Below are 53845 nucleotides of genomic sequence, written 5' to 3'. Positions count from 1 at the left end.
GTGGTGGTATGGCTGCTGCAGCTCCTTACTATTAAAATTCCTTCCCTTTATTACTGCTAACCCTACTCCCTCCCTTTGTTGTTGCTGCTAATCCTACATAATGCACGGGCATAATATGACTTTGAGACCCCCCCCCCACCTCCTACGCATTCCACAAGTAGTGACTAATCCCATATCTGCATTTTCCATAAATATGCTAAATTCATCTGTTGATATGCAAATTCCTTTGTCAAGGCGCCCTTCCCCCTCTAACCCAGCTTAAATATACGCTGCCAAGCTTGGTGGTGTCCATTCAGACGCTGTCTTTTCTTTCCGACAGCCCTGTTCTTCACCTGAGGATGGCTGCTTGCGTTGTGGCCGAAACGTCGTGAGAATTGTATTTTATTATGTCTTATTTTTATTATTTTATTATTTCCCTTCTACGTGACTTTACCGAAAGAACCAAGAACATATATTAATTTAATGTCCGAAATAACGGATGCCTCCACTCTAATCTGCTATTTTGTGACCAGTATTGTCTCTTCATCCTTGTCCAGAATGTTAATGTATAGGGTATCAGGATATATATGCTTCTACACCTAGATAAATACTCATAATGCTATTCTATGAAGAAATTTTAAAAATCCAATCTGCCATTTGGATATTTGAAGAAAGCACTTGCAAATGCCAAGTTAAAATACCACAAACATTTTATTGTGCAGTCCAGGGCATTATGTTTTAGTGTTTTGAATGAAAAGTCAGTGTTTTCTTTTTTCCTTCAAATTAATTTTTCTACAACAATAGATTAGGCCCCTATGAGGTTAATCTTGGCCGCAGTCAATAGAACTCGGTCGTTCCATGGTTGGTAAAATGGGTACCATCTGAGGCACCACCTGGTGGGATTTCAACGTTTGCATCCCACCGTAAGCAGATACCAGCAACTGTTGGAGGACTGAGGACATTCTTCCAGTGGCACCAGCGATAATCGCCTCCACCAATATGGGATCAGCAGGAGGGCAGGCTGCTGAGGTGGACATCGGAGTGGCACCCAGAGGTCACAGCCCAAAGGGAAGACTTCAAGCCAGCAGAGTGGGATACTGTTTGGCTAAACCATGGCAACCAAAATAACAGGGAAAGCCATTTTTTTAAATCAAAGTCACGTAGGTGAAAACAAAATAAGACAAAAATAAAGCAACTTATTTAAATCACGACGTTTCGGAATCAGACGGATGCTTGTGTTACTTCCGAAACGTCGTGATTTAATTTAGTTGTTTTATTTTTATTTTACTTTGTTTTCACCTACGTGACTTTACCGAAAAAAACATAGAGTAGAGACAGTGGTCGTTAATAAATAATGTCACAAAGCAGCAGTCCTCAAAGAGCCACATGCGACTCCGGAGCCCGGGCGAGACCTTGAGTGGTGGGTGAGGACGTTGAAATAACTTACAGGTATAGCGGAAAGAAGTTCTGACGGTTAGATTGAATTTGCATAGAAACGTAAAATCATACTTTATTACGTATGATAATTAACTATTTTAGGGGAAAAAATACATTTACAATGTGACGTATGGTATTATTGTTGTAAATTAAACAGTCAAACAGCCGGTTGTGAGAATGCCAATGACAGTAAACGTAAAATGTTACTTTGGTACGTACAATGGTAAACATATATAGGGCTAAAAATACATTTACAATGTGCTATATTATATAATCATTGTATTACAAACAGCCAAAGGGGCAGTTTCTAGGATGCGAATGACAGTAAACGGTTGTGTTCTAGTTTATCACCGATGCTGTAAATCTTAAGTGTGGTTAATTTTAAAATGTAATTTGAATGTTTAAAATATCACATGATTTTCCTTTAGGACTAGCTGGCAATCGTTAGGGGTTGCTTGCATGTACATAGAACACATTTTATTTTTTAAGGATAGCTTCCCCGGTATCAATGTGATGGGAAAGCAGCGAGGTGCGCCCCAGGTCGAAATCATTTTTACTAAACACATCGGAATATTTGGACAACAGTGCGCGGAGTGCGGACTTCTGGTGTGTAGTCAGGGATGAGTTCTCCTGACACAACTCGGCGATCCATCGATCGTCCGACGATCCCGAAGCCGTAACCCCCGCTGCAAGACCTTGCCGACCAACCTCAGCATGGGCCGTGAACGCGGTAGTAGCATGAGCCAAAACCGTGCTGGCCGCAACCAACACGTTCTCTGCACCCCCGTTCAAAAACGGAGGCTGACCCGGCCGAACAATTGTCTGAGCTGCAACCGGCGCTAGGCCGCCGGTAGCAGTGTTGTACGGCGACAGCAGCACGCCCGCCGCCGCGTCAACACCAGGAACGGGCTTATGATAGCGCAGGGGAATGAGCATTTGTGATCCCGGAGGGATATTAACAGCAAGCGCCTGCACCGGAAGGTCCGGGGCAGAACGGGTCAATGGTGACAGCAAAAAAAAAATCTTACGTCCTGCCGGCAACTCAATGCAACCCTGATCCACCAGAATTTGTATCGGCATCCTAGCAAGGAAATCGGTGCCCAGTAGGCAAGGCACAGCGAGGGACCTGGAAATCAACACCGTCCCCGAAGTTGATACGTTCTCAATGGAAATGTGCGCTTCGACCTCGCCCACAATGCCTATACTACCCCCGTTAGCAGCAATACACGCATCGAACGCCGGACGCACCCGTGACACGGGAATGGACAGAAGATGGAAAATGACATCGGAGATGATAGTGGCCGACGCGCCCGAATCCACTAAAATCCGCACGTCCACCCCTTGAATAGAGCCCGGCACGGTAGAGGACCCCGTCACGGCCGCAACTACCCGACGAGCTAATTTCCGCCATTGCGTTACCGTATGAGGCGACTCGGCGACAGACCCCCCAGAAGTACAGGCACCCAAATCACACGCAGGTAACGACGAATGAAGTGACAGGCCTTGCCGGGTGTCCGATGCGTACCGACTTGCCTGACAAGGGTCACCGCCCAACGTCGACGGCGTGTCCTTCGGCGGGGACACCGGATGAGGAGGTAGACGAGGTCGCCCCCGACAGTCGCGCGCGAAGTGGCCGAGTCGGCCGCATCGATAGCACGCCATGTCGGCCCGCCGGCTGGCACCCCCGAAGTCCCGGCGAGGCGCCGACGAGGGCACTGAGTGTGCCATCGTCCCCTTCCGTGGAACCCACTGGCCCACCGCAGCAGTGAGGTCGCTAGGCAGGCCCCGCGTCATCCGGAGTGAGGATGACTCGCGACAGTGCCCATCCCATGGGGTTCCCATTAACGGCAAGATCGCCCATCCAGGTGGCCATCTGCGCCCAGCGGTGCAAGTTAAACTGGGCGTCGAGGCACTTGGCCACCAACCGGGAGGTTAGCGGCTCGTGGCCACACACGGGCATCGGGATGGCGAGGTCTTTGGACAGCTCCAACATCTTCCCGAGCATCAGCGGCTCCAGCAAATAGGGCTTGGTGTCCGGGTATGCGGCCATGGCCAGCGCAATCAGAGCGCCATGGTAGGCAACGGGCGATTCCTCCGGCGCACGTTGGCATTGAACAAACTTGCGGTGAGCGTCGGATGGAGGCTCGTACACCTCCACCATCTCGGCGAAAGCCCCCCGCAGCGTCGCCTTCTTCTCAGCCGGAATGGAGCGGAAGACTTTCAAGGATGATCATCAAGGAGCGTCGGCAGGGCCTCCAAAGCCTCCTCCTCCGTCCACCTGACGGAGAGGAAGGCCGATTTGAAGCACCATGCAAAAGTGCTCCAGTCCCCGCCAGCACAGAATTATTTTATAGACGGCAGGCGATGGCTGCGACCCCCGCCGCCGCTCCCATCAGACATAGTTGCATCACGCGGCGGCGACAAAATGGCGGCCTCCCGCTGTTCAGTCGCGGCCGCGCCCAAGATGGCGGCGCCCTGCCACGTGTCCACAATGGCGGGGAGCCTTGCAGAGGCCGCAATGGCGGAAGGCTCGGGCCCTCGCGAACTCGCTCCATCTAGCGGCCCGCCGCGTGGTTGTCCCGGGGCCGTCGCTGGCGCGACCAGGGTCACCAAGTTCAGCAAAACAGTCCGCAGTGAGTCAATTTGCACCGCCAGCCTTCCTCGGCGCCGGAAGATGAAGACGGCCCGGCTCCAGCAATGACGTCTTGCACCCCTGCAGAGTCACCCGTCGCCGTCCGTACCTTCCACGCCCGGGACCGCCACATCTTGAGTAAGATCGTTCTCATCATCGAAAGAAGGTGCGGGTTGATTTTTTTTCTTGAGATGCTTAGACATCATGAGCCACTTCTGACTCCAGTGTAATAAAGGACGTCGACGACACACAACTTGATCTCCGTCTCTCTCTTTTATTCTTGGTTATGCCGCTCACACTCCACTGGTCCCGACAGTGGACCAGTTGTTCCTTTTGCGCGCCGCGCGCCCTTCCCATCAGTCGCACTCCTCCCTGCTCTTGCACACCGTTGGCTGACGGTGTGCTTGGAGCCGTCTCCAGCCACGTGGCTGATGGCACCCAGAGACCTCCAACGACCCAACGTGGTCCTGCTCCTTGACTATGCCAACTGACCACGAGCCTCTTCTGGATCCCCCTTATATTCCCCTCTCCACGTCATCCTGTTTCTACCTTCCACCACGCCCTTTCAGAACCCTCCAGATTACACCCTTCCCTTAACGCCCCCCGGCTCCGCCCCTAGGCTCCGCCCCTGATCTTCCGGGCATCCAATTGGACCAGAGGTGGGCGGCGAACCTTCCCATACGCCCACATTACTGGGCCCCGCCCCGATACTCCGGGCCGTCTGATTGGCCCAGAGCTGAGCGGCGAAACCTCGCATACGCTCGCATTACAAATGTAACCGCATGGCCAGAGCTCTCCACAGAGGAGTGCGAGGCCCAGGGAAAATCCAACTTTGGACCCCACGGAGCCTTCGAACTAAACCGAAAGTATTACATCTGACACCTTAATGTCGAAGCGTGGGGCCCCCGAAAGCACGGGGCCCGGGGCAGTCGCCCCCGATTTACCTGCTGCACAACTCACCGTTTCAGTTTCAGTTAAATTTATTAGGAATTACCCTGTGAGCCATTCGGCTCCTGATTTGGGTTCAACCGCAAAAAAAACAATAAAATTTCAAAATACACCTACAATTAATTGTACACAAATCTGAACATCACATACATAAACAATAAAATCCTACATAAAAAGCACAACCCGTCAGTGCTGCATACAGAAAGTGCAAAAAAATGTATTTCGATGTTTGATCCCTATAACAATCATAATACAATACAGATAAAACATTTTTAGTATAAATCTATACTCAATAAAAAAAATCAGGCCAGACCAAGCCCTTCTAAAACTTACTAAAACAATGCTATGTAAACAACGTAACAGTTTCCCCAACAAATGTGATTAAAAGTTTATAATAGCAACACACACAACACAAATCACTAAACCTAACATCCTTCGCTAGCTGCATAAGTCAATCCATAACAGCCGGAACAATAGCAGTAGCAGCGCACTATAATCAAAATACATGATAAGTTCATACGTCGGTCATCTACAGCTATATTTTTTTATTTCAGGCCACAGGATAGCAGTGGTAGCTATGGTTGTACGACTCCTCTAGATCATTTTTGAGTGATCGTATTGTTGGTAACGATCCAAGCTGGAGTTTATTTGCGATAGCATTCCAGACCCGTTGACAATGCAGTTCCGTTACAGCCTGAGATGTCGTTTTTAAGCATGATGGTTGCCCAATCAAGCATTATCCAAGCTCACCTTAGCTTTGAGACGTGACAAGATGTTACATTGAATGTATTTGATCATATGTTCTGTGAAAAGTACTTAACGAGGCCTAGTTGTATAATATATGAGCACTTTTACATTTTAACAACCCTCTGGGGATGGTTAACCCGTGTGTTGCTTGCTTTCACATCCACTATATATTGCCGCACAGACACCTAGCAACACTAAGGGCGGTGAGATATTGAATCTTCCTTATCAGTAGTAAAGTGGGTCCACGAAGCAAGGCAGCGGTGCTCAGGTGAGTGGAATCTGAGGTGTCGGTGTCCAAAGTTACCATTTGGAAAGGCCAGCTGTGATCCAAGTCGAACGTTCGAAAGCTTTTAAAATTCACCATTGAAATTCAGCTTATCGTACGTGCTACGAGGACAATGCTAAATTCTGATGCTTTTGTTACGACGCAATGGAAATATTTGTCCACCCTTCTCATTAACACAGTGCTATTATCACTGAAAGTACAGTCTGCTTTCTTCTCTTCTTCTTTTCTTTCTTTTCTTCTCTTCTCTTCTTCTTTCTTACATCTTTTCTTTTCTTCTTCTCTTTTCTTTTCTTCTCTTTATTTTTTTTCTTTCTCTTTTTTTTATATATAAAAGTCTCCGCACGCTTGCGGGAGATTTGCCTCTCAAACGGTGGGCTTTTTATCGTAAAAGAATTGACAGACAGCACGCCATAAGCCCCGCGGTGGGAACAGGCTATTCCGTTTTCCCATCCGTAAACTTTAAAGTAGTTTAATTAACACATTTGTGCCATTTCTTTGTATTATTATTTACATCGACCGTACCAACTGACGCCATTTGCGTGGTGGGGGGGGGGGGCGCGGACCCTGCCAAGTGCTGCGCCTTCGCTCGACCTCACGGGGGACATTTACTTTTACGCGTTTTACAGGCAACACACAGACACACATCACGGTGCGGATATTTCTTCACAGTGTTATGTCCTCTTAACCCCCCTCCTCCCCAACACAGTGCACATTATCAGAGTTATGTCTTTTGTTTGTATTATGACTGCAGGTATTGCGGTCTATGCAAACATGACTCCTTGTAAAAAGGTGTCAGTTTTGTTGCCAGATAGAAGGGTAAAAAAAATATTATCATGTGGCAACTTATTTGTTTGTGTGCAGATAACAACTCAGGTTCATTGTTTACCATTATTCAACAAGTTCACAGATGTTACAATAATTCTGTTTGTGTGCAGATAACAACTCAAGTTCATTGTTTACCATTATGAAACAAGTTGACAGATGTTACTATAATTATGTTTGTGTTCATGGAACTCTTTTTCGATTTTTAGGTTGCTTCATTTTCCCTTTTTTTGCTGCGCTTTTATGCCACTGCCACGGTCTACTGCCAGTCTGTGATTTCTGCTTATTTCCTCAATGCATTTCTATTGTTTCCATCGCTCACGTCACGCTATTTACCCATACGTAGTACTGCGATACTGATAGCTCTGCCATCATCGGGGATTGCTGTGCCCGTCGATGTGTGAGTCCATGTGTGTGTCTTTGAGTCCATATGTGTGTGTACGTGAAGAGCCATGCGTGTATTTATGTCCATGTGTGTGTCTTTTTCAAACGGACAACGTCCCATGTGTGTGTGTACGTCAAAGTGTTTATGTGTGTGTGTCAGCCCAAGTGTGCATGTCAGTCAATTTGTGTGCCTAACAGTCGCTGTGTGTGTGTTAGTCCATGTGTGTGTTAGTCTATGTGTGTGCATGGCTCCATCTGAGTGTGTAAGTCAATGTGCGTTTGTGTGTCTATGTGTGTCAGTCGATGTGTGCGTGTACGTCGATGCGTGTGTGTGAGTCAATGTGTGTGTTAATCCATGTCTGTGTATCTAAAGTACATGTCTGTGTGTCACAGTCCAGGTTCATTGTTTACCATTATTCAACAAGTTCACAGATGTTACAATAATTCTGTTTGTGTGCAGATAACAACTCAGGTTCATGTGTATGTGTGTGTCAGTCTATATATGTGTGTGTAAGTCCATATGTGTGTGTGTAAGTACATATGTCTGTTTACATCAATGTGTGTGTGAGTCCACGTATGTCTGTGTGTGAGTGTGGGAGTTGCTGTACGTGTGTACGTCCATACGTGTGTGGAACTACATGTGTGTGCATCTCAAGTGGATGTCTATGTGTGTGTGAGTCCATATGTGTGTGTAAGTCGATGTGTTTGTGTGTGTGAGTCGATATGTGTGTGTGTGTGTCTCAGTCCATGTGCGTGTGTGTTGGTCGCTGTGTGTGCATGCCTCCATGTTAGTCAGTGTAAGTCCATTTTTTTGCGTGTCTGGAGGTCCATGTGTGCGTCTTAGTCCATGTGTGTGCTTTATTGACCTGCTCAAGGCCTATGATACCATCAGTAGGCCTGGCCTCTGGGTTGTTCTTCGTGCTTTCTGAGTCCCTGACCCACTGCTCAACACCCTTAAGGACCTTCATGATGGTGAGCGGCCCCCCGTCAAACTACGTGGCCGTGAGTCAGAGACATTCCCTGTACACCTTGGGGTGCAACAGGGATGTCCTTTGGCTTCCACATTATTTTACATATATTTGGACCACGTAGTTCGTGAAGCCTCAATGGCTGTACCGGAAGAATTCCCATCTCGTACAGATACAATGGGAGGCTGATCGATACCCGGATGCGGTCAAGGGATGGCTCCCTATTGCTCAACCACGTTATGTATGCCGATGATCTGCTAATTGCTGCTCTCTCGGAGGAGGAGTTCGAGGTGCTGCTGCTGAACCTGGAGCTTGCCACTAAGGGGTGGGGCCTTACCATCAGCCCCACCAAAACTAAGCACCTGCCTGCGTATTTTGTACCATCGGACACTCCACCCCCACAATTCCCAATTGGTGATGATGCAGTTGTGGAGACAGTGGAGAGTTTCCCATACCTTTCCAGTGTGCTAATGACCAGCTCCGGTTTAAAAGCAGAGGTCTCACTCCGAATCAGTCGAGCCACATTATATTTTCATCGGTTGCGTAACGCTGTGTAAAAGCTACCTGGTCTGTCACTCCGCACGAAGCTTCAGGTCTTCTAGGCCATGGTCATTCCCTCCCTTCTCTACGCTTCTGAAACTTGGACCCCCCCTAATGTAACATCTTTGCCGGTTAGAAACATTTCGGATGGCCTGCCTACGATCCATCCTGAGTTTAACCAGGTTGCATTGTGTGAGGAGCTCACAAATCCTTGAAAGATGTGGACAAAGTCCAATCAGGTGAGCTCCTCCGGCAGGCAAGGCTGCGTTGGCTGGATCATGTCGCCTGCATGCCCAGCCACCGCATGCCTAAACAGCTTTTGTTCGGCCGGATCGAGGGGGCTAAACGGGCGCGCATGGGCTAGAGAAGACAGAGTGATGTGGTACAGGAGGACGTGGAGCTGAATCGACTTGCTGATGACTGGTACCAGCCGTGTCAAGATCGGCCTCTGTGGAGGAGGCTTCTGAAGGACGCTACTGGGCAGTTGGAGGCAGGCGCCCTCCAGCAACAACGGAGGGCGTAGAAGCGACGCTCACAACAACGAGCGGAGCGCCGGGTGGCTAAAGCACAGCAAGTTGCCACAGTAGGGGGCACAGGCGGTGCATCAGCCAGTCGTTTCAGTCAGTCGACCTGTGCCATCTGGGTCTGCCCCGTGACATCCTGCCAGCGGGCGTTCGACACTTCACGTGGCCTCAAGGTGCACATGGCCTGGCACAAGCGTTGTCGTGACGTCACCGCCACTTACTGGCGAATGGCGGTTGTTGTTGTTGTTGTTCAGTCTATGTATGTATGTGTGAGTCGATATGCGTGTGTTACAGTCGATTTGTGTGTGTAACTGCATGTGTGTGTCTGCTTTTTTTGCCCGGGCAATGCCGGGTACTTACCGCTAGTTACTTTAACTGTTAATATGTACCATTTCATTGTGGCATTTTCCTCCTAGTTTCCACTTCTGCCATGTCTTACCTAAGATCGTCGCTGCCAACACCTCCTGTAACTCGACTGAGTCAATCGTGGCAAGATAACGTTCTGCTTTGAAACCACCGCTCGCCATTCACACGACCTTGTTTGAACGTTTCGGGTTGGAAGAAAAAAAATGAAATAACACGAAAAAAAATCGGCACTCATCACGGACCAGCAAACAGGACGTGCAGCTTTCTGAAAAAGAGAAGTGGCCGGACGCGTGGACGGGAATCGGTGGCCTCAAATCAGCTCTGCGGTGGCCAAACGCCGGTTTCACAACCACACGGTGCTTGCTTACATCCACGAGGTGGCAGGAAGGAAATGACCACCGCGATTCGGCTCAGATACGTGACCTTCACACCCTTATTTATGGGGCCTCCACGGGACGGATCGGGATTTCGCGTGTGCACATACCGCTGGTTTCGCGTTGGGCGCTCGACGTATTTACAAGGGGACACCCCAATTGTTTTTGTTGTTGTTATTTTTGTTGTTGTTGTTGTTGAAAAAGGCCACATGGCAGACCCAAAACTGCTCCAAAAAGTCACCCTGGCCACCGCGGCTTTCAGCGTCATCTTCGCGGTGGTCAGCACGGCTCTTCCCAATTGGCACGCGTCGCTTGGTGAATCCATAGGGCTGTGGCAGCTCTGCACAAGCAGCTGCGTGAGTTATGCATGTCCAGCGGGCAGCTGCCACGGTGAGTGCCGTGCACAAGTCTACGCCGTGACGAGGTGCTGCTGCTGCTGCCTTGCTTTGTGTGGTTGTGGCTGCCTTGCTTTGTGTGGTTGTTATGCATGTCCAGCGGGCAGCTGCCACGGTGAGTGTCGTGCACAAGTCCACGCCGTGACGAGGTGCTGCTGCTGCTGCCTTGCTTTGTGTGGTTGTGGCTGCGTGGCTTTCCCCGATCTGTCTTCGTGTTGTTGTTGTTCTGGATGAAGTCCGACGTTTAGCTGCGCACCTTGGGAGCTTCAGGAGCTGAAGAGCTTTTGTTACACTCATTGGGGGCAAGGAGAGGTGCTGTCCTTGGTTATCATTGCGGTCTCTCCACACTTTTTCACCACAATTGTGCACTTATTGACGTGTTAAGATGCATTACCTTGTAGTCGCCGTCTGGAGCCTGAATGTTCGCCGTGCAACGTCACAACAACTTTGAGCCTTTGTGGTAGAGTTCGCCAATCTCGAGTACGAGCACGCAAAGTGGGAGGGCGTAGATCGGGGGTCGCGACGGCGTTTGTAATTTGTCAGGCGTGGAATGTAGCCAGATTGAGTGCAAACTCAAATGAAATCTGACGGGGTTAAGAGTTGTTGCTGTTGTTGTTGCTGTGTGCAGTCGTTGATGGGCAGGGCAAAGACCACCAAAGTGAACTAAAGCTGAGAGGCAGCCCCGGCGGTGACCCCCACGGTGCCAGGAGTGCCAACCCGGCACCCTGAGCTCCGAGCCACCGGGGTCACCTCCTCTTGCTCTGACATTTGTTTTTGTTTTAAACGTGCAAAAGAAGAAACCCAACAGCGTCAAAACGATGTCAACGGTTGGGTCACGGTGATGGCCGAGTTGTTATTCCGGCGTGGCGCGGTGGGAAGGTCTCAAGGGTGGTCGCCAATTGTAGAGAGAGGAGAACACAAACCTCGGCCATGGCAAGATGGAATTTGGAAATGTCTACGACTGGCTCGAGGGCTGCACGTGGGTGCGAACGTTGCCCCGTGGTCTGCGCGTGTGGGGTGATGTCTTTTGACGTGTCGGGGATTTTGGGATCTCAGGTGCCGTGGGTGACAGAGCCCTCTCGAGCAGCTCCCTGTCCTCACCCCGCCACCCATCACTAACCCCCTCCATCCCTCCTTGTTGTTGTTGTTCTTGTTGTGTGGAACAGCGGCGAGGGCCTTCGCGATTCTAAGCGTGCTGATGAGTGTGGCAGCGGCCACGACGATGGCTCTCAAATTTTTCAAATACCACGACATGGGCCTGCTGCTAAAGCTGACATCTGGCCTGGCCGGCGGTGCAGGTGAGCCCACTGAGACGGCGGAATCAACGGCACTGCACGGCAAGGGCCAATCAAAGCCAAGACAGAACGTGTACAAAGACAAAGATCCCCCCCCCCGTATAGCCTTAACAGACTGTTGGGGCAAGTGCTGTTAGCGAGCACGAGAGGGTGGGTGGCCAGCACCACGCCCGGTCGCCTCTGTCTCTCTGGTGGCGATGTTTGCACGCATCGCGATCCAAACACTTGCAGCAACTGGGTGGCCACGTTTCTCCGGTAGTTTCAATCGGCATCATGAGACAAGACTCGAGTACTGCAACTCGCTTACTCGACGGGACCTCTTGCTGAACGAAAACGGCGTTATAAAGGTCGCGCTCATTACACACAAAGTGCTCGCGAGAAACTAACCACGCTACCTCGCTCATCTCGTCAAGGTGCATAAACAGCATCACGCAAACTCGGGTCGCCCTCGCAGCAGCGGATTTCGGCTCAGCCATCGGACAAAGGCGGTGGCGACCGCAGCATCACACGGCGCTTTCAGACGCGCTTCCGTGGCCGTCTGGAACGCTCTTCTTCCGATGTTAGGAAGTCACTTTAAATCATTATCTAGATCGAACACCTATTTCTTTAGAACTGCTTTTCGTGTTCAGTTTGTTGTACTTCCCCCGGCCCCTCCAATTAGCACGGTTGGTCTACGTACGGGGCGAAAGAAGTTCGACACACACACACACATAGAGTCACACGAACTTGGAATGTGCAGACTGTGACGCCACTGTGTTGCTTCCGCAGCCTTCATGGTCCTCCTGACCGTGATCTGCTTCGTGGTGTTCCTCGTCAACTTGGGCGGCTTCAACTCGTCCATCGGATTCTCGCTCGCGTGCGTGGCGATGGGCATCGATGTGTCCACGGCGAGCCTGGCCATCAGCCTCTACAAGAAGGAAAATGCTGCTCAGCCCAGCGCTTAGCCACGCTCCGACGACGAGCTTATGCAATTTTGAGAATAATTTCTTTTTTTAAATTCACAACTAAGAATGCAATCATGTGCGTGAAGATATATGTCAATAAAGTGTTTCAAACAAAACATTCGTCTTGAATGCATTGAATTATTTCTTGAAATGTTTTTTTTAATCTGCTAAGCAAATTAGTCGAATGTTGCTGTGCAATCCTGCCCGAGCTGCAGGTTTGAATTGCACAGCCCTGCCGACTCCGTATAGAGGGTACTGGGTGGGTTTGGAGTGCGATTATGAACAGTCAGTGTTGGCTAATCACTAAGACGAGGTGGGTTTGTCTACGGCTACAGTGGGAAACCGTTCACGTGGCCTTGAACAATCACAGACCCTCACTCTTCAATCACTCCCCCACCCCCTCCATTCACCAACTTCTCATCAACCAGCACGACAACAACCACCGCCATTCGCCGCTAAGTGGCGGTGACGTCCTCACGGCGCTTGTGCCAGGCTAGGTGCCCTTGTAGGCCGTCACGTTAAGTGTCGAAAGCTCGCTGCTGGCAGGTCACGGGACAGACCCAGCAGGTGCCATGGGTTGACTGAGATGACTACTGGCAGATGCACCACCAGTGCCCCCTACCGTGCCAGCTCGCTGACACTTTGTCTCTCTGCGCTCTTTGTGGGGCCAGACATCCGCCACACCTCAAACACGGCACAGCTTGACATTCATCCAGCGGTGGATTGACACAATTGACGCCTGCTGCTGTATATTTGGAGTTTGCGTGTCTCTCCCTCTCCCCGTGGTCGCGTGGATTTTTCTCTGGGTCCTCCGGATTTTTCCTCCACATTTAGAATCAACATCATCACTCGTTTAAGAGTATCTGTCTGTTATACATGTGCACGTGATGATGATACGTCACTTAGTTGAGCTTTCAGTTTTATGTATTAGGTAGAGCCCTGTGAGCCATGCGGCTCTTGACTCGGGTGCAACTGCAACAAACAAAAACATGAACAAAAAACATCTTAAAGTGACGACGCGCAACAAAAACATCCAGGAAAAAATAGCAAAGTCTTCCAGAAAAAAACACCGCATATCAACGCTGTGTGAAAAAATCGCAGTGGGTTGCAAGTCAAACAATAACAATCATAAGACAATTTAGATTAAAGTAATCAGGCTAACTCCGTACTTCAACAAACATGGCTTAACCATACATTTCCGAAATCACCGAAATAAAGCTATAGAAACAATGTAACAGTGACCATAGGACAAAATAAACGATATTCATAACATGTACGACCTAACTTTGCAGCCATAGCTGGCAGCATGAGTCACTCCATAACAGCAGGAGTATCAGCATGAGTATACAACATTTCAATGCACCTTTAAAGATCAGCACACTATAATCACAACTCAAGATCATACTTTGCAGTGGTCATCCGGAGCGATGCATTTGATTTCAGGCCACTCTGCATAGCAGTGGCAGCTAGGGGTGTACAACTCCTCTAGAGCAGTTTTGAGTGAAGATCTCACAGGTAGTGATCCAAGTTGCAGTTTATTGGCGATAGCATTCCAGACCCTGGGGGCATCAACAGCAAAGGCCCTTCCTCCAGTGTTTGTACGGCAATGAGGAATGTGAAGCTAGTAAATGAGCGAAGACCTTAGGTCACATTTGTTCTTCGAAACAGTGAGGAGATCCAGCAGGTAGTCTGCTGATTTTTTGTAAGTACATCGTGAATAAATAAGATCTGATGCACAAGCCGTCGGTCATGAAGAGATGTTAAGTTTGACCCAATGTAGAAATCGCAGTGGTGGGTCCAATATGGGAAGTTCAGTGCAAATCTTAAGGCCGAGTGAATAATTGGGTCAAGCTTCTTAGTACAGGCCTGGGGGCTGATTTATATACGATGTCACAGTAATGTATTTGTGAGAGCCAGGTCGCTTCTGAAAAAGAGCTACACAGCCCAGTGGGCCTCACCTGGTCAAGGTGTTTTTAAAGTGTTGAAAATGAGTATAAGGACATCCCACATCTCACCAGCAGAGGGCAGGACTCAATAATAAACCTGTGCAGTGCCTCTGCCGAGAGTCGCTGGCGACCCCCTGGTGACCGTTAGCGCGGCCCCTGGTGACCTTTAGCGCGACCCCTGGTGACCTTTAGCGCGGCCCCTGGTGACCTTTAGCGCGGCCCCTGGTGACCTTTAGCGCGGCCCCTGGTGACCTTTAGCGCGGCCCCTGACGTGCAGGCCCCCGACAAGACACACAGAGTGACAACACCCCCCCCCATCATCACCATCATCGTGCTGCTGTCAAACCCCCAATGGTTTCCATAACAGAGGTTGCTTTAGGGTTAGATTGACGGCATATAAATGTGTCGTTAAACCCGCCACCACCCGACACAGGCAACTAGTGAGGTTTGTCACGTAAACAGAACGTGCCAATTCGTGACTGGTTCAGCACTAACCAGTGCTGTGTGTTGGAGAGTAAAACCACGACAACATTAACAGTTCGAGTACCGAGACGTTTCACAACAACAACAACCACCACCAGCCTCATCATCCGACAGCCACATTTATATTGATGCGATCTAACCCCAAAACAAGTCCCATATATCGGTGGCGAAAGCCCTTACGACGTGTTAAACTGACCCACCCAATGGTTTCAAATGGGTGGCGGCCCTCAACACTGACGATGTCTCATGGACGAACGTGCCCCCCCCCCCCCTTGAACGTGAGTGAAGAGCGCTCCTGTGAAGCCTCAAGCGTCGAACGACGATGGGGGCTGACTGAAGAAGCCGTTCATCAGACGTGCAGCGGGCGATGGGAGAGACTCGGCGAGGCCAAAATAAGGCCGTCTCTGGTGTCGGCCACAATGCATATGTCACCAGAGTCCGTTTGCATGTTCACCACGAATATCGTGCGTGCTTGATGGAGACGTTGATTCCTTGTGGTGTGTGAACATCTTAACAAGTTAGAGATTGCTGCTACTGCCTAGCCCGACAAGACGTCTCTCCTAGCCAAGTAGCAGCATCCTGCTGATGCTGCCTAGCCCCCACCACTATCGCTTCCCCTGTCACCACCCCTACCAATACCCCTATCACCACCCCTACCAATACCCCTATCGCAACCCCTGTCACCACCCCTACCAATACCCCCTATCGTTACCCCTACCACCACCCCTACCACCACCCCTATCACTACCCCTATCACAACCCCTACCCCTATCGCTATCCCTATCGCAATCCCTATCACTACCCCTATCACAACCCCTATCACTACCCCTATCACTACCCATATCACAACCGCTACCTCTATCGCTACCTCTATCGCTACCCATAGCAAGCAAAGTTAATATCACAATCATTGTTAATAAAAAATGGCTTTTGGCCATTAATGGATTAATTTTGAAACACTCGCACTGCCATCATCATCTTCACCATCAGCCATGGTCAATCCACTGCTGGATGAAGGCTTCCCCAAAGCCAAGGCCATCTCTAACGATGCTGCGGACATCCTCAGAAGCGTGCCATCACTTCTCTAAGTCTCCCCAAGTTCAACAAAACAACAATGACAACACACACACTCAACTGCGAGAACGTGGTGCGGTGTGGGGTGTTTGAGTGCTCGTGCTGTTTCACTAAATGCCCGTGTCTCCTAATCCTCCCCCCCCCACACACCCAGGCAGGGAACAAAGACGACGGAGACGACACGAGATAGCCGCCACGTGACAACGAGGTGATGTGTGACGTAACGGCATTGTGGACGAGGGCGCGTTCTTTTTTTTATTTGTTTCACACACACAGAGACACACACACAGGCACACACACAGACACACACACACATACACAAGCCGTCCCCTGGCGGTGGGCAATAGCATCAGAGAGAGAGACGGAGAGAACACGGAGCCCCAGAGAGAGAGACGGAGAGCGGTTGTGTGAGTCATGAGCCACTCCACCGCCAATGCCCCGCCGAGGAGCCGCCTCTGAAAGACGCCACGGACGCCTCCCGCGACGGCTTGTTTACGCAACGGACGCAACAACAACAACAAACAAACAACAACATTTGGCACGAGTAAAGGATGAACGACACGTACCACAAGGCTGCCAGGGATGGCTACCTCGACCTCCTGAGAGAAGCGACTAAAAAGGATTTAAATGCGCCGGACGAGGACGGCATGACCCCGACTCTGTGGGCCGCGTACCACGGCAACTTGGACGCCCTGCGGCTCATCGTCAGCAGAGCGTGAGTGCGACTTGTTGTGTGATTGTGGTGTTTCTTGTTTAAATATTTTTTTTCCTGGAACCCGGGCTCAAGAAAAACAACTCCGCTCGCGAGAAATGAGAGCGACTGGTTTGCGATGTGCGCGCGTTGACGTTTGTAGAATTTCGCGTTCGGACAAAGTTGTCTAAACTCCAGCACCCAGACAATGACGATGCCTTCTAGATAGATGGATGGGTGAATACAACAACGGTGGCATCGACGCGGTTCACCGCGAGCGAGAGCGACTTTTGACAATTTGCGTGCGACGGTAACGAGAGAGCGCGCCTGAAGCTCGGCGCTTGAAATGCGAACCCCGATTCGTGGGGTGCGGAAAACCACGACACGAGCCCCGGGCCGCGTGCTGGACAGCGGAGTGCAGCGTGCGAGTTGTGTTCAGGTTACGGTGCCCGTGTGGAATCTACCGGCAGGATGTTAACTACCTCGTCTGGTTTGCAGGAGGTCGTGGCTTTCGAGCGCGACCCTGCTGACGCCCGCGGTATATTTGTAGTTTGAATGCCTCCCTCCACGTTTAGAATGAACGTCACGCCGTGAGATTATTTAACTGCTTGCTATGAATTTCCACGTGGTGACGATTGGCCGCTATCGGGGAGCGTTCTCGTTTGTGGCCAGGTGGCTTCTGGAATAGAGCTGTACATCTCAGTGATGGCCTTGCTGTTGGTGAAATACAAAATAGAATCGTCGTGGTACATTGTCTGCTCTGTCAACCGCAACGCGAATATCGCGAGCATTACTCTCAACCGACTTAAACTAAACTATCAACCAGTTTTACATAATGTATTTTTTTGGGTTAGATCGCGTAAATAGAAATGTGTCGTTAAACCCGCCACCACCCGACACAGCCAATTAGATACGGTTTGTTAGTAAAAAAAACATGCCAATTCGTTACTAGTACAGCACACCGCTTGTGTGTTGCAGAGTAAACCCGCGACATTTACAATCTGAGTACGACGTTTCGCCAGTAATTAAACTAGTTTGTATCTTACCAGGTAAGGCATGGCAAATTGCAGTGATAAAACGTGCATACATGCTCATCATTTATAGCCCTCTATCAATCCACTGCTGGATGAAGGCCGCTCCATGCCTTGGGGGTCATGGAGGTTATCTGACGACCCCAGTGACGGGTTCAGATACGGGCTCAAGATATTACTCGCCACCGATGTGAGTCGCGGTTATGGCAATGGAACTCACGTGGCTGGGTTCGTAGCGCAGTGCACACTAACCACTGCACCACCACTCTCTCACCCCATTCGTTGCTGTTAAGTGACGTTTTAAGTAATGTTTTAAGTAATGTTTTAAGTAATGTTTTAGGTAATGTTTTAGGTAATGTTTTAAGTAATGTTTTAAGTAATGTTTTAAGTAATGCGCGATAGTAACTACCTCTCCTGGTATGCAGGAGGTCGTGGGTTCAATCCTGGCCCTGACGATGCCTGCTGTATATTTGGAGTTTGCGTGTCTCTCTCTCCCAGTGGTCACGTGGGTTTTTCTCCGGGTCCTCCGGTTTAATCCATCCACAGTTAGAATCGGCATCACCACGCGTTTAGAGTATTTGGCTACTGCTCTAAATGTCCACGTGATGATGATAAGCCACTTCGTTGGGCCCTCATTTGTGATATCCAGGTCGCTTCTGAAAAAGAACTGCCTCGGTCAGTGGGGCCTTACCTGGTAAAATAAAAACTAAAAACATTTGTAGTTTTAACATAATTGTGTCCATGTACAATTGCAAGGATGTTGAGCATTGCAATGATCACATTTTATAGATTAACTCTCTGTAAACCTTTGCTGCCATGGTCATAAGTTGCTGTTGAAAGCTCTCCTGAAACATACGCACACTCAAGGTGACAGATGATGTTATAATCAGCCGTGGGAAATGTAGATTTCGATATGGTCGAAACGTCATGAAGTATATTATACTTCTTAAGGCCACAGCTTTATTAACACTATCAATGCGGCAGCGGCATCACCGAATAAATAAATACAACTCCTGGTGGAATGCAATGCACGCGTGTCCTGTATCGTGCGAGTGAAGAGTACTGCGTGAAGCAGAGCAAGTGCCCCGAAGGACCGCCAGCAGGAGATGGAGCAATGAGATGAATTCTTGTGCAGGAGCGAGATGGATTTTGGCATCGTCAGATCGTGATAGATGGTCACGCTGTCGATGAAGTCTCCATCCAGCAGTGGATAAACCATGGGTGCGGATGTTGCTGCTGATGATGATCTATGGATTTACATCAGCTGTCAGTGCTATATCTCGCCAAGATCTTGGGGACGGGAATGCTGGACACAAAAATAGATGACACATGATACATCCAGAGGTCGGTAAGAGAGAGCTTTTGTTTCAGTTTGTTTCCGTTGTAAGATTATCCAGCATAATCTGAATATAAGCACACCTTGCATAAGCAGAGTGCTCATGAAGCAACACGTGCTGACATTACACGGGTGGGGAGCAGGAAAGGAGGGAAAAAAAACGTCTAACATAAGCACACTGCTTTGGATATAAGCAAAGCGTGGCTTGCTTCGAAGGACTGTGTTTCTCGCCAGCTGTCACATTACCAGGCACTGTGATTGAGGGGCATACGTTGTAAAGCTGCCCATTGATATTCCGTAAGAATAAGTGTGTGTGTTTTTCCGTCTGGGCTTGATAACTTTTAAGTCTCCTATAGCCGAAATTTGTTGGCGCTTTGAGTGCCAGATTTGTGCCAGACGCGTCACGTGTTTAAGCAAATTAAAAATTCACTTGACTTTGTTCTTAACCAGCAGTGGATTTTACACATTCCCAGGACAAATACAAATTAAAACTATTTAACTTCATTTAGCAGGTAAGACCCACTTACATATGTAGATATTTTTCCAGAAGCGACCTGGCTATCACAAATGATAGCTCAATCAAGTGGCTTATCACGTCAAAGTTCACAGCAACCAAATTATGTAAACGCACGATGTTGATTCTAAATGTGGAGGAAAAAACGGGAGGACCTGGGGAAAAAATCCACGCAACCGCAGGGAGAGAGGGGACATGCAAACTCCCAATATACAGCAGGCATCGTCAGGGTCGGGATTGAACCCACGACCCCTGCATGCCAGGCGAGGTCGTTAACATCTCGCCACCTCGGCACTCAGATGACTTCCCGGAAAGTAGTCTGCTTTTTCGACCCCCGACGTGATGATGGGCTTATCCAAATAGTAAGGGTTGTCACGTGAACAAAATATGCCGATTACGTTACTAATTCAGCACACCGGTGCGTTGGAGAGTAAACCCAAAACATTTCTAATTCGATTACCGTGACGTGTTGCCGGTAGTTACAACAACGACATCATCATCAGGCGACGGCCAGAGTTGTGCGAGTCGGGTCATTGGAGGCCTGCTGGGGACCCCGGGGGGAGTGGGGTGGGAGGGCGAACACTCACTTCAAGAAGATCCGCATGGTCAGCCACAAACAGCACCACCCCTCCCCCCCCTCCTCCCCCTCCTCTCCTCTCCGCCCGGGTGCAGCGCCGAGTGCATCCGCATCGTCAAGCACCCTCGGCTGGTTGCACAGAGACTTCGTCCTCGTCGATCACGTCGATAGAGGCACCGCGCCGGGCCCTCCACCGCGGTGGTCGTTTAAGGATGCTGGTGGTGGCGGTGGTGGCGGTGGCGGTGGTGGCGGTGGTGGTGGCGGTGGTGGCGGCTGTGGTGGCTGTGGTGGCGGTGGTGGCGGTGGTGGCTGTGGTGGTGGTGGCGGTGGTGGTGGCGGTTGTGTTGGTGGTGCTGCTGATGGTGGTGACAGTGGCGGTGGTGGTGGTGGTGGCGGTGGTGGCGGTGGTGGCTGTGGTGGCGGTGGTGGCGGTGGTGGCTGTGGTGGCTGTGGTGGTGGTGGTGGCGGTGGTGGTGGCGGTTGTGGTGGTGGTGCTGCTTGTGGTGGTGACAGTAGTGGTGGTGGCTGTGCTGGTGGTGGTGACGGTGGTGCTGGTGGAGGTGGTGGCGGCAGCGGTGGAGGTTAACGCGGTTGTAAGTGGCGCTTGCCAAGATGCTGCGTCGGGACGACGAACCAGGGCCACGTGAAACTAAACTTAAGAACGAAACAGGAGGAGGATTTCTCCATGTTTTGTGTACGTGACAAACCTTACTAATTGGCTGTGTCGGGTGGTGGCAGATTTAACGACACATTTATATTTATACATGATCTCACCCAAAAAACCTTGATTATGGATTAAACTAAACTACTAAATTAGTTTATTTTATTTTAACCAGGCAAGCCCCCACTGAGCTGTATAGCTATTTTTCAGAAGCGACTTGGCTATCACAAATGATAGCTCAACAAAGCGGCTTGTCGCGTGGAAATTTGTAGCGCACATTGATTCCAAATGTGGAGGGAAAATCTGGAGCACCCGGATAAATATACACGCGACCATAGGGAGAGAGACGCAAACTCCAAACATACAGCAGGATCGAACCTTTCAACCTCCTGTATACCGGGCGAGGTAATGAACATCCCCTAGCCTCCGTGGCGCCCCACATTTTAACGCAAGTGGTCCCCCAGTGGTTGCTCCCGTATCTCTCTTCGAAGCAGATTCGTTGTGTGTCTCCACACTTTGCCCCAACAGTCTGTCAAGGCTATACGGGGTATCTTTGTGTTTTATATATATACATTATATTATCTGGGGAGCGGTGGCGCAGTGGTTAGCGCTTTGCGCTATGAATCCGGCGAAGACCCGAGTTCGATTCCTGCTCAGGGCCAGCACTGGTGACGATTACGGAACTGGTCCTGGGCCTCCCCTAGGTCGACTCAGCCTCAAATGAGTACCTGGTGCGATGTGTAAACATCGGCACTAGGGAGACAAAGGCGGCCGGGCATGATGCTGGCCACCCAACCACTCGTTTTCTTTCTAAGAGCACTTGCTCCAACAGTCTGTTGAGGCTATACAGGCGACTCTTGTCTTTGTATATATATTGTACATAAATGTTGTTTTAGTCCATCCGCCTATTGACTTGCCAGACCAATTTCATCAAGCAGCATTTGTTTCAACGAGCAAACTCCGGGCCAGTTTCGACCTTCGAGGTCTCATCAGCAGAGCCGGGCTCGCTGAGCAAATGCTGCTGCGTGAATTTGCGCCCTTGTCGAGAGCACTCCCTCTCAACGACGACGCGAAGCGGTGGGAGAAGCACGGTGAGGCACATTTGGGGAAACTCATCATGGCCACGAGGAGGGAGGCCCCAGCGTGGCTGGGGAAGAGAGTTTGCAATCAGTGCGGACTTGCACGGTGGCCGCTGTTACTAGTAAATCAGACACGCGGACGCTGTCAAGCAAAACAATTGAACAAACGGTGGCAAAGTGTTGCACACGCGTGTTCGGGGTTGCGGATTTTGGCTCAGCCATCGAACAAAGGCGGTGGTCACCGCATCGTCGCGCGGCGCTGTCAGATGCGCTGCTGCGGCCGTCTGGAACACTCTTCCTTCCGGTATTAGGAAGCCACTGGGAGTTATGCACTTTTATATCATCATCTACCGGTAGATTTAAGACTCGTTTCTTTATAACTGGTTTTGTATCTAGTTTGTTGTCTTTCCCCCGCACCTCCGATTAGCGCGGTTGGCTCCGTCTGGTGCGAAAAAAGATCCTCATACATATAAGTATAAATAAAAAACACTCAGCGCTATTTGTCAATAACCCCGTGGCCTTCACAGCAAAAGTTCAAAAATAGGCGCATACATAGAGAGGCCTATCTGGGCTTTCTGTGCGCTATGATGAGGGCCCAATGCCTGAAACGTCGCCGATTTGGGGCCCTTTCCTTTAAAAAGGACGCACAGCGTTGTTGATGATTGCGAGATTATTTTTTGTTAATTTCCCAGTGACCTGGGGCATTGCTCGTCCCAGTAGGGGGCAGTGACTGCTGCTGCTGTGTGTTGAGTCACAACAAAAATAATAATCCATGCCTTACGAACTCTGTCGTGCACACAATGCTGCAGACAACCTCATGGGCTACGCCTGTGTGCATAGAAACGTCGTGGGCGGCAGAGGGGGGCCTACGGGGAGCGGTGGTGCAGCGGTTAGCGCGACGCTGCGCTCGGAACCCGGCCACCCGAGTTCGATTCCCGCTCACGGCCAACACCGGCGACGATTATTTGAACCGGTCACGGGCCTCCCATAGATCGACTCAGCCTCAAATGAGTACCTGCCGTGGTGTGTTAAACATCGCCACTGGGGAGACAAAGACGGCCGGGCGTGGTGCTGGCCACCCACCCTCCTCGTGTGCCGTGCCGCCCTTCGTAGGTGCCACTCGCTAACGGCACTTGCTCCAACAGTCTGTCAAGGCTACACGGGAGGGGGTCTTTTGTATTTGTCTTTAGCTGCTGTTTATTCAGACTTGTACGCGTGTGTGTGGCAAAGGGTCATCATAAATCCAGCAGCCTAGAACCGCAGCCAACCCCCCGACTTGACTCACGGCCATATCACTCGAATCCCTCAATGATGTCCCGGGCGCGAGACGGCGACACCGAAAAATTAAAATGCAGCATAAAACATTCACGCCGCCAGCGTAGTCACACACAACCACCCCAAGCGCCTCCCCCAGCAGTGCGTGGGGCCATTAACTACCAGGTTTTTGTTGTTTGCCCTCCTACCAGATCCCATTTTAGAGACAACATCCACGCCTTTGGAGTATCCGGCTGCCGCCCACGAATCTCCACGCGACGATCAAGCCGCGATCATCGCCGAGCCATCATTTGTGATCAGCCCGGGTTCGCTTCTGGAATAGGAGCCGTATAGCTCAGTGGAGGGCCTGACCTGGTACACAACAACTAAATTATAGCAGTAGTTTATCTTAGTTTTAATTTGCAAGTCCCAAAAGCCTCCTCCGTTGAAGTGTAAATTGAACCATTGAAGAGGCGATCACGTTTCTTTCCTGGGAGGCCTGGTTGGCCGCGGTGAACGCTTGCCACCTCTCCCGCCCCCCCGTGCACCCGGCGGGTCCCGCACGTTAAAAATGAATGAGCTCGTAATTGATAACCCACGAAAACAAACTCCTGGCTTTTCAGTGGGCGAGCGTGGGGGACAGTGCAGTTTTACAGAAGTGGCGCGTGTGGCCCAGTCTGAGTGCTGTGGTGCTGGCCTCACTCGCAGCGCTAAACCCCTTATTCTACTTCTTGTTGCGGTGCGGCTGCTGCTGATGTGGGCGCAGAGCGACGGACTGCAATGCCACGTATAGGTGGTCAAGCCCAGGCAGCCGCGTCAGGAGCAGCAGCGGAGTAGTGAATCGTCGCTGTGGTGTCCCCTTCGGATTTGCGGATCGGGGCGTTGCGTCGTTACACGTTGCACGGTCTCTGTTCTGGATGACCACGGTCGCACGCTTCTACTGCTGGAGGGTTTTAATTTCCCATTTGTGCATCATCAGGCAACCCGCATCTACTGCCATGGTTTGTGCAGTGGATGCGGTTGAGGGTGGACCACGAGCTTCGTGGAAGGTCAAACGCAGGGACTTAAATCCCTAAGCCCCTTCCTCTCCCGCATCCCTTTCAATGCACAGTGTGACATCCTGTGTGTATGTGTGTACGTACGTTGAACTTCTTTCGCACCATACGTAGGCCAAGCGTTATAATCGGAGGTGCCGGGGGAAGGACAACAAATTAACACAAAAATCAGTTCTAAAGAAATGAGTTTGTTAATGTAGATGATGTAAACGTGCATAGCTCCAGTAGCTTCCTAATATCGGAAGGAAGAGCGTTCCAGACGGCCACAGAAGCGCATCTGAAAGCGCGCGATGATGCGGTGACCACCGCCTTTGTTCGATGGCTGAGCCAAAAGCGGCTGCCGCTGCTGCTTCGAGGATGAGCGTCGTTCGCGTGATGATGCTTTACGCTCCTTGACGAGATCAGCGACAGATTGTGGTTCGTTTGTAACGAGCGCTTTGTGTGTGACGAGGGCGACTTTGTCGAGTGCTGTGGTGCGGGCCCCCCTGGGAGCCCTCAATCCCCAAGCCCCTACACCCCTCGCTCCCCCCTTCCCAGCGGTGATGGCAGAAGAGATGTTAACGAGAGATACACATGTAGTGAGATAAGACGAATACATGTAGCCAAAAACGAGGCGTAACTGGGGTGAAATGAGAAGAGCGATGTAGGGAAGATAAATGGATTTGGATTTGGAGCTGATGTTTGGTGGTCGACTTCTCCCTCCTCCTCCTCCTCGTACGGCTGGAGAAGCGGCTGCAGATTGATGTCAAGGTTCGCAATCCCTTCAACGGCTTTCATGCGAGGAGGCAGAGTGAGTGGGGTCGCTATGCCCCCACGAATGCATCTCTCAGGGGCAGGAGTTCGGTAGAATGGGGCCATCGTCTGACTTGGGTGGTGGCCGTAGTCACAATTTGGGGTGCTTCTCGCGGTCTTTCTGTGGGGCAAGTGTCTGCAAACATTTAAACTAAACTATTTATTTTTATTTTTACCAGGTAAGGTCCCCTGAGCTATATAGTTATTTGATCAGAAGCGACCTGGCTATCACAAATGAGAGCTCAACGAAGTGGCTTATCATCATCACGTGGACATTTATAGCAGCAGCCAAATACTCTAAAAGCGTGACGCTGTTGTTTATAAATGTGGAGGGAAAACCCGGGGGACCCGGAGAAAAATCCACACAAATACACAGCAGCAGGCGTCAGGGTCGGGACCGAACCCACGACTTCCTGCATACCAGGCGAGGTAGTCAACATCTAGCCCCGTGGCCTGACCCTCAGGTGGGCGAGGGTTGTCTTTAGTTTTTTCCCCCGTGGAAGGTTGAACCCCGGGACTTCACAGGCTGAAATCGGTGAGACGCTTGCAGTCAACCAGGAGGGAGACAACCTTCCCTCGGTCCTCCTGCTAAAATAAACTTTTACTGATCGTAAACTCCGCAAGCTGACGCTGTCGAGAAGGCAACAGAACCCCCGGGCCTTCGGGCTTCCAAGTCGAGGCAATAAATACCCACTGGGGAATTGATTAAGTCAGGCACAACAAAGCCGAGAAATAGAACCAGTAAGCGAAAATATACCCATCATTAGACCTCCTTTGCCAGTACCAACATTTTATAATGGGGTTTTTCCACTTTTTTGGCAGCAAAACTGAAACATTTTTACAAGGATTCATGTCTGCATTAACCACAATACTTACAGTCAAAATGTAAACAAAAATCAGTTTCAAGGACAATGCATATATTATCATGGTGTGTTTTTTGTTTGCATTTTGACTGCAAGTATTGTGGTTAATGCAGACATGAATCCTTGTAAAACGGTTTCAGTTTTGTTGCCAGAAAAAAAGGGAAAAGCCCTATTATTATCAAAATATAGGGGAAAACCCCTATTATAAAAAATAACCCCCCCCCACGCCCCACACCCTTGTGCTGTGTGGTTGTTTTTAAATCATGAATCCAGGGCCCCTTTGAAGCTGCTTGGGACCTGAAGCGTTTGCTCTGGTTGGCAGTGGGGTCACCGTCCAGGGTCTTTGGTGGAGACCGACCGCCGTGAACCCATTGGATGGTCGTAAAAACAGCCAATTTCGGAATCGTTGACAGTTCAATATATTATTTTTTTACGTTGACCTTAAAGCCATTAACAAACCAAATGTCCGCTTGTAAACTAATCCTCGGGGGGGGGGGGGGGGCAAATTGGGAGATGTTTTATTGTCACTCAAAATTGCCTCCTGACCTTTATGACTCTCACCACTAAATGACAACAAATTCAATTCGTGCAATGAAGCATGAGACGCATTAAGACGAACGGCACTCGAATTGGGTCTTTTTTCTTTTATTTTTTACTATCATTTTTGATGTAATATTCATTTTCAATTTGTTACCAATTTCTTTACAATTTTGTAAAAAAAATCGTGACTTTTTTTAAACAATTTAAAAAAAAATTAATTTTCGTTATAATTTTTTTCTTACTGTTTTATTTTTTTACCGTTGCGTAAAACCCAACAGCACACGAGATGGGGTATGTGAACCCCGTTGTTGTTGTTGATGTCCGCAGCTGTTTTCGGCGCGTGCCAGTCTCTGGCGGCAAGAGTCCCAAAGTTGGACTGGAGTTGAGAACGCTGCGGCCTGCGTCCCCATGCGCGTGGATAACTGCGTCGAACACGAGGGGACCGAGCAACGCGGAGTTCTCACTCACCAGAGTGACGTCACTCACCAGAGTTGTCACTCACCAGAGTGACGTCACTCACCAGAGTCACGTCACTCACCAGAGTTGTCACTCACCGGAGTGACGTCACTCACCAGAGTTGTCACTCATCGGAGTTGTCACTCACCCGAGTGACGTCACTCACCAGGTCACTCACCGAGTCACTCACCGCGGCCTCTCTACTAACCACGGCTGTGAAATGCATCTTGACCGAAGTCCAACACGTGGTTCCACGCGCATGCGGGTGGAACCACGTGCGGTGCAAACGAAGTTCAACATGCACACGTGGTTTCCGGCGTATTCTGCGAGACTGCCCTACGTCTATGGGACCTTTCTTTGTTTGGCTGGCATCAAAGTATGAAAAATATCAGAGCAGGTTTTACCCTTTCTGACAATCAAACAAGAGGTGTGAAGAAGCTCTAAGACCAAATAGACACCTTTTTGCGGTGAATCGAGTCCGTATTCACCACACGTACTTGTGGCGAAACATGCAAAAAAACGTGCTCGGATAATAGTGTGAGCATTGTCTTTGACACTGATTGTCCTACGCCAGAGAGCGCCAAACTGCGAACAACACAGAGACAATGCAAGTTTCAGAAACCTCACAGCTCGGGTTCAGGAGTTATATCTGCGGGACATGTTTTGTCAGTATCAAAGTATGAAAAAATAAGAATAGGTTTTAGCCTTTCTGGAAATAGATACACTTTTGCAAGTAATCAAGTCTGCATTTAACCACACAGACTTGATCCATCGCAAGAGGTATCTATGATTCATTTACCACGTATGTGAGTGTGTGTGTGTTTTTGTTACTTTTTTTCCCCCGTGTGATAATGTCGCACACCCAACGCACACGGTGCATTCACACGCATTGCCATGTGCACCTCGTTGAGAACGTGAGTCGAGAGGGCGAACCATCGAGGTTCGCGTGACAGTGTCAGAGGCGAGCGTTGGGCTGGGAATTCTGGGGACTGGCGATTTGCGTCGAGGTGAAATTGAAAAATAAGGAGTGTGCGCACAAGAGATGGAGAGCGACTCAGCATCAGTGAGAACAATTCCTCGTGTAGAATTAGTTCAACAAACAGGGAGGGGGTGAGCAGCTCGGACCCAGGAATCCTAATTTTCCCACCAGGTCTATTATTTGTCCAACGCGGTTTTCCCCAACGCGGCATTTTCCAGGAACTTAACCCCCACGTTCGGCGGCGGCGGGGGAAGGGGAGACTTTGCCTGTACGTTCATTTTACGCGTTCCCTGTAACACGTCGCTCGTATATTCTGCTACGTCCTCGTACAACATTCCCTCCCTTCCGTTGTCCGCGCAGGGGCGACCCGGACAAATGCGACATTTGGGGGAACACGCCCCTGCACCTGGCCGGGGCCAACGGCCACCTCGACTGCCTCACCTTCCTCATCTCCTTCGGGGCCAACGTCTGGTGCCTGGACAACGACTACCACACCCCGCTGGAGATGGCCGCCATGAAGGGCCACATGGAATGCGTGCGCTACCTCGACTCGATCGCGGCGAAGCAGACGAGCCTCAACCCCAAGATGGTCTCCAAGCTGAAGGAGCGCGCCTTCAAGGAGGCCGAGAAGAGGATCAAGGAGTGCGCCAAGCTGCAGCGCAAGCACCACGAGCGCATGGAGCGCAAGCACCGCAAGGAGGCGCCCGCCGACTCGACGGACGCCACCAGCTTCTCCAGCTTCTCGGGCAGCTCGGCGAGCCGCAGGGCGAGCCAGGCGGGCACCGTCTCCTCGCTGCCGTTCCCCGCGACCGTGGGGCCCAACGCCACGGCCAAGGGCAAGACCAGGATGCAGAAGAAGGTGGAGAAGAAGAAGCAGCTGGACGGGCAGTTCAAGATCTACGCGGACGGCCGCAAGAGCGTGCGCTCGCTCTCGGGCCTGCAGCTGGGCAACGAGGTGATGATCGTCAAGCAGGGCACCTACCCGGCGCCGCTGCAGCCCAAGGACGCGCCGCGCCGGCACGTGCGAGACATGTTCCGCGCGGACAGCGCCTCGGACGTGTACACGGAGTCGGGCGTCAACTCGGAGGCGAGCAACGACTCGGGCCACGACTCGCTGTTCAACCGGCCCGGCCTGGGCACCATGGTCTTCCGCAGGAACTACGTGACGGGCGGCCTCTTCGACATCGGCGCCGAACGCGACGGGGAGGAGCTCCGCCGCCGGAGCTCCAGCGGCCCCGGCGTCGGCGTCGAGCCGAAGGGAAATCCGGCGCGCTCGGCGAGCGCCAACGAGAGCATCGGCAGCGCCGGGAGCCTGCGCGAGAGGAGCACGGAGGAGCTGCCATGGGACGACGAGGACGTGGCGCTGGACGACCCGGACACCACGGAGACGACGCCGCTCGAGAGCTTCCTCGCCTCGCTGCACATGAGCGAGTTCGCGTCCCTGTTCAGGCAGGAGCACATCGACCTGGAGGCGCTCACCCTGTGCTCGGACGAGGAGCTCAAGAGCATCAACCTGCCGCTCGGTCCCCGCAAGAAGATCCTGGAGGGCGTGGAGAGGAGGAAAGCCGCCCTGCTGGGGCCCGCCAAAGTTGAGGACACCGCGCTCTGAGCGGAGGCTCGCTTGGCAATTGCGAGCGGTCCCACGAGCTTCGTAGCTCATCGGATTTTTTTGCGGATGAAACCGATTTGGATTCTTCGTGGAGGCTGACACGGCGGTGTTCATGGTCACACGGGACTCGCAATCCGGTGGGCAGCCGCTTGGCCACGCACACGCGCACTCACGCGGCGTGGCCCAGGCGTGACGCGTCGACAGGAGCAAGCTCCCTTCGCGTTGACGGCATGCATGGGGCGTCACGGCGGCGAGATGTTAACTACCTCTCCTGATATACAGGAGGTCGTCGGTTCCATTACGACCCTGATGCCTACTGTATATTTGGAGTCAGCGTGTCCTGAGATTTTTCTCTCCACATTTAGAATCAATGTGCATTGAGAGATTTCGGCTGCTATAAATTTACACGTGACGATAAGCCGCTTCGTTGATCTATAATTTGTAATGGCCAGGTCGCTTCTGAAAAAGTGTATTTTTAGTAAGCGTTAAAACATACGTGGTGGCATTTGCATCGTCTTGCTGTGTCTCTCCTCGCAGATAGCGAGGGGTCAATTGCCAACCGCGGTTTTTTCTCTCGCAAGAGGCTCGATCCCACGCGTGGGCGAGCGTGAGTAGGCACGTGTGCAATGCAGCAATGTGGAGGACAGACAGACAGAGAGAGACGGAGAGACAGGGGGCCTTGGAACGTGCAGGCCTCAGCCAAGCACCGGCTGGCCGCTGCCTCAGCTGCCCTCTCGGTCCACGGAACAGGTCAGGGCGCCGACTGCATGCCGGCACTCTGTCCAGAGCAGGGAACAAGGGGAGACATTCGTCTCGAATTCGTAAAGTGAACAAACAACTCAATATTTAAAGAGCCGCAATGCAATGTGGATGAACATGAGACGGTGGCGCTCCTTCATTAACGGCCCTCTTAAGGAGCCGCGTGCAGCTCCAGAGCCGCAGGCTGCTGACCCCCTGGTCCAGACAGAGAAGCGAGTCAGGATCAATCAGAATCTTTATTTAGACTACAGCAGCAGCAGGAATCCGATGAGCTACGAAGCTATTTTATCACCAATATCCTCGAGTAGTGGACGGGTGGTTAGCAGCCATATACAGAAGCATGCAGGGTCAGAAAACGCGACGATGATATTCAGTGGTAGGCAGCAAACAACAAAAACGGGAATCTTCAATAGCTAAACATAACAGGCATCCCCAGCATGCTTCGCATGTCCAGATGACGTCGAGGCGGTTGCAAGCGCTCCGCACGCAGCCTTGAGAAGGGTTGGGCAGCGCAAAGTCGCTCGGGCGCAAATGGCAGGCGGCAGGAGGAAAACGGCTCAGCATTACATTATTATTAAGAGAGGCGTAGTAGCGCCGTCGTTTTTAAGGACGTCGTTACTCACCGCAGAGAACCGTAGTGACACGACCGCCGCCACTCTATGGCAGCCGGGGCCAACCTGTGCCACACGCCCTCCCCCCAGCGTGGCCTTGTGGGGAGCCTCGGTACTGATAAAGTTATTTCGTTGTAGTTTTTCATCCGGTTTTCTTTTTGATGACGTACACGTCCGTCCCGATGACATACACGCACGTCATCGGGACGGAATTGGAAGAAAAACGGATGACGTACACGTACGTACACGTACGTCATCGGGACGGGAAAGGGTTGAACAACACATCACGAGGCTGTGCGCGGGGGACGCGAGAGAAAAGGCGACGTCTTCTTGCCATGCAAAGTGTGCTGAGAGTCCTGCGGACACGCTTTGCGAAGCTTCAACTTGCACGACAATTATCGATGAGGCGCTACGTGCAGTGGGTGGGTGTTGTGTGGCTTTGTGATGCTCCTAAAGATCGTGATGGACAACAACCCTCGAAGACTTAGGAGAAAGAAAAAAACCCAACCTCAAACATAGGCCGTTGTCAATTACCGTGCGCACGTAAACATATGTTGTAGTCTTCTCAAGGGCTCCTTGATTGTCTGTGCTCGGCCTTCGGAGAAAATCCGCTTCCCACCTCGGGCAGTTATTCACATTTACTACGAGGAACGTCTCGTAAACCAAACCCGGGCAGCCACGCTGTTCGGGCTCCGTATTTTAATGCGAAGTAAAAAGTTAATTTCGGGATTTACGACCAGAGTTTGCCCGCTTATTTTAGGCTCTGTCATGCCCTTGCGAGATGCAGCGAAGGTGAGAGGACAAACATGCATTTGCTGTCAAGCAGGAACGTCGCAATGAGGGAGGAGGAAATTGAACGAAACAGTTTATTTTTATTTTACGAGGTAAGGCCCGCTACTGAGCTCTATGGCTCTTGTTCAGAAGCGACCTGGCACGAAAATGATAGCTCAACGGAATGGCTTTTCACGTGGAAATGTATAGTAGCAGCCAAACACTATGAACGCACGTTGATTCTAAATGTAGAGGGAAACACCGGAGGACTGTGGAGAAAAATCCACGCGACCACGGGGAGAGGGACATGCAAACTCCAAATATAAAGGCATCAGGATCGGAATCGAACCCACGACCTCCTCTGTACCAGGGGAGGTCGTTAACATCTCGCCACCGCGGCTCGGGTCTGTATGAGATGACTTTTCCTCTCATCGTGGTTCGTCGTGAACCAATGTCAACTGCAGGAAGCATTGTTTGCACAGGAATCGACTAAGGGAAGCCAGACAACGAGAGCGGCAATGTGCGTTACTAAACATCACGGCCGTAGGTGACGTCATTTCAAGTTTAAATATTTTTTTACTGAGTTTTAATTGATATAGGCGTTAAACCTAAAAGCCCCACGGCATTTATCCGCACAGGAAACAAGCACTCAAGTGCATGAGCAAGGGAATTTTTCTGCGTTGAAAACCCATTCCCTGAGAGCTGCTTAACCGTGTTTAGTTTGCCGTCCTTCCCCACCGCACCTCCGATTAGCGCGGTTGGTGCTGCGGAAGAAGTTGCAGAATGGCCCCACTGCGGACACCAGGAATGTGTCATCCTCGCGTTCCAAACACACACTTTGCCAAACAGCGCGCGGCGGTGCTCAGGGGCTGTGCGTAGCGAGCGCTGCGCAATAGCCCCCGGGGGGCACCGCTCACCTCGAGGGTGCGGCACGAGGTTTGCCACCCGTCCTGGTCTGCCCAGAAACGTCTTGTTTTTTCCATAGCCATCCTAGGAATGTGTAACAATACCAATTGATGTGCACCAGTGTTCGTCACTCATTTTCAGAGGGGGGTGGGGGGTGGGGGATTGTCGCCGATAAGACATCAGCGTTGTGAGGGGGGGCCGCCACGCATTTGAAACCATTGGGGGTTTGAGAGCAGCACGATGATGATGACGATGGGGGGGGATGTTGCCACTCTGTGTGTCTTGTCGGGGGCCTGCACGTCAGGGGCCGCACTGAAGGCCGCCAGGGACCGCCAGTGGCCCCGCGGTGGCCTCCCAGTGAAGAACGACGCCGAGTTTCATGAACTTCTCCCCTCTCGTCGGTTAGCACGGTTGGCTACGTACGGCGCGGAAGAAGTTCAACGTACATGCACTGTGAGATATTCGTCTTCCCACGATGCGTCCCCAATTTTGTATCGCAGTGGTGGCAACCCTTAGTGAAACGGTGCAATATCCTCATGTTGTACTGTACTCAGGGTCGTCAATAGCAGGGGGGGGGTGGGTGCAGGCCCCGTGGCAAATCCCCCCATATGCCCCCCTCCCCGAACCCTTCTAACTAAACCGGAAGTATTACATCTGATGACAACGAAGTGCGTGGGGGGCCCCCCTAAAGTGCGGGGCCCAGGGCAGTCGCCCAGCCTCGCCGTGTACCCTCGGGGTGGCTTGCGTGCACTCGGAGCGTGCTCAGTCTCTACGACAATTCGATCAATCGAGCGCCACGCGATGCCGCATTTCAGGAGTTTGACCGCGTCAACGAGAGGCAGTGTCGTCACGATTCTATCATTTGCAGGATGCAATGAACGCGAATGGCGTCACACCGAGGCATTGACCGTGTTGTACGTAGACCCCTCCACTCGACACAAACCACCTCTGGATTTAAGTTTAAACAGAACTCCCCTTTATTTTTTGTACTAAACATATCACCCACCACCCCCATGGCGTGTATTTAATGTTCAAAGCAGAGAGAAAGAAAAAAACAATGAATATTTTATATTTTTATTATTCAGTGTCCTATGTATTTTTGTGTATCGTGTGCATATATATATGTGAATGTGTAAATGACATAGCACTACATTAACAAAAAGCCAAAACACGGAGCGTTATTTTGTCGTTAGATGTGTAAGCATTATTCTAAGTATCCAAATGATTGCGACGCGTGCAGAAGTTCAAGGCATTACACGAGCGTGGGGTGACCTGGTGACACGTGGGGTGACACGTGGGGTGACCTGGTGACACGTGGGGTGACATGGTGACACGTGGGGTGACACGTGGGGTGACATGGTGACACGTGGGTGACCTGGTGACACGTGGGTGACCTGGTGACACGTGGGGTGACATGGTGACACGTGGGGTGGCACGTGGGGTGGCCTGGTGACACGTGGGGTGACCTGGTGACACGTGGGGTGACACGTGGGGTGGCCTGGTGACACATGGGGTGACGACCTCGTCCATACCAGGCGAGGGAGAGGAGATGCCACCACTGCGGTGCCCCTAAAAGAGTCACAGCAATGTGGAGGTGACTGGGTGGTTCAGAGGTCAGAGGAGTGAACTGTCACTGCTGAGATCCGCAGGACGAATCCAGGCGGCTGCCCGTGGTTGAACATAGTCATCAAGTCTCGGACCGGTCACCATTTGTATACACAAAACAAAATTCCAATCCAATTGAAAGAAATGGTTTCCATATAATGAGGGTAAATTCCAACTCTGAGAATGAAACACATACGGAGCAGGGCAAGCGGAAGATTTCATAAGAGGTCACTTTGAAAGTATATCGGGAGTAGTTTTGTGATACCCGCTTCCGCGGACCGTTCTCTAACACGGGGTGATTCACTGCTCTGCGGGGAGATTCCCGAGAGGATCCGACTCGCGACGATGATGCCGAGAGCGCAGTGCGCCTGCAAATCGTGGAAAAGGCACCGGCAAAGGTCGCACCTCCATCACCGCAGGTGTGTGGGGCTCCAGCTAGAATGGGAATGTAGCTTCTGCAGTGCAGCAGACTGTTGGGGTAAGTGCTGTTAGCACAAACCGGTAGTGGGGAGCGGTAGTGTAGTGGTTAGCGCTGCTGCGCTGTGAATCCGGCGACCCGAGATCGATTCCCGCTCACGTCCAACACCAGTGATGATTATTTGAACCGGTTATGGGCCTCCCCTAGGTAGACTCGGCCTCAAATCAGTACCTGTTGCGGTGTGTAAAAATCGCCACTGGGGAGACAAAGGCGGTCGGGCGTGGTTCTGGCCATCCACCCCCTCGTGTATCGTGCTGGCTTTCATAGGTGCACGGCTGCACGCTAAAAGCACTTGCCCCAACAGTCTAGTACATCACACACACACACATCTATTGATACAAGTAATTGATGGTAACGGATGATGCACAAAATGCCATGTTAGTTCTTGTAGTGTAAGTTGTCCGAGTAAACCCCTGCTAACCCCCTTCTTTGGTCGACTTGTTGTACATATTGCTCATGTTCTATCTGTATATTTTGAGTTTATTTTTCTTCTCTTTTTTTTTATTCCATGGGCTAGTTCACTTTAAATATGTTGTCGACAAGCAGAGACAATTACTGACTGTGTCTGTAAGCAAAGTATTGTACCGCACTGGAGGAAATAAAATGTAATAATCTCACGTACAGCACTTTGGCTCCTGCGTCGTGGTTGCTGCTCAGCGTTGACGTTGCATGTTCACCACAAGTCGGGCCACGGCGTTCGGCCTCCGCTCGCGAACGTTCGTGCACAATCCACTGCTGGATGGAGGCCTCGACCGAGTCGTCACCATCGCGGCACGTGGCCACCTCGCCGTCTCCGTGGCGACGGTCCTCCATGGACCACGCTCTCTCCTTTGGCTGCCAGTCCATTGTCAGGCTCATCCAGCGGTCATCACGAGCAGCGCTTCCTGCTCGGGCCCACTTACCGCTCACCGTGAATGTGGTGTCTGGAATTCGTGAATGTGATGTCTGGAATTCGCACTTGCCGTCTAATCCACGTGATTATCTTACTGCCTCTCGGTGCAGGTTCATGCATGCAGGGAAAGTAAGAGGTTTGTGGAATCTACGGGAACATTTTTTCCTGGTATGAAGACGATGCGAAAAGAATAGACTTTACCCTTGTAATGCACGAGGTGTGAAGATGTCCAGACACCGAATAGACACGCCTATTGCAAGCCATTAAGTCCGCATCAACTCCACATGCTTGCCAAAAGGCGAATAGCATTTTGGCGTTCTCTCATCTAACACCGGTGGTGAAACAAAGCCGTAAAGAAAGCTTTCTCTGGTGTAGGCCACTCAGTTTCAAAGAAATGTATACATTATACATTATTATACGTTATTATACATTATTATACATTATCAATACGTGTTTGTTTGCATATTTTTCCACAAGCATGATGTGTGGTTAGCGCAGACTTGGTGACGCCTTGCAATGGGTGTGTTTGAACATCTTAACACCTGCTGTGTTCTTGCCGGAGAAGGCAAAGCCTTTATTTTCACGTTTGTGAAAGTCCTTGCTCAGAACAACAACAACGAGCGCCGTTCGCCACGACGTGAGGTGACGTCACCCCGGCGGCTGTGCCAGGCTAGGTGCACGTTGAGGCCACCACGGGAAGTGCCGAAGGCAGCAACGTCACGGAGCAGACCCAGCAGCGTGCCGGGGCGTGATTGACCGAGGCGCTCTAACAGGAGAGAATTCATTTGCGGCACAATGAACATGATCTTCTTGGTTCTTTCGGTAAAGTCACGTAGAAGGGAAGTAATAAAATAATAAAAATAAAACATAATATTTATTATGTTTTTAATAAAAATAAACATAATATTTTATTATGTTTTATTTTTATTATTTTATTACTTCCCTTCTACGTGACTTTACCGAAAGAACCAAGAAGATGAATCCCTGCAGTCACGAAAGCTTTAAATCGAAAATGAACATGATGTTTTAGGCCCATATATCGAGTCATTTGGCGCAGATTTTTCCATATAAGGAACGTAGGAACGCGAATGGAAGTGTTTTTTTTTAACGATCCAAAGCTTGAACATTTCATGATCTATTCTCGAACGCACAGACACAGATATTCAGAATGTGGTTAAGATGATTGATCATTTATTGTCGCGAATTCATTCTATCCTGGTGCGGCGTGCCACGGTGCCAAGACGTGAACTCGTGTCGCCTCGTGTCAGAACCAGAATGTGTCCACTGCAGGAGGAGAAATCCGATGAGCTATGAAGCTCTTGTCACAGATGTCCAGTAAGGGGCACGGGGTCAGAACGTGACAACAACAAACACAAAGACACGACAGGAGTGCAAAGTACAGGACAGGTAAACAAATCACTTTAAACACAATCTGTACAAATAGAAAATAACTACAAGTTTTACCCAACCAGGCAAGGCCCACTGAGCTGTGAGTTTATTTTCATAGCGAGCTAGACAGGAGGTCGTGGGTTCCCCCCGGGCCCTGACGACGCCTGCTGCTGCTGATGCTGCTGCTGATGATGCTGCCTATTTGTAGGTTGCGGCGTCTCTCTCACGGTGGTCGCGTGGATTGTTGTCCGGGATCCCTCCGGTTTTTGGACCTCCACATTTAGAATCCACATCGCCACGCGCGTCTCAGTTGTTTGGCCGCTGTTGTCAATTTCCACACGCGATGATGGCGATGAAGACGACGAGCCACTTCGTCGAACTATCACTGGTGGTGGCCTGGTCGTGTCATAGGTCGGTGGTGCCTCGCCTGGCACGATACAAAATAGCTGACAAGTTGATGCTGGAGACTAGTTGATGTTGGAGACGTCACGTGGCGCGTGGCGCCACCTCGTGGCCCCTCCGCATGGCCTCGCTCATTCTGTGGACAGCACGTGGGGTGAACGACATTCAACGACCCGAGTTAGGGGCCATCCATAAATGACGTCACGCGATTTTGGACGATTTTTGACCCCCCCCCCCCCCCCCGTTTTAGTTTTTAGTACATTTCATAAAATCGTGTTTAAAAAACAGTTTTAAATATATATTTTTTGCGTTGTTGTAACGTTCTAAACGCTAACCCTGCTGGACATCTGTGAAAGAGAGCTGAATATACAGCAGCAGCAGGCGTCAGCGTCGGGATCGAACCCACGACCTCCGGTGTACCAGGCGAGACAGTCAACATCTCCCAGCCACTCCTGCACCAGGTCTTCTTCTTCAAGAGGTCGCTCCTGGGAAAACCAGGACAGGTGGCAACTCCATAAATGCCAGTGGCCGATTAGAGTGTACAACACAGGGCGATGGTTGTTCTTACTAACAATGATACTGGTAGGAACCACCTGGTTCCACCAGCCCACAGGGGATTATTGTGTCCGTCCGTCCGTTGTGCATCCAAAAATGGGAGGGGTGGGGAGCGGCTGGGTATGGAGGTTGGGAGGGGCTGGGTGGGGAGGGTGGGGAGGGGCTGGGTGGGGAGGGGCTGGTCACCCCGGGGTGCCCTTATAAAACTCAACGTTTAACCTACTCACGCCGGCTTGTGCCCGCCCTCACAGTCGGCCATATTTGCGGAATACACCACGCCGCCGTTGACCCTGGCCATTGACCGAGCAACCCAACGTTCCTACCAGCTCCCACCGCAGGAATGTGTTTTCTGGAGTAACGACCATGCATCTACAGCTGTCAGTGTTAGATGTGTCCAGTGGGTGGCACCGCTCTCCCACGGGGTGTCTGTACAGAATACCCCGCGTTTGAAATTTCGGATGGTCATGAAAGAGAAAATTGTTAGGAATGATGATCAACGATGTGTGGCTGAATATACAACAGTCCACATGTTACACAGTACACATGTTACACAGTAGACATGTTACACAGTAGACATGTTACACATAACCTATGTTACACAGAACACATGTTACACAGTACACATGTTACACAGAACACATGTTACACAGAACACATGTTACACGGTACACATGTTACACAGAACACATGTTACACAGTACACATGTTACACAGAACACATGTTACACAGAACACATGTTACACAGTACACATGTTACACAGAACACATGTTACACGGTACAGATGTTACACAAATAGAGATGCAGTGATATGAGATAACAGATGCTGGCAAGATAGAGACGAGAAAGATTGATTGGCTTTTGTTAATGAACTTGTTACGTTTGTTAGGATTTTAATCTGAGCTGACATTCGATGCGGTCCTATTTGATGATTTATTTTGTGACGCTGTGCCTCTTGAGTTGGTTGGGGCCTTGACCTTTTTCTTGATGTGGCAGCCCAAAGGGGTGATGCCCCCCAGCCTCGCACTGCACCACTTGTTCAGTTGAGCGTCAGGTGCCAGGAGCCGGCATCTGTCTACAACTCAGAATCAGACTGAAGAAATCCGGTGAGCTATGAAGCTCTGCTTTTTCACAGACGGTGAACTGGATCCTACCTGGAGTAGAGCGAATCGCCCGCAAAAAAATGTGAAACCCCACCAATCGATTTGAGTTTTTTTTTTACATTTTAAGAGGCACACGATCAACTGTTACAAACTCAGTGACGACCCATCTGGGGCCACACTCTCTCTGATCGAATCTCGTCCAAGGCATTGAGCCGATCATATCCGCAGAGGAGCGGAATGCGTGTCCCGTGCCCAGCCCCCCCGCTTCCCACCGCTTCTTAAATGCCATCGAAGATTGCTGCGCTAATTACAGACGACAGCTGACATTGACCCTACAGGGACGAGCTGGTCCCATGCCCATCTCCTGACTGGCACACTCTCGTGCCGGCAGCCTGCGCGTTGCGCGAGACGCATTCGAGTTGAGAATTTAAATCTGTGCGCCCCCCGGCGCCACGGTGGCTAGGAGATGTTTACTACCTCGCCCAGTCTACAGGAGGTCGTGGGTTTCGATCCCGATGCTTTCCGCAGCTTACAAAAACGGTGACGCATGCGGGCTTTCGCGACCAATATTAATCATAAAAGAGGTATTTGGGGTTAGATCGCGTAAGTATAAATGTGTCGAAACCATCCACCACCCGACACGGCAACCAGTAAGGGATTTGTTACGTAAACAAAACGTCAAATAGGTACTACTCAGATTGTAAATCCGTGGATTAAAGGGTTAACCATACGTTGGCACGTTGCAGGTAACTTGCGTTTCATAAAACAAATGTAATACTTTGATTCGAATCACTGATACGAAATTGTACAGAGAGTTCACTAAATGGCAGCGTTACTAATTTACATGCAGGCGAAGTGTTCTTTGCCAGCTTTTCAACGAGCTATTTAAATCACAATGAATATGCAAATCTGGAAAACACCATTGCCATGTTGTGCATTGGCACAGGAAATGACTCAGGTGTTATAATTGCCCCATTTTAGATGATTAGATAATGAATAGGAACGCGTTCTGTTGTTAATTATGCTGTTACGTTATTAACGGTTTAAGGAATATTTATAGCACGCACATGCCTCCTTTTTATTACTACAAATATGAAACTAAACCATTTTTATTTGACCAGGTAAGTCCCCACTGAGCTATAGAGATCTTTTTCAGAAGCAATCGTGTCCCAAATGATAACCCAACGAAGTGGCCCATCATCATCATCACGTGGACATTTATAGCAGCAGCAGCAGCAGCAACGTTCTCTGAATGCACGTTGATTCTAAATGTGGAGGAGGGAAAAAACCGGATGACCTGGAGAAAAATCCACTGCGACCACGCCGAGAGGAGACACCGCAAACTACAAATATACAGTAGGCATCGTCAGGGTCGGGATCGAACCCATACCAGAGCCGTGCCTGGGCTACGACGAATCGGGTCGACCGCCCCGGGCCCCGTGCTTTGGGGGGTTAGGGGAATTTCCTCGGGATCCCGCACCTCCTCTGATGATGTGCTCATTTTGTATTGTCTCTAAGCGTAACTCCAAGCGTGCGTTCCTCTCTGCTTCTGTGTGCACTGCACTTTCAATTGAACGAAGATGATTCTAGATTTCAATTAATTCAAACAAACAAAAAATAACAACAACCTTACTTATCGCCGTGCAGCTACTCGCCTTCACATTGCCGCCACTTGCAATGCACGGTTTCTGATCAGACGGTTCAGGCCAGCGTACACGGCGAGTCTGCGAACGGTGACGATGTCGGAGCGTTTTCGTCGGTTACAACGGCGTCGACTGCGACCACCCCGTCAAGCGCACTGAGCAGCAGTAGCAACTCCAGCTGCACCAGCTGCACCAGCAGTAGCACCAGCTGCACCAGCAACACCAGCTGCACCAGCTGCACCAGCAGTAGCACCAGCTGCAGTAGCAACACCAGCTGCACCAGCTGCACCAGCAGTAGCACCAGCTGCACCAGCAACACCAGCTGCATCAGCAGCACCAGCAGCAGTAGCAACACCAGCTGCACCATCTGCAGAAGCTGCACCAGCTGCACCAGCAACACCAGCTGCACCAGCTGCACCAGCAACACCAGCTGCACCAGCTGCACCAGCTACACCAGCAGCACCAGCTGCACCAGCTGCACCAGCAGTAGCACCAGCTGCACCAGCAGTAGAACCAGCTGCACCAGCTGCACCAATCGTGGCTTGTGTTCGGCGTGAGCGGTAATCGCACTAACCACTACACTACCGCTCCCCGTATGTATGTACGTGCATACACACACATACACATTGCACCTCCGATTAGCACGGTCGGATACGTACGGTGCGAAAGAAGTCCAACATAAATCCATACATACACGAAGACGGGGCAGACAATAGGAGTCTATCGCAGAGCAGAGCAGCCCTGCCTGGGTAAAGCAACAGACTTGCAACTTGGACGGCGACGATGATGTGAACAATGAGATTGAATGTCAATGCGTTTTGACGGGTAAAATTACGAGGTACGAGCAGGCGGCGATGACAGCGAATTATGTTACATAAGCAATGTGATCTATTGGATGCGACTGCAGGATGTAATACAAAGTTCTTGAGTAATATTTCGCACAGAGCTAAATGGATGTACAGTATTTAGAACTTCTTTCGCACCGTACGTAGACCACCGGTGCTCATCGGAGAGCAGCTTCAAGAAGTGTGACTTTTCAAATGTACAGAAGGCCACAGTCAGCAACATCTCTTGAGTAAAGGACACGGGCACGCTTCGAGATAACCTCAACACGTTATATTTATACCACTGTGGAAATGTTACATCACTGCCGCCATCGATATTGATCGATCCCCGTGTATCAGTCGCTCAGGGGACAGCGAACTGCTTTGTGGAATCACAGAGAGCAGTGAATTCAGCAGATGTCATTCACAGAACGCTGGCGAAAAACACATCGTCTACATCCTCAGCCACTCTCAGTTGCAAATGTAAACTGCTCAACCCGCAAAACGGTGATTTATATGAGTGGAAAGAAACGTTATAAAATATACGACACACAGAAAGGGGAGGAAATAAATGCGAGAAGTTAAAATTGTTTTCCACCCTCTGGAATGACGCATTCATCTCGCGTCAAATATCGCGCGCGTGCCACCGACGCCCCAGAGACGAAATCAGAAATCAAAGAGACGAGACGTTGTCCGCGAGCCAAGCGGGTTGTGGTAGCCGCGTCTAAAAGTACGACTCGGACGGGCCCTGGTGGCAATTTTAACTTCCCCCTGGAAGGCGGCCAATGAACTCCTCTGATTGATCATCAGCATTAGGCGAGCGCAGAGGGGGAAGGGGATTTAATTCGCTAAGAGAAGAATCAGAATGAGAATAATGAGAAGATGGGCTTTTTTTCCATTTCTCTCTGGGAACTCTGCAGGAATCTTCTCCACTCTGGGGGCTTTTGCCGCATTCGCGGCTAACAAGAGGCGGAGGCGCAGCCCTGCAAGTGCCCGCTCCTGCCACCGCCGGCGGAAGGTCCTCCTCTGCTTAGCGCAGTGTTCTTCATGGATTTTCAGAGGCGGCGGGGGGCACATCATCAGTGTGAGGGGGGGCCGCCACACATTTGACACCATGATGGGGGTTTTACAGCAGCACGATGATGATGATGGTGACGGGTGGCGGGGTGTTCTCACTCTGTGGATCGTCAGGGCCCGCACTGAAGGCCGCCAGGGCCGTCAGTGGCCCGCGGGGCCTTCCAATGAGAGAGACCCCTCGCCGTCTCCACGTGGAGGGTGTTTTAGGCGTGGAGACGCGGCAGTGTCCACGCGTTGCCCCACCGCCACTCGGCCTTGTTGACCCCACTGCCTGGGGGCCTGTGCCTCTTGATTCTGCTGGGCAGACAGAGGCAGGCCAATACTGATGAACTTTGCACGCTCGCTGCACTGGACTCTGCAGTCGCACCGTGTGTGCTAAGCGCCGTGGGAAGACGAAGACTGGCACAGATATTCTTAGGGGATACACAAAATGCCGTCATCACCTTACCTTGTCACCCTCCCTTCGTTGTTGTTGTTGTGGCTGCGCGCTTCAACGTACAGCAACACCCCGTTGTGCGTCTCTCCTTTCTACGTCGTTTCGCAAAAACGTCGTCACTTTATCACGAACGCCGCTACCCGATGATTAGCGTCGCCTCAACCCCCACACACACGTCGCTAACAGCACCGTTCGTCCTTTCTCGTTATCCGTCGCCTCCTCCACCACCACCCACTACTACCACCCTGTGACATCGCTTCGATTGAACTCGTTTCGATATCCGTCGTCGCACCTTTCAGGAACGCATCCCCCTCCCGACGTCAAACGCGGTGTCGCCGGACCACGAACCTGGCACCGAGAGACCACGCGCACAACTGCGTCAGCTTAAACGATTCTCACGTGCGGCCGTGTGCTTTACTGACGAGAACGAAACAAACCCCACGAAGCTTCAGAGCTGCACACCACGTGCGCGCCACGGCTTAAGCGAGCCCGCAATGCCCGAGGAAGATGGGGGAGGAGGAAGCAGGGAGGACAAAACAGAGATCTTTAAATGCTGCTGCTCCCACACGCAAATGCTCGTCTGCAACAGTGGCTGCCACATTTTAAACTAAACTATTATTTTTTCCCATGTAAGGTCCCCTGAGCTATATACTGTAGCTCTATTTTCAGAAGCAACCTGGCTATCACAATTAATAGCTCAACTAAGTGGGCTTATCATCACGTGGACATTTATAACAGCGTGTTGTTGTTTCTAAATGTGGAGGGAAAAACCGGAGGACTCGGAGATAAATCCACGCGACCACGGCGGAGAGAGAGACACGCAAACTCCAAATATACAGCAGCAGGCGTCAGGGTCGGGATCGAACCTACGACCTCCTGGAGACCAGGCGAGGTAGTGAACATCTCGTGCCGAGATGCAGCGACAGCGAACACTGTCAGAATCACAATATGTATTTGTGCTGGAGGAATCCCATGAGCGATAAGGCTTATTTTTTTTCCACAGATGTCCAGCAGTAACCAAGCCCAGAGTCGTGCCCCCCCTCTCCCCCTCATGACCTTTAATGGCCAAACCAGCTGTACGTGAAAAGACGCACAAACACTCAGTCACAAATCGCCCTTTTTGATTTCTGAACTCGGTTTAATGTGAAAGATCCAACTTTTTTTTTTATCCCACGTTGCGTCACAAATGATAAACAAGTGGCCTTTACGTAATAATAATAATGTTACGCAACCTTCACGCTTGCGTCGGAACTGATGAGCGACTTAACGAGATGCATTGGGGGCGTGAGATTAGCTCCGCAATTAGAAGCAAGCGCATGTTGAACACGTGCAGGTAGGAGTCGTGGCCGTGAGCTTTCGCGACCAACATCATCCACAGTGGAGGCTTTTGGGTCAGATCGCGAAGTCGGCGGTCAACGTGTGGTGTGGGTTTACTCTCCAGCACACAACCCGTGTGCTGAACGAGCAACGAATTGACACGTTTTGTCCACGTGTCAAACCTTACTCATCGGCTTCGTCGGCTGACGGTGGCGGGTTGAACGACGCATTTATATTTACGCTGATCTCACCCGAAAAAAAAACCTCTTATGTAAATGAAGTTAATTGGCTACTTCCATTACTCATGGCAATGGCATGGTGTGCACAGAACATTAAGTTAATCACGTTGCCAAATGATTGCATCTCACGCGCGCGTGTATTTGTGACTATAATTTAGTGTGCTCGCAGCGGGGGTGTAAGCAACACATTGTTTGAAAGCAAATGAGGTCAATGAAATTACGGCTTCAATTATTAGATTACAAACGCAAGAAGCTGCCACTCAGTGAATAAAACAAACACGACCGTCTGTGTATTGGCTCCCGTCGTGACTCAAGTGGCATCGCGCCGCGGTAGCTGGGCGATGTTCACGACCTCGCCTGGTACACAGGAGGTCGTGGGTTTCGATCCAGATCCCGATTCTTGACGATTGCCGTTGTACATATGGAGCTTTGCGTGTGCTCTGTCGTCTGGGACGCCCATCAGTGCTTGAAGTTGAGCGAAGTCTGTGTGTCTCGTGGGTGGAAAAAACCCGAGACCGCCGGCATGCCGATGAAGCACAACAACATTGCGTTTATTCACTCATCAAACTGTGGCCGCTTTATTTACAAATGACCATACACACACGAGCAGCGCCGTCCATGGGGGGAGGGGACGTGGGCAATCTAAACCGGAAGCATTACGTCTGACGCCGTGACGTCGAAGTGCGGGGAGAGCCCCCCCCCCAACCGCGGGGCCCGGGGCAGTCGCCCCGATTCACCGTTACCAGGCAAGGCCCCCATTGCGCTATATAACGGCTCTTTATTCAGAAGCGAGCTGGCTATCACAAACGATGGCTCAATGGAAGTGGAGCATCATCATCATCATCACTGCGTGCAAATTCAAAGCGGCGGCCGATTACTCTTGACCGCGTGACGTCGATTCTAAATGTGGAAGGGGGGAGCGAGAGAGGGACACGAAAACCCCAAATATACAGCAGCGACATCATCAGTCGGGATCGAACCCACGACCTCCTGCATACCAGGCGATGCAGTTAACATCTCCTCGCCACCGTGGCCGCGAGTTGTGTTGCAGCGGCCGCGGGGCTCAGCGGGCTGCGCCCATCGCAGCACGGAGCGCCCCGCTGCCGGGCGGAGAATCACGACAGCCGGCCACAGCGGAGGTCAAAAGGTTAAATAAATGCGAAGATTTTCAAAATGCGTTCAACAACCTGAGGGGTTGTGGGAATGACTCTGGCACACCGAGCCTCCCCCTCTTCGCCGATCACACATCACGTGTTTTTTAGCACACGAAGCATTTCGAGATTAATTGTACGTAGGTTGAGCTTCTTTTACACCGTACGTAGCCAACCGTGCAAATCGGAGGTGCGGGGCTGGAGGGGGAGGGGGTGGTGGTGGTGGTGAACGACAACAAACTCACGCAGAAATCAGTTCGAAGGTAACTGAAAATAAATTAAAGCCGTGCAATGCGTTTTTTTTGCAAGGCGTTTAACTGCGAGGGCGATCCAAATATATCCCGTGCCAGTGCAAACACGAGTGTAGTGGCAGGTGACACCCTGTGTCACGACACAATGTGCCTGCCTCGAGATGTGATGTGCGTGTGAATTCTGCCCCACCACCACCACCACGACCGTGTGGGTTGGACATTTTTCAGGCACGAATTTAGCCAATTTGTGGTAATCGTAACAAGGTGTGCATCGGTTCTTTACCCTTCTATCTGGCAACAAAACTGACACCTTTTTGCAAGGAGTCATGTTTGCATAGACCGCAATACCTGCAGTCATAATACAAACAAAAGAACATAACTCTGATAATGTGGACTATCAGAGTTATGTTCTTTTGTTTGTATTATGACTGCAGGTATTGCGGTCTATGCAAACATGACTCCTTGCAAAAAGGTGTCAGTTTTGTTGCCAGATAGAAGGGTAAAGAACCAATTATCATATTTTTACTGGCAAATGAGGTCCCCATAAGGTGTGCATCCATAACACGGGTTTTTTTTCGGGTTAAATCGCAGAAATATAAATGTGTCGTTAAACCCGCCACCACCCGACACAGCCAATGAGTAAGGTTCGTCACGTAAACAAGAACGTGGCAATTCGTTGCTAGTGCAGCACACCGGAGTGTGTTGGAGAGCCAAGCCACCACATTTACAATCGGAGTAAGGTGCCAATTGATGTTTGTGGATGAAAAAGCTCAAAACGTGGACCGACGAGTAAATAAATCAGTGCAGTGACGTCGGGCGGAAGAAGAATAAAAAACAAACCGCATGCTTTGACATTTCACCAGCAGCCCCCCCCCCCCTACTAACGTATTGAAGCCCACGTTAAACATTGAAAGGTTAAATTATCTAAGAAACAGCAGAGGCGTTATACCCTGTAGAATTCATTCCATAAATATAAACATTTTTGTTAAATATATATACATACCTATACGTATTTATATATGTATATTGTTTATGTACAGAAGACTGAACAAAAGCAACGGGATGGGACAATGGCTGGGCACAGCTGTACGGCTATCTACGACGAGTTCCTTTGGAACCGACTTCCAGTTCCCGAGTGATCCAATTCTGAAGAAGCGCCGAAGAGGCTCGTGGAGCGAAACGTCGGACAACCAAGCGGTAGCGGCCACGGCGACGTCGCTCGGAGGGGCAGCGAGCACTTCACGTTCTCGGTTCCAGCCTCGTGGGGCGCACATCGCACCGCTCACGGTGGGACTTCATCCGGCTTTTTTGCCGTCCAGCGATGGGAGATAGTACACCCTGCACGGGCAAAGCCCTCACCGAGTGCGCGCCGTTCAACGGCGGAGAGCGTGCACAGTTATAACGCGCACTGCTATAACGCGGAACGCACACCGATATAATGCATAACGCGCATCGATATAACGCGGAACGTGCAGCCGACGACGAAATACTTTCTTGAGTTGCGCATCCGAGCGGTACAGTGATACAGTAACGCGGCGGCGTACGCTGGGTTACATGTCATCTCACTGTGCGTGTGTGCATCGTCGTAGGCGTAGTAGTAGCACACCGTATCTCGCCAGACTTTATCGTGACGTTATTTATGGGGAAATTTTTCGCTTCTTTCAGGAACGCGTCTCCTGCAGCAATGACCGTGCGTCCCACTCCTGACACCCGTTCACCCATCCTCAATGCCTCTCCTGTACAATAACGCGAGGACACATTTCCGACTTCCCCGCAAAGTACTAACGCGGGGTTTTGGAGATAATTCACAGCAAAAGCAAACCTCCGGGGAGACGGGACGAAAGTCTTGCCGTGACCGACGCTAAACTAAAACGCCAATTAAAAAAATGAATTTCAAAAGAGCGGCGTGTGTCCGATAACTTTTCACGTTTGCAAAGGATCCTCCGTCGAAAATAAAAATCTATCTCATAGCACGATCGTGCGACGTTTAAATCCGTTTGAAAGTGCGACGTGTAACACTGTGCGGCATTCTGCGGCGGATTATACGTTGAACTTCTTTCGCGCCGTACGTAGTCAGCCGTGCTGATCGGAGGTGCGAGAGCGTGGATCTGGGAACACCCGCCCCCTACTGGAGATCTGTGAGAAAGAGCTTCATAGCTCATCGGATTTCTCCAGGATGAATACAGATTATGACTTCGTCTGCCTGACTTCTGTGGTTCGCAGCTCCAAATGGAGCGATCGTCGTTAAATGTTCCCACTGCCGCAACCACGGAGATCGAGAGACGGAGACACGCACAGAGACACCACACGCACAGACAGAGACAGCAACAACAACAACCGCCATTCGCCACTAAGTAGCAGCGACGTCACCACGACGCTTGTGCCAGGCTAGGTGCACGTTGAGGCCACGTGAAGTGTCGAACGCCTGCTGGCAGGAAGTCACGAGGCAGACCCAGGTGCCACGGGTCGACTGAGATGACTGGCCGATGCTCCACCTGTGCCCCCTACTGTGCCAACTTGCTGTGCTTTAGCCACCAGGCACTCCGCTCGTTGTTGTGAGCGTCGTTCCTCGCCCCTCCGTTGAGGGCGACTGCCTCCAACTGCCCAGTAGCAGCGTCCTTCACGAGCCTTCTCCACAGAGGCCGATCTTGACACCGCTGGTACCAGTCATCGGCAATTCCACTCAGCTCCACATCCTCCTGTACCACATCACTCTATTGCTTCTCTAGCCCGTGCCGCGCCAGTTTAGCCCCCTCGATCCGGCCGAACAAAAGCTGTTTAGGCATGCAGTGGCTGGGCATGCGGGCTACATGACCCAGCCAACGCAGCCTTGCCTGCCGGAGGAGCTCACCGATGGGACTTTGCCCTGATCTTTCAAGGATTTATGAGCTCCTCACACAATCCAGTCTGGTTAAACCCAGGATGGATCATAGGCAGGCCAGCCTAAATGTTTCTAACTGGCGAAGATGTTCCATTAGGGGGATCCACGTTTCGCAAGTGTAGAGAGAATGACTGTGGCTGAAAAGACCTGAAGCTTCGTGCGGAGCGACAGACCAGGTAGCTTCCATACAGCATTACGCAACCGGTAAGAAGATATTGCCGCTCGACTAATTCAGAGCAAGACAGAGACACCACACACACAGAGACACCACGCGCAGACAGAGACACGCACAGACAGAGACACGCACAGACAGCGACACGCACAGACAGTGACACGCACAGACAGAGACACGCACACACAGAGACACACCCACAGCGCAGGTGACACCGGCGAACGCTGAACGCATCGGCTAAAAGGCAGATTTGGCAAAGAAGTAACTCGGGGTACCGGCTCCACCGCTGCCGTGGCAGGCGACCGACGCGAGAGGCATCCCGACGCACGGCTCACGGAGCCGCACGGCTCACTGAGCCGCACGGCTCACGGAGCCGCACGGCTCACGGAGCCGCACGGCTCACTGAGCCGCACGGCTCACGGAGCCGCACGGCTCACTGAGCCGCACGGCTCACGGAGCCGCACGGCTCACGGAGCCGCACGGCTCACTGAGCCGCACGGCTCACGGAGCCGCACGGCTCACGGAGCCGCACGGCTCACTGAGCCGCACGGCTCACGGAGCCGCACGGCTCACGGAGCCGCACGGCTCACTGAGCCGCACGACAGCCAAACGAGGGGCATGCCGCCGCCGCCGCCACTCCGCTGGGCGCTGCAGGATCATCCGCGGGGAGGAATTCTGTGGGGGGAGAGCCTTGACGTAAAATATTCCTCTCTTGAAATGAAGTCCGAGAAAAACCCGGTGCACCAGAGCAGCCAACCTCCTCCTGGGCTCGCAGTGCGGGAAGAGTCTCTGCCAGAAGGAGCGCCCCACCCCCCTCCCCCTCCTGTAGGAGGGTGTTTTTGGCCTACTCTTCCACACCGGCCGGACGTGGGCCTGCCGATCGACTGCGGCGGAACCCATTGAACGCTGCTGGGTGGACAGACGCTGCGGTGGTGGTGGTGGTGGTGAGGATTTAGGTTAAAGCACTGAGCCTGCAGTGGTGTCAACGTGGCCACAGCGGTGCGACGGTCAGCAGCGACGGTCAGCAGCGTGCTGGACTTGCAACCCAGAGGTCTCCGGTTCACTTTCATCTCCTGGGTCGTGGCAGTTACAACAACGGTGCCACATTTCTTAAATCCTCACCACCACCAGCCTTCCCCATCACTAACTCCATCCCTCTTCCCAACGTCCCGACCCATCGATCACACTCACTCATCATCATCAACCACTCACTGTCGCGTTCATCATCGTTTGTGTCACTGTCACATTCGTCACGCTACTCACCATCCTTCAACGCGTCAACTCATCTCGTCACACTATTCCCGCACACCTCCATTTAGCGCGGTGGCCTACGTACAGTGCGAAAGACGTTCAACACACATAACAACACACGCATTCGACTGTACACATTTCTAATTCCTTCTTCAGCACCTTGGACAAGGCGCTACATAAATAAAAAATAAGATTCTGGGCGGGGGTTTCCTTTGGAGCGACACGGAGTGCCTGTCCTTTTACCCATCCCCCCCCCCCTCTCCCCACTACTGCTTTGGAACTGGCTCCGAGCGCGAGTCTTTTAGTCTTGAGTCTCGCCGGAGGCTGCAGGGAACGGTAGCCACTCCGAGGGGGGAGGGGGAGATCGCGACGCTCGCTTTGGCGGGAGTTCGGTCCTTTTTTTTTCTTTGCCCGCAGAGTTCCGCGTAAAACCGCCGCCCGCAGCCGCTCTCCGCTCTCCTCGCCCCGTGCGGAAAGGGCGGAGCTGGGGAGGGAAGGGAGCAGGGTGAGGGAGAAGAGCGAAACAATGTTCACGTGGCGACGGGCGAACGTTTGCCAGACTTTGGAGGGTTGCCACCACGAAGAGCTCCCCGCGGGACGCTTGAAACGTCACGTCTACTCTTCCGTGCGTGGCCACTTTTACCCGTCGCAATAACTCACCGGCCGTACCGGGGCTTGGACGCACGCCTGCACACCAACCGATACGGGCACAGCCCCACTTGTGTCAATCTACTGCTGGATGAGAGCCTCCACACACAGACGGGGTCGTCTGGCCGTACTTCACCGTGCCGGTCAACGTGGGGGAGCGTAGGACGTTGGGAGCATAGTACAGTACTGCTTCAATGTCCCCTGTTGAGCAACAAGATACGAACCCGACTGCATCTCTGATGTATTGTGGAACAGATTGGAACCAGGCTTGCCTCACTGTCACGAGAAGGAGTTTAAACCCTCACGGATTACCACCCTGCGGCAAAGCAAAGCACGTAAGTGGTAGAGGGCCCCGCAGTGGTGGCACAGCCAACGGCGTGCTGTCCCATGCACAGGCGACCCGAGATCGACTCCTGGCGGCCACGGCTAACTTGAGCGGCAACGGGTGTCCTGAGAACGCCGCTTTGCCAACACGCACGGACCAGCGTGGCGAAGTACGGACAAAGATCCCCCGTGATCGACGGGGATGCGGGGAGAGCGTCAGTCCCCTGGGTGGAGTGAGAGTGGCCCGAGTTTATTTTATGCTTTATCTTATTTTAGTGGCACACACTCCACGGGTGACCCGAGTGTGAGCTGAGGCGAGATGTTATCTCCCTCGCTTCACATGCAGGAGGTCGTGGGTTCGATCCCAACCCGACGATGCCTGTTGCTGTATATTTGGAGTTTGCATGTTTCTCTCTCTCTCTCCCCGTGGTCGTGTGGATTTTTATCCGGGTCCTCCGGTTTTCCCCTCCGCATTTAGAATCAACATCACGTGTTTAGAGTATTTCCGGATTGAAGACTCATTTCTTTAGAACTGCTTCTTGTTGTGTTTAGTTTGTTGCCCTTCCCCAGCACCTTCCATTTGCAGGGTTGGCTACGTATGGTGCATAAGAAGTTCAACATACAACATACATACGACCCAAACGCGAATATTGCGTTGGCAGTTCCATTAAAAAAATTTAAAAATCGATGTTTTTTTTTTTAGAAACCCGTGTACGCCCCCTCGCTCGGCCGTTCGACGCGTAGCCTGCTGCCCGCGGACTACCTGTGGCCTCGCACGTCCCGGCGGGCGGCAGCGGCAGGAGGGGAGGGAAGGGTGCGGGGTGGTTGCAGGCGTAGGCCGGAGCAGCCCCGCGCGTCACCCCGGCAGGCACACCTTCCCGGCGAACAGCAGGCCCACGATGGTGAAGAAGATGGAGACGATGAAGAGCACGTAGGAAGAGCCCACCTGGGCGTTGTTGGGAAGCTTGTAGGGCTGCCCTCCGACCTCCTCCACGTAGAAGCCCACGGGGAAGATGAGGGCCGCGATGCAGAAGAGGACCACTGCGGAGGAAACTGAAACTGAAAAGAAAACTAGCAACTCTTTTTTTTTATTTACCGGGCAAGGCCCCACTCCTGAGCTAGAGAGCTGGCGATCACAAATGATAAACCCAACGAAGTGGCTTATCACCATCACGTGCAAATTTATAGTAGGCAAATACTCAAAACGCACTTTGATATCGATTCTAAAAGTGGAGGGGAAAAACTGGAGGGCCCTGGAGAAAAATCTACACGACCACGTCGGGATCGAGCCCACGACCTCCTGTACACCAGGCGAGGCAGTTAACATCTCCTAGCCACCGAGAGCGTCGCACGCTTGACCCCTCCCAGCCTCTCTCCTCCGGGAGATTATTTTATTATCGTGCTCAGTGTACGGCGCAAGTAGAGCGAAGGCTCCGTTTATCCTAACACTTTACCATCCGGAATGCTCCGTTACAACCACCGGCATCTGTCATTGACGGCAATACGAATATTCCCTCCGTTGTTGTTGTTGTTGTCGGTGTTGTTGTTTACGGGGGCTTCAGAATACTGCTGAGTGGTGGCGCTAGCGGCAGTCTGTACGTACAGAACTGTACTGCTGTGTGCTGGACTCTAACCGGCCCCTCACAATCCACTTAGAATGCTCTAAAACTGACTGGTGAGTACCGCTATGAAAGAGTTTGTTATTTCTTGGTGTAGGTGAGGGAGTGATGATTGCGATCGGACGGGACTCTTGGTTTGCACGCCGAAGCACTCATTTTGATCGCGGCCGTTTAAAGAAAGATTTATTGCCAATAGCGCGCCGGTAAATTGAACCGAAGCCAGCAAAGCTCTCGCGGAGGGACTACGCAAGAGCTGCTCAACCCCCAAGGAAAGCTAAACTAAAACTCAACTTATATTTCTATTTTTATCAGGCAAGGCCCACTGAGAGCTTGCGAAACAGCTCTCTTTCAGAAGCGACCTGGCCGTCACAAACGATAGCCCAACGAAGTGGCTCATCGTCATCATCCGCGTGGGAATTCATGGCAGCCAAATACACTCTGAAACACGCGACGTTGAATCTAAACGTGGAGGGGAGAAAAAAAACCCGAGGACCTGGAGAAAAATCCACGCGACGACAGCGTTGTGGGTCAGCACTAAGACCCATGCGAAATGGATGTGAAATTTGTGCGATGTCGTGTAAGCAATTGGTGCACAAGCATGAGTAAAACATTTTAAATATATAGTTAAAAAAATTCTACATACGTGACTTTACCGAAAAAACCAATGAGATTAGTAATCTCTGCAGTCACTAAAGCTTCAATTCTAGATTCATGACTAAAACACTCAATGGTCCTTGAGGCAGCCGAAGGGCTTTTGCCCAAAAGACGTTACCTCTTATATTATACTAACTTTCCTCTTGAGGTGGGGCAGCGTAATTCAAATAAAAAAAACCATGTTGAGATATTTTTTTTCAAAGGCGGGTTGAGCCATATTGCTATTCCCATCGCAGGAAATGAAATTGAGTTTTTTTCCCGAACCGTAAAATTGTTTGCGTCCCACTCAGCTCCCTCTCTCTCTCTC

General features: G+C 51.2%; 2 protein-coding genes across 2 annotated transcripts in view; one reads left to right on the top strand and one right to left on the bottom strand.

Moving 5' to 3' along the window:
• The first annotated feature begins 16455 nt into the window (after window positions 1–16455).
• Window positions 16456–32740, top strand: LOC133353513 (pre-mRNA splicing regulator USH1G-like). The gene is made up of 2 exons (XM_061569813.1): window positions 16456–16859; window positions 28333–32740. The coding sequence occupies exons 1-2, from the start codon at window positions 16696–16698 to the stop codon at window positions 29579–29581; spliced, it is 1413 nt and encodes a 470-aa protein (XP_061425797.1). The 5' UTR covers window positions 16456–16695; the 3' UTR covers window positions 29582–32740.
• Window positions 32741–46459: 13719 nt separating this feature from the next.
• The window catches only part of MOSMO (modulator of smoothened), a 22062-nt gene continuing 14676 nt past the window's right edge, over window positions 46460–53845 (bottom strand). Inside the window, exons 3-4 of the mRNA XM_061569815.1 lie at window positions 52029–52306; window positions 46460–50777 (exon numbers count right to left, since the gene is read on the bottom strand). Of these exons, the coding sequence (XP_061425799.1) occupies window positions 52122–52306 (185 nt within the window). The 3' untranslated portion in view covers window positions 46460–50777; window positions 52029–52121. The remainder of the gene's footprint in view (window positions 50778–52028; window positions 52307–53845) is intronic.

Source organism: Lethenteron reissneri, chromosome 44 (assembly GCF_015708825.2).
Source record: "Lethenteron reissneri isolate LAM-NWPU_2019-01 chromosome 44, ASM1570882v1, whole genome shotgun sequence".
NCBI lineage: Eukaryota > Metazoa > Chordata > Hyperoartia > Petromyzontiformes > Petromyzontidae > Lethenteron > Lethenteron reissneri.
This window is presented reverse-complemented; position numbering and strand designations above follow the sequence as displayed.

Bases quoted from the DNA above. Each gene is read 5' to 3' on its own strand.
- LOC133353513 (XM_061569813.1), top strand. From the start codon at position 16,696: ATGAACGACACGTACCACAAGGCTGCCAGGGATGGCTACCTCGACCTC. The intron at 16,860-28,332 runs GTGAGTGCGACT...TTGTCCGCGCAG, and splicing joins CGGCTCATCGTCAGCAGAGC to GGGCGACCCGGACAAATGCG.